This window comes from Cajanus cajan, chromosome 8 (assembly GCF_000230855.2).
Source record: "Cajanus cajan strain Asha chromosome 8, NIPB_CcT2T_4, whole genome shotgun sequence".
Classification (NCBI taxonomy): domain Eukaryota; kingdom Viridiplantae; phylum Streptophyta; class Magnoliopsida; order Fabales; family Fabaceae; genus Cajanus; species Cajanus cajan.
In genome coordinates, this window is record NC_138524.1 from 8279990 (window position 1) to 8352078 (window position 72089).

At 33.5% G+C, this 72089-nt stretch overlaps 4 protein-coding genes and 1 pseudogene across 10 annotated transcripts; 1 reads left to right on the forward strand and 4 right to left on the reverse strand.

Moving 5' to 3' along the window:
* Positions 1-3534: 3534 nt before the first annotated feature.
* Positions 3535-6495, reverse strand: LOC109799151 (senescence-specific cysteine protease SAG39). The gene is made up of 2 exons (XM_020359680.3): positions 5948-6495; positions 3535-4695 (listed from the first exon to the last, which is right to left on the reverse strand). The coding sequence occupies exons 1-2, from the start codon at positions 6381-6383 to the stop codon at positions 4109-4111; spliced, it is 1023 nt and encodes a 340-aa protein (XP_020215269.2). The 5' UTR covers positions 6384-6495; the 3' UTR covers positions 3535-4108.
* Positions 6496-8103: 1608 nt separating this feature from the next.
* LOC114915930 (uncharacterized) lies at positions 8104-8219 on the forward strand (annotated as a pseudogene).
* A 13309-nt stretch (positions 8220-21528) lies between these two features.
* Positions 21529-22886, reverse strand: LOC109798255 (senescence-specific cysteine protease SAG39). The gene is made up of 2 exons (XM_020358459.3): positions 22380-22886; positions 21529-22303 (listed from the first exon to the last, which is right to left on the reverse strand). The coding sequence occupies exons 1-2, from the start codon at positions 22810-22812 to the stop codon at positions 21711-21713; spliced, it is 1026 nt and encodes a 341-aa protein (XP_020214048.1). The 5' UTR covers positions 22813-22886; the 3' UTR covers positions 21529-21710.
* Positions 22887-26895: 4009 nt separating this feature from the next.
* Positions 26896-34677, reverse strand: LOC109798441 (receptor-like serine/threonine-protein kinase NCRK). 7 transcript variants are annotated; one of them, XM_020358729.3, is made up of 11 exons: positions 34533-34677; positions 32226-32278; positions 31689-31775; positions 31377-31487; positions 30534-30647; positions 29906-30184; positions 29523-29764; positions 29080-29376; positions 28538-28771; positions 27694-27924; positions 26896-27485 (listed from the first exon to the last, which is right to left on the reverse strand). In XM_020358729.3, exons 3-11 carry the CDS (start codon positions 31756-31758, stop codon positions 27225-27227), a joined length of 1839 nt encoding a protein of 612 aa, XP_020214318.1. In that variant the 5' UTR covers positions 31759-31775; positions 32226-32278; positions 34533-34677; the 3' UTR covers positions 26896-27224. The 7 variants fall into 7 exon arrangements, with proteins under 7 accessions (XP_020214318.1, XP_020214320.1, XP_020214322.1 ...); XM_020358731.3 differs by lacking the exon at positions 34533-34677 and adding an exon at positions 33369-33587; XM_020358733.3 differs by lacking the exon at positions 34533-34677 and adding an exon at positions 33354-33587.
* Positions 34678-36305: 1628 nt separating this feature from the next.
* Positions 36306-41620, reverse strand: LOC109798730 (Zinc finger (C3HC4-type RING finger) family protein). The gene is made up of 2 exons (XM_020359107.3): positions 41060-41620; positions 36306-38592 (listed from the first exon to the last, which is right to left on the reverse strand). Exons 1-2 carry the CDS (start codon positions 41291-41293, stop codon positions 36673-36675), a joined length of 2154 nt encoding a protein of 717 aa, XP_020214696.1. The 5' UTR covers positions 41294-41620; the 3' UTR covers positions 36306-36672.
* Between the last annotated feature and the right edge of the window lie 30469 nt (positions 41621-72089).

Here is a 72089-nt window from a genome sequence, read left to right on the forward strand (position 1 = left end):
AGAACATTTATAAGTAATAAATTTTTTTTTTGACTATTTACAAGAATCATGATTCCTAGGATTAGTAATTTCTAATAATCATGATTCCTGTGTATGAAAAAAAAAACTTCTCCCTTATCAAACATCCCCTTAGATTCAAAACAAACATGCAAAACTAGCCTAACCCCCATTTTTAATAAGACTTCAGGTTAGGTTCAAGAATCTAACCCAAAGACTCTTCTCTAACCCACCGTTTATTCTCTTTTATTTTGGTTATTAAAAACCATATTTATTTATATTATAAACTCAATTAAATAGACTAATTAAGTCTATAATATAAATATTATTTAAGCAGGTTTATTTTATTTTAAATATTAGGATGTTACAACAACAACGATAGTGATGATAGTGACAACACTAATATTACCATCACCACCATTGTTATGCTGCCATGTAATAACAGCAACAACAACAGTGATATGATGGGGACAATGACGATAGTGGTAATGATAGCGATGGTGACAATAGTGTATTGCCACCATAACCATTCAAGTATTGAATCCACATTACTTTTGTAACAACTAATTAATCTAATTTAATATTAATTAGGAAAAAGAAAAAAATAGAATTATTTGAAAAATGCAATAAACATCAATAATATATTTTTAAAGATCTAGAATAATAAAAAGATAGAAAAGTTAATTGATAATCTAAAATAAAAGATGTTAGAAATTGATTTCATCATCTTTCCTCATGTATCTTTCCCAATTACTATTCAATTTTGGTATTTATCAAGTTAATTCATTAGCCAACGAAAATATTTTAACCCTAATTTGTTAGGTAGAGAATTGTATGTTCCTTAAGGAAAATTTTAATTCTTTAGTGAAGTTTGTTAAGCAACTCGCATTAAGATCAAATGTCTAAAACATTGACCAATAAGACTTGTCATATTCCTAGTAATAAGCATGAATAATATTATTCTTGAAATCATAGTTTCAAAAGGGTTTTTCAACTTCAATTAAATCTATGAGATCGTGCAATTGGTGATCAAGTCAAAACAAACCTTAAGAATAGAAGAAAAACAATTAATCAAATAAAAACTTTAATTGAATAAGAACATGAAAAATTATATGGAGAAGAGTCAATTATATCAATTCCCAACAACAACTCCTTTTATTCTCTCAAATCTCTCTAAAATATACAATATGGTGAAGTGTTTTTCTATTCTTTCCAAATCCTATTTTATAAGATTTCAAGTGTGTTTTCTCTAATTGGGTTTGTAATATCCACTTGCTTAGAACAATCAGTTCGCTTGCTTAAGCGAGTACTTCGTGATGCTTCCAAAAATGTTTTTGTGCTTGCTCGTTTAAGTAACCATGTTGGCTTGCTTAAGTAATCATAATGACATGTCTTTATTGACGTTGCTTTGTCAACTCACTCAGAGTGCTAAAATGTCTCCCTTAAGCAAGCTCTTTATGGTATTCCAATGATATCTTTTTGAGTTTTCTCGCTTAGAGCACTAAGGGTGCTCGCTTTGAACAAGTATGAAATCACTCCGAGTGTGCTTTCCTCTTGCTTTGAGTGAAAACTCCCAATGTTCTACTCATTTGCCAATAGCTCCTTCCTCTCCCTATATCTCAAAACTAACAAAAACTATAAAAAAAATTAAAAATTAAAAGAATTCTATAAATTAATGAGAACAAATTAAAAATACTTTTTTTTTGCAAAAATAAAACTCTAAAGCATAAGATATGTTCAAATAATTGTTTAAATTAGATAAAAAAAAAACATTAATATATTTAGCAATGATCATTAGTTTTAGTAGAAAGAACATCAACGATGATGATAATAGCAATGATTATGCATGAAATTTAATAATGCATGAAATGTGTGATGAATGTATATATATATTAAGTCAAAAATCATATTGAAAAAGGGAAATCAGAAGATGATATTATAGTAAATCAAAATTTCAAGACAAGTTTAAAATGGGAGAAACAGATTATGCAACCTACAAAGTGAGTACAAATTAGTTACATCATAGCAAAGTGCAAAAGTGAGCAAGATTCATACCACAGAATTTGAGGCAACAAGATCATACATTATTATTCCAGCATCTGCCAGGGCAAGGCTAACACATAATATAACAACTGGGAGATCACCTGAAACACACACGAATATTATCAACTGCCAGAAACTTGAAGATTTTGCCAGAAGATTTCAATTAAACTGCGTCTCTGCTTCAAAGTTTAAATAGGATCATTCATCACTACTTCTTAGTTCTTATAATTATAAAATCCAAAGGAATATTATTGCATCTCAAACAAGTTCACTAAGAACTAGCTAGACTACCATAAATGACTACCTCTTAATAGAAATGTTTAAGGTGTCCATAAAAAACTGTTAAATTACATTAAAAAAAAATGAGACACACACCACACGTACATGGCCTCGATTAATATAAACCATATATCCTTTGTGTTTGTGTGTACTTGACAGCCTATCAAAGAATACATGAATTATACTGATTGCATGGTAATCGACCATAATAACATGGAACCAATTCTCATCATAAGCAACTAGGCCTGACACAACAGAAGCTCCAACTGACTTCTCTTACCAAAAAACTATAAAAGTAACTTAATAAAGAAAATGCTTTTCATTTAGTCTCAGACAAACAAGCTGCTGCCACCCAAAAAGTGTGGGAAATGAGAATAATCCACCCAGGTACCTGGTTGTGCCACCTTGACAACAAAGTTTGCCCATGAGATTCAATCTCAGGTAGGTGATCAAAGTTTATTCATATACATTGACAATTGAACCACACCAACTACACAAAAATTATGTTAAAGCAAAATACCTCTTCACTTTTACACAAGAGAACAAGCATAGGTTGAAGCAAAGCAATCATTAAATGACAGCTAGATAGTTAAAATAAAAAATCAACTTAGGCTTCCTTTTGCATGTTTTATTATATTTATATTCAACACAATTTTTTTGTCCGCAAATATAAGAAGAATAATTTATGCATATATCCATCTACACTCACAAATAAATATAACGAAAGAGATAATCGTATAGAGAAAAAAAACTTTCTAAATATTTTTTATATCCTATTTGAAATATTTTAAATAAATAACCATGAAAATGAAGGAAAAGAGCAGTTGAAAATGTGATGGTTAAATTTTCTATTTTTTATTTCTTGATTTTGTATGAATAGAAATGTAAAACGTCTAATTAAGTGAAAATATTAAAAATATTAATAATTTGATATTTTGTATTATAAAATTATTTATTTATATTATTAATAATGTAATATATATATATATATATATATATATATTAATTATATTTTAATATATAAATAGATTGACTTATTAAATCTAACAATTTTTTTTTTTGCAAATAAATAAATTTTTTTTAAAAATTTAAACTAGACAATTTTATTAAATAGTTCAAATCAAATTATAAATCTTTGTTTAAAGTTTGATTTATTGTCATTTCTATGTATGACTAGCGTAAATAAAAACATTTTGTGTCTTTAGATATTTTTAAATAAAAAATAAAAATAAATAAATTTAAAAAGTGTGAGAAATTTGAAAAACAAATTTTTAAAAAAAGTGTAGAAAATATATAATAAAAAAAATGTAGAAGATAATTTTTGAAAGTCAAAGAACAAAATAAAAAATATATATACAATAAAAGGAGATATTATCTTTATTAATAATTATCATAAATGTACAATAATTTTAATACATCGTAATAACACACAATCATAAGTTTGAATTTATTCGTTATAAGTTCCTCAATCCTATTAATATTGTGACACCTTGAAAAAAAATTGTACAATTAAAGTGGAACATATTTTTGTTATCCCTTTCCATTTTAAGGAAATATTTTAACGACGCATTTAAGAAAAAAAAAATACTAGGATAATTATTCAAGATTTTAAATAATAAAATATTATGATATTTTTTATTTATAAAAATTACAATAACAGAAGTAAGATTCAAACTTAGAATTTGTATACTTCCCTAACTTCTGGTGACTTGTAATATTACATGCAATTCAAAGAAAAATCAATTGAAGTTTTGATCCACAATAGAAACTAAAACTAAAAGTTTAAAATTTATGCAACGGGGAAAAAAGGTTCTGTTGCTAATCCACACATGCCTTCTTTAGCAGCAACATCTCTTTGTATCCTAAGGTATCCTTGTTCACCCCACGTTGTTCCCCATGAATTCTTGGCCAACCAATACTTAGTTCCATCATCACTTACTCCATAACCCACAATAGTGACACCATGATCAAGTTTAGTGCCACATGATCCACTGAGGACCCCACTTGAATAAAATTGAAAAGTGCTAGAATCAATACCTACACTAACTGGTTGATTAGCAACAGCGAGAAGTAATGCAGTCTCATTGTTGACTGGGACCAACTCGTAATTCCTAATGGTAGCTGCATGTTGTGATGCTGCTGTTGCATTGCATTGTCCATCAACAGCACGATAAGGGTAAGAGGCTTCTGAGGCAATTCCTTTATTTGTCACGATGAATTTGAAGCCTTCTTCGATTGTACCCCCTTCGCAACCATGGTCTGCACCCTTTGTGTCACAATCAACAAGCTCTTGTTCTGATAAATCGATTAATTTGCCTGTGGTTAGCTTGATAATTCCTTCTACGGCTGCCACAACAGTAAATGCCCAACAATCTCCTGAAAGATAAAAAATACCAAGCAAAATTCATTAGATTATACACTAACTAATCAGAATTCATAGTTTACATTTAAGATAATATCATAATTGAAGGTTTAGAGTTTAGGGTTTAGGGTCAACATTTGGATTATATATCTCAACTTATGATTGAATGGTGAAGTGTTGAAAGTTTTTACACTACTAGAATATAGTATATGAGGTCATCTCCGAAAGATATTATTAATTAGAGTATTTTAAGATTAAAGTATATATAATAAGAGTTAATCACATATACACCGCCAGTGTAAAACTTTTTTATACTGACAACCAATCATATCTTTTAATAATGTCATGTCAGTTGCTCATTTAATGAAATAAAAATAAAATAAAATAATTTAAAAGATATGATTAATTGTCAGTGTAAAAAACTTTATACTGACAATGTATGGATGATTAGCTCATATAATAATAGTTTATAAAAAATTTTAATATTAGAATATTTTTACATGAATGATACAGTGTAATAATTGTTCTTATATGAAAACCATCTTAATTAGAGATTTTATTTAATTTTTAACAAAATAAATTTAAAGAAAAAACAAAATATGAGGTCTAGAAAAGGTGTATTAAAAACTTAAGGTTTTTCTATTGAAACAAAAATTAAAGAAAATTTAACATAGAAAAACCAACAAAAAGTGGATTAAGAATCCAAAAAAATTATCTTAAAGAAAAGAATTCAAAAAGAGTTTTATTATTGGAGATATTCTAAAGAGTGCTGAGAACACACTCTTTTAAATATTTTTTTTCATTTATTAAAATTTATTAAAAATTATAAGATTAGATGAGAGAATTAATAAAGAATATGCAAGACCGGTATAAATTTATATTTTTAATAAAATTTAACTAATAGAAGAATATATATTTAAAATAGGGTGTGAAAAATACTAGGATGAGCCTAGTGATTAGAGATTAAAATAAATATATAAATATTTGAGTTTGAGTTTTAGATTCTATACTACTCCTTGAACCTCTATAAAAATATATATAAATATTTTTTATACTCCAATCTTTAAAAAACTTCAGAAATTAATCTAATGGTGGAGATTATTGCACAACTGCCTTTAAGTTAAATTTTTCATTTTCGTGGTTGAAAATATTTCTTACTTAAAAAACCAAGGTGTGTTGGTAGCATGATACGGTAGTAATATATAATATCATTTAATAATTGTTTTATAAGTGCTTGGAAATTTGAAGGAATTATGAAGTTCATACCACAGTTAACGCCTTGAGCCTTGACGGGTGTGACAGCTCCTTTCTGTCTCCAATCCAATGTTTCCGGCACTTGTGTCAGTTGTTCATACCTGAATGTGGATGTAAATTTTTTAGACAACACACGACCCTTGAGTTTATTGGTGGCTTTGAATTCCTCATTCGTGAGATCAGCAAATTGGTTAATACCAAGCTTATGAGATTTGTTTCCTTCATTGTTAAAGGCTTCTATATATTTCACGTTTTGCTCGAATATTTTGTATCTCAACTCTTTCTCAGAATGGTCCTTGTAGACTATTCCGTATTGAGCCATCCATTGTTCGTACCTCTCTTGCATTGAAGCATTTTCGAGATTGCGAGCACTTCCATTGAATGCCCAAAATCCAACAAGGAGAAGGAAAGCCAATATAGGGCAATGGAGAACACTTTTGAAAGTCATGGAAATGACTATAAAGAAAAATTGCTTAGTGCAGTATGAGAAAGCAGATGTGTTGGTCCCTAAGATCGCTTGATGTATATATATACATAGAAATAAAAAATATTCAATTACCACCCTTGCTTAAAGATTTCAACATCTATATTAATGATGTAAAAATTATTTAATAATGGATTGACTTGAATAATAATAATAATATTAACCATGGATTGACTTGAATAATAATATATTAATATTAAATATAATTAATATTGTCATATAGTTGACTTAAATAATTCGTTGATTTAGCAATTATGTTTTTCTTAAAATTTGTTTTTGATCTTACTACTTCTAGAATTATAACACATGTTGAGACCCGTTTTTGTAACTCTATCAATGATGCCTTCCTATGCGAAAAATAAAAACACACATGTATGTCAAACAAAAAGTTAATTTTAGTTTGAATTCGGCTTTTTACCATAATAAATAAATAAAAAATAAAAATTATTGAAATAAATTAAAAAAAATATTTATTAAAATAAATTATTTTGGATACGAAGAGAGAGAAAAACAAGAAAATGTGATTGTATATAATGTTGATGAGTGAATAGAAAACGTTGTAACTATTGACACTTTCTTCATGGTGGCACTAGTACAAAATATGATTTTTACGTCACTGTATTCTTGTTGGAAAATGAAAAATCAGACGTAAAAAAAACGTGGTGACATTTCTGAAATTATGTCCAAGTTTTTTACGTCGGACACCACGAGATCCGACGTAAAAAGTCTAATTTACGTCAGACTACAAGGAGATTCAACGTGGATTTCAAATTTTACATCGGACCTCATGGTGTCCGATGTAAAAACCTTGTTATATCCTCAAATTTCAGGTGACTACTCCGACGAAGAATTTGTACGCAACCTGAGTGTTTCTGGTCACGGTGAATGACGGCGACGGTGGCAGCGACATCCATTCGTCATTGCAGATCGTTTTATCTGATTGGATTGAAGCTTTTGGTGCGCGTCTTGCTTAGGTTAGCACTTAAGGCTACTTGAAGCTTTTGGGATTTAAGGTTAGTGTAAATACATTGTTTTACATTGTTTTGGTGGCGGCGATTTGATTGGATTGGAGGATACATTGTTAGGCTTTTCCTCTAGCGATTTTTGGCAACGATGGTATGAGACTTTTGGGTGTTTTTCGGTCACGGTGAGCGGCGATAACAACGATGGCAAAACCTATTTTTGATTCTGAACCTATCTCTCCAATTGGATTGAAACATTTGGGTATTTTTTGGACGTGTTCACGAATCGAGATTTTTTTTTGTCTGTTAACTATTTTATGTCGGACGTGGAGGATGTCTGACGTAATTTTATGTCGGCTAAAACACCCAACGTAAATTTACGTCTCCTGCATTGACGTTAGACTTTTTTCCAACATAAAAAGTCTAAAAATACAAACATAAAATATCTCTTTTGTACTAGTATGGATAAACAAGCAAAAATGCCATAGGTCTTGACGTTTTGTACACACTAGTACTCTTTATTTTCCCGTGACTTTGGACATATATTTTTGCATGGTAATTAGGTAGAAAACGTCATACACCATAATATTTTTGGTGCATGGTAAGTTATCATTGAAAACATCATACACCACATGACATTTTTGGTGCATGCATATTGCATATGGTGAAAACGTCTAATGAATTGTTCTAATTATTTGGGTGTAATGTTTGCAATCTTGAATAGGTGCGATCATACCAGAACTAATGTACCGGATCCCATCAGAACTCCGCAGTTAAGTATGTTTGGGCGAGAGTAGTACTAGAATGGGTGACCTCCTGGGAAGTCCTCACCTATTTAAAAAACCCCAAGCGTGTAGTTCAGTAGTAGGGGTTGATCCATGCTTAAACAAGGTCACGGGTTCGAATCCTGCCTTGTGTATGCAGCCGCGTTAAATCTTGGGACCAGCTATCCCACCCTTTGAGGTGCCTCCAACGTAGCGAGGAGATTAGTCACTGCTATTGGCAGTGAATACTCCAGGGACGAAAAAAAAATGTTTGCAATCTTGAATGGCAAGAAATAATAAGGATAAAGTAAACCAATCCATTAACCAGTATATTATTTAATTGTTACTCTGGCAGTTGTTCAATGGATTAAACTATCTACACAGGTGAGTCTTTTTTGTTTTGAAACTGACGTTGGTTCCTTTTCTTTTCTTTTCCTGTTTATATGTTGACTTATTATCTTTTTCTTTTCTGTTTATTATATGGAAAATTCTACAGTACCCACTTGTTCCGGCCACGAGGTGCACTAGGGTTTCTGCCTAGGTCAAGCCTCAAAGCCAGAGCATTCAAAAGTGTAAACTGTCGTCCTAGCCCTAGGGTTTTGGGTTTTATAATTTTGTGTTATGGGCTTCGTGGGCCCCACGATTATCGGGATCCCCCTTAACCGTTCTTATCTCGAAGCCCTGGGGGTGAGTGGTGGTTAGTCAAGTCGGGATTTTACCGGGAGGGTACACTTGCCTTCCAGCCCTAAGCCGATAAGGCGAGAGGGCTTGTGGCCTGGAAGACCAGTCGGATATTAGACGAGTGGGGGGTCTAGTCGGAATTTTACCGGGAAGGTACACTTGCCTTCCAGCCCTGAGCCGATAAGGCGAGAGGGCTTGTGGACCGGAAGACATTGATCTTCTTTTTGGGACGAGAAGTTTAACCACAGCGCTCACATACGTGGTACCGACCTGCTGGAGGGGGACCGAGATGACTTGGAGAAGATGAGCGCTTTCTCCATCGCCAAGGGCGTTGAATCGCTGACGAACCGCCTTTCTGCCCTTTCACTCATCAACGAAGACAAAATTCGTGGGCTAGTGAGAGAGAACAAATTGCAGGGAAAGAAGATATCCTCTTTGGAGGAAACTTTGAACAAAAGTAAGGTGGATTTTAAATGGGTGGTTAATGAGCGGGATAAGTTGCTGGAAGGGCGTCGCGTCTTCGAGGATGAGAAGCAAGCTTTGGCAGCCGAGAAGGTTGCACTGGAGAGTGAGCTGACCGAGACACGCCTGGCAAGGGACAAGTCGGCCGATGCCGCTAATGCCCTTGAGAAAGATTTGTCCTTGATGAAGCTTGAAGTAGAGAAACTTCATAACGACCTTCAAGCGGCGAAAATGGATTCTCTAAAGAAGTTTGTTCAAGGGTTTGATGCTGCCACTGCTCAAGTGAAGTTTTTGTACGTCGATGTCGACCTTGGAGGCCTTAGCTATTTCAAAGAGATCGTGGATGGGCAGCTCGTAGATCCCCCCGAGGAAGATTGAATCTGTCTTTACAAACCTCTCTTGCCTTTTGCATTTGTTTAGCCTTCTAATTTCAATTCTCTGTGTAATTGACTGACTTTTGCGTATCAAGAATTTGTCTTTTTTACCAAGTTTAGCTTTCATGCTTCGTCGCTTTGTGTGCTGTTATTGTTTCCCTTGGTGAGACGAGTGTGACTTAATGATAAAGGAGTGTTTTTTCTGAACCTTTGCCTAAAGGAATTCAAAGGAATTCAAAATTTTTCCAAGTTAAAAATGAATATCAAATCATCTAGTCGTCCAAAAACCGACTAGGAAAATGTCAAAAATTTTCTAAGTTAAAAATGAATATCAAATCATCTAGTCGTCCAAATACCGACTAGGAAAATGTCAAACTTTTTCAAAGTTAAAAATGAATATCAAATCATCTAGTCGTCCAAATACCGACTAGGAAAATGCCAAACTTTTTCAAAGTTAAAAATGAATATCAAATCATCTAGTCGTCCAAATACCGACTAGGAAAATAATTAATTTTTTCTAAGTAAAAAGTTGAACATGAAAATAGTCGTCTAAATACCGACTAGGAAAATAATAAATACATGAAAATGATTGCTTCAAAGTTTCAAACTTCAAAATCAATGGATCAATCGGCCAAATACCGGCTGCAAAAGTGATGAAATTTTTTCTAAGTTTCAAACTTCAAAACCAACGGATCAATCGGCCAAATACCGACCGTAAAAGTGATAAATAAATGACATTTTTTCTAACTTCAAAATCAATGGATCAGTCGGCCAAATTCTGACTGCAAAGATGATAAATGAATGAAAATTTTTTCTGTTCTAGTGCAATTTAACCATGCAATCGGCCAAACGCCGACTCAAAATAGTGAGCGAAAATTTTTTCCAAGTTCAAGCGAAATTTAACCATGCAATCGGTCAAACGCCGACTCAAAAATAGTGAATGAAAATTTTTCCAAGTTCTAGCGAAATTTAACCATGCAATCGGCCAAACGCCGACTCAAAATCAATAAGTGAACCTTTCTTTAGATTTAAAATGAACTAGTAGAATTCAAATAATGGAATAGAACTGTCAGATCAGCATTGAGCTGCAATTATATGCACGGGTCGTCCAAACTCCGACTTATGTGTTTGGAATCGTCAAAATTCTGATTAACAAGGGTGAATAAGATGTGCTAAGTTAAAGAAACTGCTTGTATCGTAATCTGTCTTCGAGTTATTTATACTCGCACAGCCGAACTTTTGCCGACAATCATGAGTTTGGTCTTCGAGTTATTTATACTCGCCCAGCCAGAATTTTGCCGACGATCACGAGTTTGGTCTTCGAGTTATTTATACTCGCCCAGCCAGCATTTTGCCGACAATCACGAGTTTAGCCTTCGAGTTATTTATACTCGCCCAGCCGGACTTTTGCCGGCAATCACGAGTTTGGTCTTCGAGTTATTTATACTCGCCCAGCCGGACTTTTGCCAAAAATCACGAGTTTGGTCTTCGAGTTATTTATACTCGCCCAGCCGGACTTTTGCCGATAATCACGAGTTTGGTCTTCGAGTTATTTATACTCGCCCAGCCGGACTTTTGCAGACAATCACGAGTTTGGTCTTCGAGTTATTTATACTCGCCCAGCCAGACTTTTGTCGACAATCACGAGTTTGGTCTTCGAGATATTTATACTCTCCCAGCTGGACTTTTGCCGACAATCACGAGTTTGGTCTTCGAGTTATTTATACTCATCCAGCCGGACTTTTGCCGACAATCACGAGTTTTCCTACGAGTCAATCAATTTGAAAATAACGATTTTTATTATTTGATGTTACCTCGTTAAAAACCTTTGTAGCATAAAACCCTCGCAGCAGACTCCCATGCTTCCTCCACGAATTAACATCTGAGCACGAAAGTCCATTAGATGTTGACTAGGATCCTGTTTTCGTCAAACGGTTCCACCTGCTGATACGAAGCTGTTCTTTGACAAACCAAACCTCATATTGACGATCCGAACGGTCAGAATGAAGAACCTCACTTCCTGAACCTATAGTCCAAAAATCAGCCCGATCCAACGGTGAACGACTTCACACCGATTAAAACACAGTACCAGCTCTGTTTTGTGCTGGAACACTTTCACCTACTGATATGAAGCTGTTTTCTCCCAAACCAGGCCTCCGGTTAATAATCCGAACGGTCAGAATGAAGAACCACATTTCTGGAACCTACAGTCCAAAAATCAGCTCGATCCAACGGTGCAAGACCTTACACCGATGAAAACACGGAGCGCACTCTGTTTTTTAGGCAGAAACCCTAGCAGCAGACTCCCATGCTTCCTCCACGAATTAACATCTGAGCACGAAAGTCCATTAGATGTTGACTAGGATCCTGTTTTCCGTCAAACGGTTCCACCTGCTGATACGAAGCTGTTCTTTGACAAACCAGACCTCATATTGACGATCCGAACGGTCAGAATGAAGAACCTCACTTCCTGAACCTATAGTCCAAAAATCAGCCCGATCCAACGGTGAATGACTTCACACCGATTAAAACACAGTACCAGCTCTATTTTGTGCTGGAACACTTTCACCTACTGATATGAAGCTGTTTTCTCCCAAACCAGGCCTCCGGTTAATAATCCGAACGGTCAGAATGAAGAACCACATTTCTGGAACCTACAGTCCAAAAATCAGCTCGATCCAACGGTGCAAGACCTTACACCGACGAAAACACAGAGCCCACTCTGTTTTTGTGCGGGAAACTTCCTCTCCTTCTCTCTCTCTGGGTCGCGCTCCTCTTTCAAGCCATTGATCAACACCATCATCTCCTCCATGGTAGGGTGTTGTTGTCGTGGTTGGATGTGCCGCCTCTCGCCATAGTAGAGTGTAGGTTTTTTGTATTTCTTGGGGCGTAGGAAAAGTTTTACCGTAGCCCCACGGTGGGCGCCAAAATGTTCCGGCCACGAGGTGCACTAGGGTTTCTGCCTAGGTCAAGCCTCAAAGCCAGAACATTCAAAAGTGTAAACTGTCGTCCTAGCCCTAGGGTTTTGGGTTTTATACTTTTGTGTTATGGGCTTCGTGGGCCCCGCGGGCCCCGCGATTATCGGGATCCCCCTTAACCGTTCTTATCTCGAAGCCCTGGGGGTGAGTGGTGGTTAGTCAAGTCGGGATTTTACCGGGAAAGTACACCACTATAATTAATTGTGGGGTACCGGAACAGTCGTCTAATATATATATATATATATATATATATATATATATATTTATTGTAATTACTTATTTTTATTTAGCACTTTTAATAATTTATCTTTATAAAATTTTCTATATCTTTATATTATTTTTATATTTTTTAATTTTTATCTTAATGTAGCATATATTATAATTAAATAGTTTAATATTAATATTTTGTTAATAGGTTTTAGTTTTTCTTTGGTGTTAATTTTTTGAATTTATAATATAAATTAGTTTTTCAGTTATATTATTTATTATTTTTTCCTTTTTATTTTAATATTTTTATAGTATTATTATAACTTTTTATTTGGTTACAGTTTTTCTTTCTCCCTAACATGCAACCACGATGGGATGTTTACAGCCAAAATGCATATAACAGGTAGCAAATGCAGCATGTGCAGTCATGAGATGTGTAAACAAAACGTCTAAGCATTTGACGTTTTATGTTCAATACGTTTGACAACTTGAGTTGCAGACTCATCACCTCACCATTGTTGACGTTTTGTTCTCATTTACATCTCTTTTATGTGTAGAAAATAATTTATTTTGGTTAATAGTTTTTTTTAACATATTCGAGTAATTTTTATTTTTTTTATTTATCATGGCCAAGTTGTTTTAAAAAGTCCGAGAATTCTTCAAATTTATTTTTAACCCTCTAATTATTTTATTTATAAAATTAATTCTTATAAAAATAGAATAAGTTGAGTTTGATTTTCGAAAGATATTAATTGCCTAATTCCAATTTGTTTAAAAAAGTCCTTACAAGTTGAGGAGTAAATATAGTTAAATTTTCATTTTATTAAATATTACAATGTTTATATGTTTGTGAGTGCTTATCATGAAAAAATCATCCACTGATAGAGTATATTTTTGGTCATTTTATTAGCCAAACACTTTTTTATTGTTTCAATTAATGTGAAATAATAAAATGAGAAATCTAGTATTCTATTTTATTATTATCATGAAGGTTTTTTTTAATAACAAAATAGAATAACAGATTTTCCATTTTATTATTGTAAAATTCTTCATACAATTAAAAATTGTTTAGCTAGTAAAATGACAAAAAAAAAATTGTTAGTAAATGTTTTCTAACATGATAATCACTAGCGAATTTATAAATATTGTAATATTAAATAAAAAAATATAATTATAAACTAATTTAAACGAAATGAAATTAGCATATCTTAAAACTAAACTAAATTTATTTTTTTTACAGAAAATATTGTATTTTTTTAGTCAATAGGACATTCTCACTCATGGGGCTAAAAAAATTATCAACTTCAACATATTTTAACGGAACTAATTTAATAAATAAAAAAGTGAAGAAAGTACCAACAAGAAATTTGAATTGTTTTAGAATGATTTTCTCATTATTTTTTAAGATTCATAACATGTATGTCTTTTATTAAATTTATCGTTTTTTTTCTTATTTTAATTATAACTATGTAATACATCATTCTTATTCTAATTAGATGTAATAATTAACTTTTAATAGATTCCAAATTTTAGTACATATTTTTAGGGAGAAAAGACACATTGGATCAAAACCAAAAAGAAAGATAAAAATGAATAAATAAGAAGATAAATCTTTCTCATTTATTTAAAAATCATTATCTCTAATAGTTAAGAAAATATTTGCTAGACATTTTCCCACTTAAACTTCTACTCCTTATTTACATCTCACATCACATGAGAGATCGATGGTTAAGGATTCGTTTTAGTTCATCAGGTACAAAGAGCCCAAACTTAAATAAATATGTGTATTTTAAAAATAATTTTTTTGATTTTTTTTTTTTTTTGAAAAGGTCACTTTGTTAAAAGCAATGATCAATCGCATGTATAAAATACAATCAATTAATTTGTACAAGAGCATTTTATCAGCTTTTCTTTGAAAAAGAGAATTTATAGAGATTCTTTTAACTTATTAAATTTGATTTTTATTTATTATAATTATTTATAAATAAAATTTTATTATTTTGAAATAAATTATCAATAAATAAAAATAATTTTATATAATTTTCTTAAAATTTATTTTGTTAAATAAAATCCTTTTGTTTTTCACTTTAACATATTTTATTATTTTAAAGTAATAACATTGTAATGTAGAAAAATATTTTGACATAGAGAAAAAATTATCGGCAACTATTATTTATTTAAATTGATGAGTAACTTACTCTTAAAACACATCTAAATTTTAAATAACACATTTAAAATGAAAATATCATAGGAAAAAAAGAAAAAATAGTCATTAGTTTAATTATTTATAATCATTCATTTATTTATAAATTAAAGTTTAATTTATAAATAATATAGAAAAGATTAATAAAAAGATAAATCTAGATAAATAAATAGTTAAACATGTAAAATCCCAACTTTTTTTTTAATAAATTAATAAAGATATTTTAATTTTATTAATTGGGATTATTTGTGGATAACGAGAGTTATGAGAGAATATTTTCTAAATTAATTATTATAGGTAATATATTATTTGAACTTTAAGAAATAGATAATTAACAATGAGATAACAAACTTTTACTAGCATAAGATATGGTTTAGTATTTCCTTATATAAATATATTAGTTGGGTTAAGGTTGCCTCACTTTATACATTGAGCATTTGTGAAATTTGAAGAAGAAGGAGAATTGAAAATAACCTTGGGGATACACATGTGGAATTTGTAACGACCCACTCTAGGCCGTCACATCCATAACTAATATATAAAAATAAAATAATATATAATAAAGAAAATAGAGCAAGGGCCAACTACACTAGAATGTAAATATACAATAACATATAAATTGTTTCTAAAATATATAACATATTTTTATAACAGAGTCATCATCCTCAATAAAGATTATACAGTAATCCAAAAAGATAATATAATTACAATATTATGAAAGTATCAAAATGAGACACCCTAGGTGCTGGTCAAGCTCTAAGTCTAGCCATCTCTTAAAGCAGTTACCCAAAAAGACTTCTTGCTATCGCAAAGCCTCACACCTAATCTGCTCCCCCACATAGTGAGATCATCACAGTCCACATCATGGAAATATAAGGGTTAGCACATATAAAATCAACCATAGTACAATAAAATAGAATATCATTAAACTAGATATTCATCAATATGTATCCATACCAAAGAAATGAACATTATAAACAGTTATTTCCATGCCAAATGTAAACCAATCCAGAATCTAATGTATACACATCCATGCCAATGCATACATATTTTATGATAATAAAGAATTCATAACCAATGTATACAATTCATACCATATGTATACATATTAGTTCCACATCCAAAACAAAGTCACACCACTGTATAATCCATGATGTAACCAACACATCCAAACCAAATGTTGGCCTCAACACATCCAAACCAAGTGTCGATTCGGTGCAACATGTCATCAACCCATGTCACACACCTAAGCTCTCATGGAAAATATACAGTTAGATTACGTCGTCACGTAACCCTGGCGATTGTGGCCACTTCATCCATCGGTATGACTCGGCCTTGCCCCATATCGGTAGCAAATAGAATACTTAGAGGAGTACTTCAGAATCCACCTAACATCTGAAGTGGTTCATTATATAACCTTTGGAAAAGTTCCATATTGGAATCCTCACTATGGGACTCCTAATTCCATGTTTTTCCAAAGATTATATCCTGATCCCACCAAGAGATCTAATCCATACCATAACCTTACTCCTCTAAGTTCTATTAGCTTTCCAAACCACACACATATAGCATATTCCATAATTACATACAAACTTTTCCATAACCATGCCAAATCATTCAATATAATAACATAAATAATTAAACACCTAAAACAACCATTAACTTAAACACATGACAATCTTCATATAAACAAAATAGCATATTAAAAATTATACTACCTCTATCATGCTCATACATACTAGATTAAGTCTTATAAGTACTACCCTTACTTGGATAAACAGGAATCGAAACTAGGGCAGAACCTCCTCCTCTCTTTCTTAAACAGGAACCGAAACTAGGGTATCTGGATTTCTCTTCCTCTCTCTCCTCTTTTCTTTCCTCTCCTCTCTCTTTCTTTCTCTCTCTCTCCTTTTTCTCTCTCTAAGGTCTCCTCTTCTCCAATCCTCAATTTCCCAACCCCCAGCCCCCTATTTATAGAATTCTGCCTACCTAACCCGGAACGGCCCGTTCCGAAAGCGAAACGCCCGTTCTAGGCCCAAAAAAATCTACGTAAGTTTTAAAACTGGAACGGCCCGTTCTGAAACCATAACGGCCCGTTCCGGGACTCATCCAGAACGGCCCGTGCTCCTCCCGGAACGGCCCGTACTCCTTCCAGAACGGCCCGTTCCAAAACCAGAATGACCCGTTCTCCTTTTGGAACGGCCCATTCTCGACCCGTTCTCAATTTTAATCCTAGTTCATTTTTGGCGCTTGGAACGACCCGTTCCGCTTTTGGAACAGCCCGTTCCAAATTACCAAAACACCCTATACCTTTATAAAAATTTACGAAAATGTCATTAATAAATAATAATAATAAAAAATGGCTATTACAGAATTTGGCATTCATTGAGGTGAGAGAGGAGTGAGAATCTCACTTTAGAGTGCAGGTTACCTATAGGGTAGTGGAATTGGCCTCCAATTTTGTTTGTATGTGTGTACGATGCATGATGGGATAAACCCAATTTTGATTGGGATCTTAGATCATGGTATCTATGAATTCTCTCATATTTTGATTGTGATGTTATATTATAATTATATTTATGATCTGTGACATTGTCTATAATTGTGAATCTATGAGTGCTTGGGTTCTTAGGAGAAACCTAAGGATTAATACAAAATAAATTATTAGAGAAACAAATGTGAATAGGAAACTTATAGAGAAATAAAATAACTATGTTGTAGATCCCCCTTGTATCACTTATTTTGTAGAGTCATATTTGTAAGTTGTATCATTTGTAATTCGTACATTATGCAAGAAAAACCCTTATTGATATCGCATCAAGTGCCACATAGGTTCGTCAGACGTGAAGCGATAAAAGGCTTTTTATAATGATCACGTTGACGTACATGAGCATGGTCACACTAGGCATAGGAGCTCTAGAGGCTCCCTATTGTGAAATTCTCTAGGCGTAGACAGAGTGCTTTCAACCTCAACCACGTTTCAATTTAATAATTATTTAATTTCTTTAAATAATTAAATTCATTTTTTAATTACTCATTCAAAAGTCAACTTACTTATTGAAGAGTTCAACATAACGTATATTCCCACAATGAGATATTAAACTTCGAAAACTCTTCTAGTTTCTATGTATCTGAATATAAACATGTATCCACATGTCTAACAACTTATCATCGTATATCGTTACAGTTAAGACATCATTCAACTTATGTTTTAACCATACAATAACATAACATCATATCAACTTACATCTTTAAAACTTAATCATCTTTTAACATACATAACAACTTTACAACTTTAACAATTATTAATATTCATCTTACAACATATACATCATCAACGTACAACCACCTTTCACCTTAACATAATTATCATCATACGTCATTTGTCATACAATTCATATATTGTTATTCAACTATAAGGCAACTTAAAATATCATACAACATGTATCAATATACAACTTACATCTTAACATCATCAATTCATCTATCAACTTTCAACATACATATACATCAAGATTTCACAATCAAAACAATATGCAATCATACATCAAGGATTCCCCATGAGCCAAAGATTCTCAACTTTAAGAACCCCTTTTAGTAATTTCATCAAGAGGAACAGGGGGGAGCAACAAAGAATTTGTCGCTTAGCACTAGGAGCAATGTTCAACACCTAATTCTCTATGAGCCCAATGCTCAACATCAGGAGCAACACTCAACATTGAAATCTTTGTGAGCTCAAATGCTTGGCATCAAAAGCAATACTCAGCATCGAGACAAGAACAATCACCAAGTTATTGAACCCCGAAACTTCATATTCACACATGGAACTTAGAAATCAATTACATGCAATATCAAATTTACATATATATGCAACATTTTCAACTGATTTTGAACCACAAACAATACATGCAACTATCAAGACATTAAGATTATCCATTTTTTTTGTCAACTTACTTAAGAGAACATCAAAACACCAAATCCTCTTTGTGACCCACAACTCAAAAACCAATAAATCTAAGAATACAACACAAAATTAGTGATTTTGAAAGGTATTAATCAACATGTATACCACATGGAAACAATGCAAGCTTCCTTTATCTCGTTGACAATTTGAAACTGATAAAAGGAACTGAAAAGACAACGAGCTCCGTACAACTACAAGGAGAGATCCTCAACTTCACCAACTCAGAATCCTCACCACCATGCCTCTAATCAGTTATAAGGAAGGAAGAAAAGGGCTTCTCAGCCGTAGAGGAAAAAAGAATAAGGGGAAGGTTCACTCAAAGAAACCTCTCTCTAGTCCTTCTCTCTTGAAGAGAAACCGTTTTATAATTTCCTTTAGTTGATCCAACCTAACACCCAACACAACTCCTATAAAATAAACACATCAAAACATGATTGTTACTATCAAAAAATAAAAAAACCATTAAAATGAGATATTATGAGTAATCAATTTCAAAAGATGTTAAAATCGTTACTCTCTTGAAGCCCCTTAATTTTTGAAATTATTTAAAATAATATCAAAAGGACGTAAAAATTTGTGAGAAGCCTGTGCATCTCATGCTTAGGTGGCAAATTGATTAACTTACACTACAACAACCTCCTTGGTCCAAGTATATGTGCACAAGCCTCACTATTCTTACTAACCTCTTTATATGTTTATATCATAACTTGATATATAAACCATTCTCCAAAGACAATACTAGCCAATGTGGGACTTCTTCCTTTTTTAATACCTTATATACAACATTTAGTTCATTGAAACAATGAAAATTTGATCCTAAGACTTATAGAGATGCACTTCCTAAATGTATTATTAAGCATGATCTTCCATATAGTTGTGTTGAATTTGAAAGGGTTTAAATTGTGAATAAATTGTTAAATCATTATTTTAAATCCAATTGTAAAAACACTTCAACAATTGATCACATTTGTGACTAGCTATGCTCATTTATAACTAGTGTAAAATATCAATTAATCATATTATAATTTTACTTTTTTTTCATTGTAAAAAAATAGATTTAATTTTTTTCATATTTTTAATTAGGCCAATTTAATCTGGCCTAACATGGGTCAAGTTGGACCAAAAAATAGAATAAAAAAGAATTTAGGTTAAGCTAACGTAGCCTAAAATAATATTTGTCTCGTGTAAGTTAGGTTAGACGGGGCGAATCCAACCTGTTTGACACCTTTTAAGGGTAGGGATGGGGGAGCAAAATCTACCATTGACCCACCTTATTGCCATGCATACCAACTATCAAATGAGCATATCTTTTATATATGTATAAAAAAAAAAGTTTCTTTAAACAAATAATTTGTTTAATTTAAATTAACTCCATTTGTTTTTGGTTTTAACAAATCTTATTATTTTTAAAATATTATTACTATAAGACTTAAATATGATTTTAATCATATAAAATAAATAAATTTTGATTTTGATCCATGATAATATTTTTTTTTTGGTTTTTCATTTCTTAAAATTTGTAAGCATTAATTTTAATTATTAAAAAATAACAAATTTTGGTTTTTCTTCATATAAAATATTTTTCTATATCATTTTCATTATGACGATCGAAATCTAAATTCATTATTTTTTCTTAATTGCCCTTTTAGAGTAAATAAATAACATTTGATTTTAAAATGTATAGAAAATTTTAGAAATGCCATGCATGATCTTATATCACTAATAATCATAAGTAACACATAAAATAGTCTTTTAACCTTTTTAATAAATAAATAAATAGTTTAATTGATTACATAATAATAGAGATTAAAAATAATATTTACAAATTTTAGAGATGAAAAAAATTATAGAGACCAAAATCAAAACTTTCTCATTGGGTAAAGACTAAAATATATTTAAGCATTGTTATAATTATTCTATTATCTTCAAAATTAAATTAAATACTTATATTTTAACTTGTGCATTTCACAAAATAAATGTTTATTATATATAACTAAATTTTATAATAAATTAAATAAATAAATAATATATTTGTATATCTAATTATTTAAAAATTTTATAAATATGTATTTTTATTTAAGATAAATAATTTAAATTGAGACATAAGATTATTATTGATAATTTATTATAAAATATTAAATTTTAATTTATCAATAAATATGACAAATAAAAAATTAAATTAGATAAAAAGTTAAAAATCTTTAAATTCTTTTCACATATATTAAAAAAAAAACTCTTAAAAATACTATCGTGTAAGATAATTATTTTTATTTAATATAAGAAGCTAATTTTTATATACTTGGATCAGTTTCATTCATGGAAAGAATCTAATAAAATAATTTTAATTTATATAATTAAATGATTATTTTTTTATTATCTCAATATATACATTTGTGGGGATTAAAATGCAAAAGTTTAAATAAAACTTTCAGTTTTTAATTATGAACTTCCGAATCCCGACAATGATTTAGAAGAAATTTTAGAAAGGTAAAATAGTTTCCATCTATATATCGATTGATACAGTAAACAAGTATAAATTATTCATGATATTTCTTTTTACAACAGATAAGGTTTGAATCTGTCACTTTCTATAAGTTCTTCAAACCTATAAATATCACACAGTAGTGTTACCACAGTTCCATTGGTTTGTACGTTGCATATATAGATTATGAAATAGTAGTAACAAAGTTTACCAATTATGCAGTGGGATAAGAAGCTTGCATTGCTATTCCACACAATCCTTCCTTAGCAGCAACATCTCTTTGCATCCTAATGTATCCTTGTTCACCCCACTTTACTCCCCACGAATTCTTGATCAACCAATATTTAGTTCCATTATTACTTCCATACCCCACAGCAGTGACACCATGATCCAAGTTGATGCCACATGATGATCCATTAAAGACACCACCTGAATAAAATTGAAACTCGAATCCACTAGCATCAATGGCCACAGAAACTGGTTGGTTAGCCACAGCTTTGAGAAGTGCACTCTCACTATTGGCAGGAACATCCTCGTACCCCTTAATGCTAGCTGCATGCTTGCCTACTGCTTTTGTATTGCATTTTCCATCAACACCCTTATAAGGGTAAATAGATTCTGTAGTGAGTCCTTTGTTTTTCAAAATAAATTTGAAGGCATCGTCCATAAGACCTCCTTCACAACCTTGGTCCACACCCTTTGTGTCACAATCAACGAGCTCTTGTTCCGATAATGAGACCAATTTGCCAGTACTCAGCTTGGTGATTCCTTCTGTTGCTGCCACAGCAGAAAATGCCCAACAACTTCCTGAATGACAAAAATACATTCAATTATAAGTCTTAGTACTTGTAAATTTCAGATATCATCAAATTAAAACACATACCACATTCGCCTTGATCTTTAATGGGCGTGACAGCTCCTTTCTTTCTCCAATCCAATGAAGCTGGCACTGCTGTCACATGTTCATACTTAAATGTGGGTGTCTTTGTTATTGTGGAGCACATATGACCCTTGAATCTATTTCTGGCTTTGAATTCCTCATTTGTGAGATCAGCAAACTGGTTGATGCCTAGCTTGTAAGGTTTGTTTCCAGCGTTGTTAAAGGCCTCTATGCGTTGCACGTTTTCCTTGAATATCTGATATTTCAACTCTTTCTCAGAAGAGTCCATGTAGGTTCTTCCATGTTGAACCATCCACTGCTCATGTCTCTCACGCATTGAAGCATCTTCAAGAGTGCGAGCATTAGCCTCAAAAACACAAAATTCAAGAACCAAAAGTAAAGCCAAAGTCCAATGGAATAGGGTTTTGAAAGCCATAGCAATGACTATGGAAAACTATTTGCTTAGTGAAATGTGAGAAAGTTGAGGTGCTGGTTCCTAAGTTACACTTGAGAGATATTTATATACACTCATTTGTGTTATAACAAGCCATGCACATGGACGTCCATGAAAATTTTTTCTGACTACGACCGTAGCACGCTTTAATTAATATGATGAATCATATAGCTAGGAAAAGTTTCACCTGCGTACGTAATTACGTGTTGAAATCAATTATCGGTGTGTATGAAAGGAAAGATTTTCGTATATTCTTAAGTTGCTCAAAAATGTTGAGAAAACGTAGTTGTATGGAATTAGAATTCAAGTCTTATCAATTGCTATATCATATATAAAAGCTTAGATGTAATATATCATTTAAGTTTTTTGAATTTCTATTATTTGGTCATGGAAGTACACTATTACTCTCTAATTGAGTGTGGTTTTAATATAACTTCTTTTTAATGTTTTTTAACTTTAATATCATGATTATAAATTAATAACTTTTTTCAAAAAGAAGTTAATAATTTTTACATGACCATTTAACATTGTTAACGTAAAATAAACTTTTTAAACAGATTAATAAGTTGAGTTAGGCTTTTAAAAAGATACCTATAAAAAAGTTTATAAAAAATAATAAATTAGATTTAGACTTTAATTTTATAAATCAGACTTAACTTATATATTCAAAGTCTGATGTAATTTATTATTATATTTAACATCAACACCATTCTTAACTATTTTTAATTTTGGGATTATTATTGCATCAAAAAAATTTCAAATTATAAATAATTATTTACCTTAAAATCTTATATCAGATTATAAACAAATAGTGCTCTTAAAGTTGCAATGAGATCAATTTTAGTGTGCACCATTGAAGAATTGTAATTTTTGTCATTTTCTTTTAAAGAATTGAACCTTTTCTTTAATACATTTACAAATACTTTTATATATAATTTTAGTATGTATTAATTTTGAATAAAATTTAACAACATATATTATGTGCTATTATAATTTATATTTATATTTTTTAATTAATAATATACCAAAACATATTAATTATATCCATAATTTAAAAAAAAAATTTAATAATAAGTATTATATTACTATTGAGTATGTTATTAAATTATTTTTAGTGCATATATAGTTTATATTTAAACAAATATTATATTTCGTGATTTATATTAAAATTTGTTCATCTATTCATAATATATATAAAAATCTTAGAAACACGAATTATGACATTGACAAGCCAACCCTATCCAGCTACATCCATATTTTTATTATGTTGCAAAGTGGTTCAATAATTTAATTCTTATATTTCTCTTAACTAATTAATTTACCAAAGCGTGATCTTATTCTTTTTATAATTTGTCAAATGAATAAGCTTCAATTAAACTGCACAAAATAACTATTAGTTACTCAAAACAATGAGCCACTTTTATATATGTATTACAATGCAAAGTTCTTGTCACCTTAATAATATATTTTTTTCCACAAACACTTGATTAACTTCTCTAATATTATAACATTGACAATATATATTTTAAATCAATCTAGCGAAGACTCCGGATCTTTAGAAAGGAAAATTATTAGATTATTTTAATTTTAATTTTATATTTTAATCATTTGTAATATATTAAAATGGAAATATTTTCTTAACTATATAAAACCTAATTAAATGATCTGTTGATCATATATAGTAAACAAATATAAGGCATTACTGACCAAAAATGAATTATTGAAATATCATGACTTAATACATTTGACACAAAATGGGACAAAACAGCATCTTATCTGCTAAAAAAAATATTATAAAACATGCAGCTTCAAAAATGACAAACTTAACTTCAACAAGGAATAGTTAAGAGAACACAGATATCATGTTTTATGGAGAACATATAATGTTTCCTTCTCTAAATGCTCAGTGACGTAAATTCCTTAGAGAAATGCAAGTGGCTTAGCCAATATCCTAATCCATTATTAGGCAATCGCAATTGTTGAAAGAAAGAGAACTCTCTCTCTCTTATCTTTTTCTCTTAAGTATTGAAAATAAATCCGTTTAAGATATTAATATTCGTAAGACTGGTGAATTGCTTTATGTCTTTTTCTCTTAAAGGATTGAAAATAGATCCGTTCAAGATATTAATATCAGTAAGATTGGTCAGTACGTTGTATTAATTCTTATGGAACGTTAAGTCTGTAATGTTAGAAATAACTCTAGGACACTTTTATTTTTATTATTTTTATGTAGCTCCAATAAATCCATAGGTCCAATGAACTTTTGTGTTTTTTCTTTTATCAAATTATAATATTACGCTAACAATGTTCGAACTTTTGAGATTTTTTTAATATAAATTTATAAACTATAAAATTTTGTAACTAATTTCTTAATCTTTTTTAAGTTTTGTAATTAATTCACTAGTTTATAAACTATTAACTTCTATAGAATATTCTTTATCTTCTCTTTCAAATCTAACAAAATCACTTATTAATTATGTATATTATTAAAGTGAAATCCAAATTTTGAATGAAAAATAATACAATCAAGAAGTTAAGAGTGAATGTATTATTCCTAACAGAGTTTAGTAATGAAAAACATGTAATATAATTTGCATATCCTAAAAATTTCATTAAAGATTCCTCTCTATCCTAAAATTTAAAATCATTATTGACTCACTTTATGGAATGATGCATTTATATAGTTAATATATTTTAACGATTAACTATCATTTAAGGACGGTATTATATTATTAATATAGTTGTCAAAATAGATTGTTTGGGTTGACTCAACAAACCATTAGGTAGACCAAAGTTTTACAAGGAAAAAACTTGTTGCATGAAATACAGTAAGTGTTGGTGGTGGTTTTTCTATTTAAAATTGAAGTTTTACATAATTTTATTAGATGTCCCTATATATTATCAAAGCAAAACATTAATTCTAATTAAAATAAATACTAACAATACTTATAGTACTTATTAAGTTTTATACTTTTAACAACTCTAGCTTTTAAGAAGAAATTATAACTTTCACAATCTATCTAATTATTTTATATGTAATTATCTAAAAAATAATATATATCTTATTCTTTTCATTTCAAAAATAAAAAATAAAAAAAAAACATTTTAAGACACAAAAGTTTTATATTAAATATTTTTTTTAGTTTTTTAATTAAGTTCCTAGTCTTTTACAATTTTTTTCAATTAGATCCGTGAGTATAAGTTAATGGGTCGTAAAAATTTGAAGAAGAAAAAAACAATAACTCAATCATAAATTTTTATAGTTTAGAAACTTAATAAAAAAAACTAAAAAAATTTCAAGGACCTACAAATGTATTAGACCTTTGTTTTACATACTCAATACCATCGTCTAAAATTTATTAAAAGTCACATATTCTTATAGTTCTCATTTTTTTTTAATTAATTAGTCTTATTCATAGTTTTAATTAAAAAAAAAAAAAAAAAGTGTATATCTAGAGGTGTATTGTTGTATTCCCCAAGTTATCCAAAAATTGTGCAAAGATAAGTGCCTTAAGATGAATCCAAGAAATAGGGGACCAGGAAGGGTTGCTTCTACGTTTATAAGTTCCAATATACTGATGCATGAAGGCACACAGGTTTCTTATATTATACATACGTGTACATTCAATGCCATGAAATTGAAACCATCCTTTTCTCAAGTCACAATTCATTAACCATTCAGATACGGATTCAATATCACAGACGACACCCTAAACTAACTCATGCGTCCACACAATATCATGTCAGGTGCAATTTGTTTGTCTATTTATATAAATGGACCAAATCCATCCCCAAAGTATTGTTTAACCTCTCATATTATCCCATAAAACAACTCAACAACTGTAGTCTATCACATATCAATAGACATATAAACATATATCAACAAAGATTAAGAAAAAGAAAGGACCACATCATTGGTATTAATTCTGAATGGATGAAACTTGTTAAAATACCATTTTCTTTTAGAGTGTACAAACTTTAGTTTCATTTAATTTATGAACCTTTCCCTTTTGGGAAGATAACTCACAAAAAGGATATGGTGGTGGATTCTTTTGGCAATGTATATGTATTAAGAAAGTTTATTTCATCTACTGCATAGGTCAGTAGAGTCAGTATCAAATATATTTGTAAGAGAAATATTTCTATGACCAAAACCTTTAATTTAATGTGTATGTAATCTGGTTTTTCTCCAAATAAAGAAGAACCAGAATCTCCTATAATCCTATGCTTTTCTGTACAAGAAACAAACGAATATTTTCCTTTCAAAACAAATTGAAGATAGTCTCAAAACCAGAATATTTGCAGCATCTCTCATGATATCTCGTTGAGCCTTGAACAGAAAGTGTACACAACATAAACTCCTCAAACTTCTTCCCTCGCCAGGTGTAATGTTTTCAAGGGTTGTTGCCATTTGTGATGCAGAATGCTTCAAACCTAGGCTCGGTTAGGTCTACTATTTCCTCTTCTGATGCACAAGAGCCATCAGATTTTGCAGTCAAGAGGATCAAACTCTCCATAGACTCAGCTGAAACTGTATCTGCTTCTTTATTTTTGTTCTCAGCACATAGATTGTGATCAATATATAGTGGCAATGAACTGTGTGATGGAAATTTACCATGTGTAGCTTGCCTTTGCTTTTCTGCGGCCTCTGGTTCCTATAGATATCCAGAAAGAAAAATATCAGGATATAGTTTAATTTTCACTCTACACGATAATGTTCTATGATAGCAGCTGATGTAACATTCAGACAAGCAAATTATACATGAAAACTTCAAATAGTTGAAAAATATGAAACCTTATTAAACTAGAAACACTTCAATTATTAGAAATAAAAACACGAATCATGATAGTGAATGTGTTTACCTGAAAGAGGCTAGTTGGAATGTTTCTTCTCCTCCTAGATTTTCCAGGGGAAATACTTGAAAGAATCTGAACAACCTCACTCATGGTTGGTCGAGTGTCAGGATCCAGCAGCAAACACTCCTTTGCTAAGTATGCCATTACCTGCACCTCCTCTTCTGGGATGTTTCCTTTCAGTTGTGGATCAACCAACTCCGATATTACTCGCCTACTATCCTGTAGGCGAGGAGTAGCCTAAAACAGAATTTGACCAATCTATATCAATACTTGGTTGTCCGTAATCTTTTCTGGTTGAATTCATTAAGCTATGCAACTAGTTCATTTTGAAGCAGGTCATTATCAATAAAGAGTATGTTTGAATAAGTTTCTCTAGAAGTACTTCTAAGTGAGAAAAATATAAAGGAAAATTAAAATAAGTTTCTACATAAAGTAAAACTAGTCTATGCATACGTTAAAAATTAAATTATGGAAAAGCTAATAAAAGGGAACTTCTACAAAATAACTTATATATAAGCTAACTTTAGTTTATGTATAAACTTATTTCATTTTTCCTTCTTATTTTGCTCTCCTAGAAATACTTTTGAAGATGTTTACCCAAACAGGTCCAAACTCAATTATCCTGATTCAGGATTGTAGGTGGAATATGAGATATAAGAATGCAAAAGACATGATGAATCAATGATTGAAATGAAAAATAAAAAACTAATGGAGTCAGAGATGATATAAGTCAAAGACCCTCATGAAAAATTATGTCATGTTATAAACATTTAATTGAGCACATTGAGGATCTTCCTCATATGAACAAATGTAAATTCTGGTTAAATGTTATGAGGATAACTTAAAATACCCATATAACAAGGCTTTCTTCTTTTCCTGTAGATTTATGGATCGGTTGCCGACCACTGATAAGCTCAAGAAGAACCACCCCAAAACTGAAGACATCTGACTCAAGAGAAGCTCTACCAACAATGGCATACTCAGGTGCAAAATAGCCAAATGTTCCCTGCATTCTTGCTGGAGAATTTGAACAGCTGGGGAGATCATCAGATCTCAAGTTTTTAGCCATACCAAGATCAGTTATCTGCAAGTTGGATATTTGAAAAGATTATTGAAGCATACCTTATGACTTAGGTGACAACTACCACCTATGGTATAATCGTTAACTCAATTTCCTAAAGAATCAATCACTTCAGCAGATTTTACTAAAGAAATTCAATGGCGAGAAAGGTTTTACAGAATTTTAGTTATTTTAGTTCAAAACAACCACTAACTGCATGTACTTTCTGTATCTTAATAGCCTTGTATCACAAGTATGCAAATCCAGGTGTATAATTTCTTCTAAAATAAATCCCAATTTGCTACTACCATCCAGACAAACAAGATCCATACCTTTGCTTGCCAATTTTCATCCAGAAGAATGTTAGTTGATTTGACATCTCTATGAAGAATTCTGGGAGCAGCCGCTTCGTGGAGATACTCCAAGCCCCTTGCAGCTCCTATTGCAATCATGACACGAGTAGCCCAATCGATATGTTTTCCAGAAACTCCATCTAAACAGTCCCTCAAATTTCCATTAGCCATGTAGTCAAATACCAGTAACCTTTGAACATGTTTTCCTTTTAACTCTGAGCAGTATCCAAGCAAAGGCACCAAATGGCAATGATGAAGTCTAGATAATAGTTCAATCTGCACAAACAATAACATGGTTAATTACTATGAATGTTGTACAGAAATAAAAATGTTTTAGGTTCATCATTTATCTAGACATTTTGAGACATTATAACATAAAATAACCAGTCAAAGAATACTGATATTGCAAGATTAGGTACAACCTCCTTGAAAAATGCAGAGTCTACTTCTGGCCATCCCTGATCTTTTAGTCGTTTAACTGCCACATTGCTACCATCTTTCAACCGACCTAGGTATACATAACTACTTCCACCTAGCCCAATTAGGTTGGAAGATGAAAAGTTTTCAGTGGCATTTTCCAGTTCAGCTAATGAAAATTGAATAATATTTCCATGATAAGTTTCTTTTGGGCTCCCAAATAAGAAAGAGGCTTTCTGAAAGCATCCTACACAAGGAAAATGCATTAAGAACTAATGAATTAACATAAGAACATTGGAATTTGAGTACACATTCTTAAATATTGAAAAAGGTTACATTTGAGGATTGAAATTAAAATCAAGGAATTACTATTAAAAAACCAACTTACCTGAAATATGACAAATTGAAGAATTTATTGCAAATTTTGTTTCTGGCACTGAAGAAGTGCCTGACCTATGACTAATTAAATTGGTAGTACTACCACTACTTGTTTCCTTATCTGCTGAGAATATTGGTGATTGAATAGTACATCTGTCCCTTCGGTAGACATAGCATACAACTGAGACAAGAAATGCAATGGTTGTGCATATAACACATATTAATAGTATAACTACAACAATCTTGCTGGAAACATGTTTCTTTGGACCTCCTGGCATGCTGACAGTTCCTGAAGAACACAAAAAAAATTATATATTCAGTTTCTGAGTTGCTTGATCTAGGAACAAGCCAGTAATTTTGTATGGAACGTTATAAGCCTTTTCCTATATCAGTAAGACAAAAATACGACAAAAAGAGGCAAAAAATTGTAAAAGAAAAATAAGAAGTGATCTGTTATAGAAAATTTGTCTTAAAAATCCATAAATAAGAGTTTACCCCCCAAAACTTTTCCCAGTATATAAATATCCATTTATGGCTTGACATTAGTCCATCTAAATCAGCTTCAGGAATCAATAGTTAGTGAATCTTAAAGAGATGGAAATTTAGGATTAGTGCAAAAGGGACAGATGGAAAGATACCCCAGGTGCAGTTGCAAGCGTTGAAGCAATTAGGGCTATGACCATCTGCTGCCACTCTGGGAAATCCATTGGGATCACATATGCATGTCCATACAGATGCACTCTCTTCAGCATCTACATGGAAGGAAAAACAGTCACCATATAATATTCAGGCTGTGATCACTGTATCCGCATTTCACCCAAATGGAGAAAACATATTGCATTCCTACCATGCATATTGGTCATCAACCACAATTAGCCACTTTAGCATCTCAATAAATGTAAAACTTTAGTTCCAAAAAGTTCTTTTTGTGCTAGTCAACATTTAAACGTGAATTCTACAATGAAACATTTGGAGGATCAAAGTTGAACAACACCTACTAATATCCAATTAATGAGTTTTTGCCACTCTGTAGTTTGTTCTGCTTTCAATAAATATATTTTGAAATTTATAATAAAAGAAACTTTTATGAATCTAAATGAATTTGATTTACCAGGAACTTTTGCAAAAATACATCCACTAAGCATACACAAAGGCAAAGGTCAAGCTAAATAACCAAGTGTAAGAATATAATAGAAGTGAAAAAGAAAGGGAAAACTCATATGACACAGTACAGAAGAATTGGTTAGGTGTTGGTTAAGAGTAGCTCATTAAAGAAAAGAAAGATTAGAGGGGAGTAGAAGAAGTTTCATTTTAAATTGATAGTATTAGAAATGTTGTACAGCAACATTTGGGGTATTATTAAAGCTTTGTAGATTTTTCTTTCTTTCTTTTCTCAGTTGTCTTGCTTGTAGGTTCCTAAGTCCTAACAAACCACAGCGTAAGGCTCTTGGTCCTCATTCCAATAGAAATTAACAGCATACCTGAGTGGCAATCACATGACTTTGAACAATTAGCAAGAGAGTAGCTCTGGTTCCCTTGGAAAGAACATCTACATCTCCACTTGTTTAAGCTAGATGTATCAGAAGTTTCATCTGCAAAGAATAATGGCAAGAAAAAAACAAAAAAAAAAAAAAAAAATTGGTTCACTTGGGATGCCCAACATATCAAAAACTAACATATTCCTCATATTTTTTGTTTAAGCAGGCAAGCAACTAAATTTCAGAGCATAAGCCATGTTACTGGAAACAATTGGAGAGACAATTACCAAATATTTTCTAAATTGTTATACTAACCACAAAATGAGTGCTGAATCCATAGAAAGCTAATAACTAAAGCAAGAGCAATTTTGAGCTGCGACTTCATTTATTCCAACCCATACACTGCAAGTAAAAGAAAGGAAACCATTTAGATGCCATAGAAATACTTGAGGAATAATGCTCCTCGTGTTATGAAACAAGTCACATATGGTTGATGATTTCCAAAGACAATAAATTCATCTGCTGATCGCAAAAGAAATCATGAGCAACATGTAGCTACATCATTTCAGATACAAGACAGCAAAGAAACAGAAAGAGAGATCTAGAGATTTAACCAATTAATGGCCACAACGTATTTAAGCAATTTTAAGAACTGTGTAGATGGTCAAACTATCAAACTATCAAGATATATGAAAAATATATATGAACAACTTTCAAAAGCATATATGAGGCTGGAAACATGAAAGTGAAGCAACTGACAAAACTTAATTATGGCTTATTCTCAATTGAAATAACTTTGCGATTTTAGAGATCATAATTGAAAAAGAAAGAAAATAGCATCAATTGGCAAACCTATATTAAGAAGAACAGGCTTAGTCTTCAAATATCCCGAGTCCAATCCTCATCTGTGAAAGCAAAAGGGCAAAATGATCCACAAGATTAATTAATCAGAACATTACTAGCTGCACACAAACAAATCAAGATTTTTTTTGGTTTCTAGCCTATGATACAGCAAGGAAATGGACGCCAATCATTTCAATACTGATAAGGGGATAGAAAGTTTCTTTTTTTGACCTAAATTTTACAGCCAGTGTATGTAATTAAGGTAAAAAGGGGTTAGGAAGGAACAAATGCTGGGTTGGTCAACAAACGTCAGAGACATGGTTATTCACCCTCAGCAACATGTACTGAAACAAACATAAAGCGATGGCAGTGGGGAGCTTATTGACTAATTAGCAATGTATAAAAGCAGTGAAGGTTTGAAAATTTAATAGAGTAGATAGCAGCTAAAGGGACTGGAATAGTAACATTGAGAGAGAGTGGCTAGGACTCATAAATTAAAAGTCAACAACCAATTTGCAATAATGTTCAATTGAAGGAAGACAGATGAACCGACAGAATTGTTACATCTTACACCACACAAATAAATTAATACTGGTAGAAGCATGGCTTGAGAATAGCCTCCAGAGTTTATGACTGGAATGTAGCAAAAGAAACCATAGTTTCCACCTACAATTCTGCAAAGCTTTTCAGAATTTGGAGCTAGAAGAAGAGGGTTTTGAAGTTTGTATAATTCAGAACCGGTGCAAAGAAAGTCAAATCAGCAAAACAAAACAAAACAAAAAGAAAGAAAGCTATGATGAGCAACTGAGAAAGCAAAGACTAAGACTAATATAGCTAGGGGGTTTGCAAGGTTTTATAACTTCCCCTCAAATTATGCACGTTTTTCCTTGTTTTGGAAAGAAACTAGTTCACTAAACTGACACAAAGCAAGAAAGAAGTAAATTAGAGTAATGGGAACCAAGCTCACCAACCCCCAGGTTTCATTATTGGAGAACAATAAAGAGCAATAGGAAGAAAATTAGTCACACAAATGGCAAACAGATAGGGAGGATAGAGACCTAACCAAATGAGTCTATTCTATAAAAACAACAAAAACATCTAGATATGAATTGATTCAATTGAAGCTTAAGAAATAACCATCTAGTCCTTCACCTCTCTGAAAGTAACCTATTGCTAACTGAAAACAACCCTTCAACCTCCCTTCCAAATTTACATCTATCAAAATAAAACCACCTCACAGCTCATCTGTTTTTTCACTCATTTCCTGATCCATTCTTCCTTCATATGAACAAACTGACCCACTGAATTTACTCAATTGTCATCAAGTCATAATAGAATCTGTACTTTTTTATAAAAAAAATAAAAAATTAGGGACAGGCATATCCCTTTATTACAAACATGAAAAATGAAGTGGAATAAGCTTGTTTCTATTTCCAAGCACCAAATTTTACTTACTTCAAAAGAATAGAATAGGGTATAGCTAACGGCTAAAAAGATAAAGTACTGCTTTGTCATTTCTTGAATGAAAAGATGCGAGACAAAGAAAGAAAAAAACAGTGAAGGAAGGTAGATAGAGTTTAATGGATGTAGATAAATAAAGTTACATACCATGATGCTATGATAAATAATTTGGGAGAGACAGCCCTTTAAATAAATGTTAGTATTTCGAGAATTGGTCTCTATCTCTCAAGCAGTACTTAAGTTCAAAAAAATAGTTATCATAAAGTTGATCATTATTTGAATTTTAAGTCTTTCAAATAACTACTATAAGAAAACATTGTCATGTCCCTTGAAAATGTGGGAGAGTATTGATAAGATTTTAGTAACGGATCTATAGTTCTATACACATCATTCATTAATCATATATATAACTTAGCTTGAAAGACAAAGGCATATATGGTTAAGAAGTACGTAAACCGTAAAGAAGAAATTCAACGCTAGCTGAGTTGTTTTCATCCCAAGTGTGGGCCCCCAGTGACATGTTGCTTTGTCGTCTGTGGGGTCAGTGTCACTGTGGGGCCACTCGTGAAGGAGAGAGTCAGCACAGAAATCAGCAATGAGATGATTAGATTAGACAAAGGCAATCTTAATCAGCGGTGACTCTTAGATCGTTAGAACATATTAGAAAGCATGTTAATCCAAAAATGTAATCAAATCATGTTATACTCATCATGACCAACACTAACACAACCTATTAACTTTTTCAAAGAAAAGGGTCCTTTGGTGGGGATGGGTGCCAAACCACAATGCCACCTTGTTTAGGTACAGCTATATACGAGAATAATGCCTTATGCCACATGTTTTTGAACTGCGTACCTTAAAGCTTTAGATCTGCCAACTATGGAACGCAACGATCCATGATACATTCAATGTTGGGGAAAGGAAAATGAAAATTTTCGGTGCAAGTGTTGAAGAAGAGCTTAAGAATGTGGAGAAGGTGAAGAGCGTGTTGAAGGGCTTAATGAAGTCACAAGAGAAGAGATTTATGAGGCGCTGGAGGGTAGCTAGCTAGAGAAGCAAGTGATAAGGTGGCAGAACTTAATTACTTCGTCAAACACGTGGTCCTGCTAAGTTTGATCATACATGCAATGAATGAAAAATCTCTTTTTTATTAAATCGCAAAATTTCTATTTATTATTAATTAAATCAAAAACTTACACGAGTAATTAAATATGAACAAGAGACTTTCTTAATCTAAACTTTTCTTTAAAAAAAACATGAATCAGATTATTCGGTGTTATTTTCATAAATTTTATACCAATAAATTGTTGGTTCAGTACTAGTACTTGACTTAGTTTGGAAAAACCAGTATCAACACTTCGTGTAATTGATATAGTTATGGAAAAATTACATAAACGAGTTGTAATAGTGATTTTTCACGTCCACAGTAACACCACTACTGGTTGTAACTTTTGGAATTTTCACATCCGGGACGTAAATTCTGCGTTAAAAATGTATTTTCAAATATGTAGATTGATGAACTGAAAAAAAAATTGTATTACAAGTGTTTTTGTTAAATTAATAGAAATAAAGGGTAGGAGCTTCACGTGACTATAGGCTCTCAACACGAGGTATATCATATCATATTTGTTTATACCGTCTCCACTATATCTAGGACAACTCTAGAGTCTAAGTTTGCGATGAAAGATCTGGAGATCAGGAGTTTTATAAAAAGCAGGTCAAACCCTATTTAACGTGGGAGAGAGTAGGAATATAATAAAGGATTTGAATTCTTTTAGAAAAATCAAAATTTTAAGATAAGAGCGGTGCCTCATTCAAAATAGGGATATGAATTCAAGTAATAAATGATGAAACGACTTAATATGTTATTAAGCCTAAAATAAATTTTAAAATAAATTTTTTAAATTAATAATAATATTTTTAATAAAAAGATAAAAAAAATATTTTAGATATAGATTTTGAAAAAATAATTTTATTTATAAATTTTTTAAAAATAAAATTTCAATAATATAAAAATGATTTTAAAATTATGAAACTTAAAAAAAAATCATATAAATATTAATATAAAATATTTTTCTTTTAAAAGATAACTTAAAATAATTTATTGACCTCGCCCTTATACCAGTCTGTATTCAAACTTAAAATATAAGTTTAGATTGAAAATTGAAAACAAGTAACAACTAACTCATGTAAGATAGACTTCCATAGAAATATTAGAGCATGAAATTCCTGATTGTCTTGCAAGGTAATAAGAGGATACAAAAATATGAGCAACTCTTTCATTTGCCCATAAGTTTAAATATTGTTTAAAGCATATGATATGCTTTGAAAGATCAGATTCTAATGGTGGCACCAGCAGATTTTGAAATGTCAAAAGTATGTGCATTTAGATATGTACATTGTCTTTGTTACGTACTTTTAAGTTTTTATTACTGCTTATGGAGTGTCATTGAGCGAAAGTGTTTGCCGAAAGTATTGTTGAATTAGAATCAACAAGCGGTGCCTCTTGAATTCGATCGAATATAATAAAAAATGAAAGCATGCAATGAAATCCCATGCCATGTTATGCAAACAAAAAAGAATCAAAAAGTAACAAAATTAAAAGAAAAAGCATAAGGAAGATCACCCTTTTGAAAAGAATCAGAAGCACATATTATATGATATGTATATAATGAAGTGAAGAAATTCACCCGCACAATTCAACCGAAAACAATAGGGTTATATACAACACTCAGAATCACACTAAAATATTCGACCTGTGCATCCCTTTTCGCCATTCATTCTCTGCTGAGCCCCATTTCCAGCCTATGCATTTACAGTTTCCATATTGGCAAAATCAGGAATTTTGTCCACCTAAAACTCCTTCCTTTCCATTATACCCCACCTTGACAAAAAAACAAATCAAAGGGTAAAACAAGATTAGAAGAAACTCAAAGGTTTCCCCAAAAGTATATGTATAGGCCAAGTAGAATTTTCCAAACATAATTTTTCATTTTTATTGCCTTCTCTGCCTCTCAGGAAATGATTTAGCAGGCCTGAGGACACGTTTATTTTGCGGCGCCCCAAATACCATGGTCTGTGAACGGGTCACCATGTCAACCATGGAAGGAGTTTGGTATGATTGCACAAGGCTGGAGCTGTCTGTGGAATCGCCACGAGCTGTTGCCCTTTGCCAAGAATGTGAACTCAATCCGGACAGAACATAAGCCCTTCCAGACTGCTCATATATGCGTTGATTTGCCATCCTCTCCTGCATCTCCTTCAACTCTGCAGAAAGAGAAACACACAACCGATCCCCGGCTTGAGCAGAAACAGTTTCAGATAACGCCTTATGACAGGTGTCCAGGACCGAAACTGCAGTTGACAAATCACCACGTTCGGCTGCAACTCTAGCCTCAGACATTGCCTCAGCAGCTCGAAGCCTGTTTCGCTGTCTGTCTACCTCTATTGACACAACAAGTTCTCCATTTCTTACATCAGGTCTCTGAATTTTTACTTCACTAGCTTCTTCCAAAGCCACCATTTCTTTTGTTATGGAATCTCGGTAAAGACCTCGCACAATCAATAATGACATCTCATCACTTGATTTATCAACCGGAACATTAACTGTCACCAAAAAGTCCCTTTCCTCTTCAGCATACAAATCTCCTACATTGATAGTAGCCAATCTTGCATTCGCCACCAAGCTTGTTTGGTAACTTCCTGCTTTTACCGAACTAAGTTGCAAATGTGGGTGGACACATTCAACTTCTACTTGTAGTTCTTGCACCACCACACTCAAGAGTCCCCCAATACACTGTGCAAATGCATCCTGAATGACATCCTCGGCTTCGATAAAAGAAAACGTACCCCCAGATATCTCAGAGATTGAATGCATTGAAGTAGCATCATGGTCACTGCCAAAGCCAAATGCATGCACTGGTATCTGCATTCCCATACCATTGTTACGATGAATGGAGTTTGGAACAAGTGACTGGTAATCTGTTCCACTATTTGGCCTGCTATTGACTGTGTATGTATCCTGTCCATCAGAGAGTAATATGATGCTGCAAACTGAGTTCTTCCACCGCCGGTCAGCAAACACCTTGGCGCCTTTCCTCAAGCCTTCAGCAATGTTTGTCCCACCATTTGAAACCAAAGAATTGACAGCCTGTAATGCCTGCTGTCGTCCAGTGTCAGTCATCTGCCGAAGAGGAAAGATGCGACGTGCTGTGGAGGAGAAGGCAATGACAGACAGCCGGTCTGATGGACCAAGATTCTGAATGACGAAACCCATCGCCCGTTTTAGCAATGCTAGCTTAGTACCCGCCATGCTGCCACTAACATCAAGAACTGTAACAAGGTCAACCGAGGCACGAGAGTTCTCAACAGGTGATGATCCAGTACTGTTTCCATCAATATCAGGTTTTGTCCCTGAATGAGGAGCTTTGAGATGAATTAGTACAGCGAAGGCATCATGAGCGGCTGATTTTGGAACAGCTGAAACCTCAGGATATGTTTTGATCTCCACTGTATTTACTACATTGTGATCAGTCTCATTTTTATGAGGGCTAATTATAGTTTGTTGATCCAGGGCTTCATCATCATCAAAAACAGCTGGTTCGGTAACATGATAAAGCGATGAAATCTGCCGACCAGCCTCACCTTGAGGAGAAGGAAGCCTCCGAATGACAGTTGTCCAGCCTTCATCTCGAGGAGATACTTGGTTGATACGAGCCATGTCATGGGGAATATTAGAAGCAGGGCTTTGAAACGGAACTTCTTTCCATTTTGCTCGGCAGACGGGGCAAATCTGGTTCCCGTGTTTCACATTTGAAGTGATGCAGTGAAAATGGAAAGAGTGAGAACATTCTGCAGTGAAAATGGCATGGCCCTGCCCTGGTTTCATTGTGTAAAGGCATATAGCACATGTCCCCTGCACACAATGTGGATAAAAAATGTCAGGAAAAGAAGGCACTCTAGGTGCAGTAATAAGTAAGAAGGCTTTCAGGCTAATTGAAGCAAAAAGTGTACAAAATAGTGACCACAATGATGAAATTTTATCAACAAAGGTCCTTGTAGAGATAAAAATAAAAAAAATAAAAATGAATAAAATAAAAAAGTGTCAGCAAAAATCTACCCTCAAAACAAAGAGGAAGGAGGAAAAAAAGATCCTTGTTGAAGACTATTTTGGAATGTAAAAAACAATGTAACACTTATTTGACAAATCTATCAAGATCTGATTGTTAAATTAAGAAATAATCGACTATGAAGAAAGAAAATGAGATCATAATGGAATTTCAGACAATGTTTAGAAATTCCAAAATGCCTGCTCATTGCAATTGCTGAATTATATCATCACTTTAGCTTAGACTGGATCAGTATTACCTTGAGCTCAATATCGAAATCAGAAAGGCTAAACAGGTTATGCCGGACAAAAATAGTACTCAAGTTGAAAGAGAGAAAAGAATGTTTCCATTAAAACTACTCATTGAAGAGTGACCAAACAAAAATCTCAGGAATTTTTATTAAAAAAATTAACAGATATTGCCCCACTAAAAATAGTTATTTCAAGTGTTGGTAACTAAAAGAGTCTGGAGTGCCCTAAGAGGAAATCATGGATATGACTTTTCCATTCAAACCACATCCAAGTTTAAGGCAAAATCAATGATTAAATTTCAAATTTCTAATAACCAGATATGCCATTGAACACACCATTCAGAAACATGTTTTGAAATCATCTAAGAGTTTTATGAAATCAAAACTTGGAAAGAAAAATGTGTCCGACCATTAAAGACTCATGGATGTCAATTACAAACAACCTCAACCTTTTCCATCCATCAAAGTCACTATCAGGAATGGAAAGAATCAGCATCCTCCCCACAAATATATCAATCATTTTTAACTGTGATTTTAAAAATAAACCAAATTGAATTGAAGAAAACGTAAGGTACCCAGCTAATGACAACAATTAGTCCCAGGTTCAAATCCCACAGTCAGTGATTGTATTTCTAGATTGAAGGTCTTTAATTAAAATAAATTATATTTAATAATTATAATTTTCAATAATGGAAAACATGGCCACACACATACCTAGAAGTATGGACTATGGGGACATGGATCCAAATATCCATACTAATATCTCAATTAGTTAATTTTATTAATAACTAAAAGAAAAAGCACTAAATTCATTGAATCGGCGAATCTGAACAGTGGCTAAATAAAGTAATCATTGATAAATGTAACATTTGCAAAGGTCACTATTACACCATAGTGTATTACACTGCGCTCCTTCTGTCCCAATGCAGGTCCACTAGCAAGACCATTGCATAAAAAGATGAAATAGAATGCAACCTATCTTTTTACCACAGAGACCTAGATTCTCAGCCAAAACCATAACATAATACAAAGATAAAACTAGGTCAACGTTCCCTGGTCAAAGACTTTGAGGTCACCAAGGAAAAAAATATATAACAACAATCAACAACCGTCTTTAAAAAAGACAAATCCGCAACTAAAAAATTACAAATGTCATCGAAAGAAGGCGAAATCAAAGTTGATTTATTCATTGGTCTACGATCTTTATCTTTATTAATTTGCTTCATTATTTATTTATTATTATTATTTTATTTTCCTTTAGTTGATTGATTATCCTGCAACTTTTTTTTTTTGTTTGCATGTGGGAAATTCCCAATCAACGGCTATGGGGTCTCATGTGGGGATAACAAAGGAAGGGAAAGGAGAGAGAGAAAAAAAAAATCAAAAAATGTCTCCACTGAATTGAACAGTACACAGTAAAATGAGTGATGGAGGAAACGAGAAGGGTGTAAAATGCAAACCATTTCTAATGAGCCAAGCAACGTCCTTAAAAAGGGTAGGCACAGTATTCCACTTTATGCCATTCCCCACCCATAATGGAGTTGAAAATAACACAACCCAGAACGAAACGTTTCCGCAATAGTCAGAATGCGTCACACTCCACCATACCCCAATTAAGAATACCAAAGTGTGATTAAAGATGAAGTTGATGTCCATCAAGTCATCTTAATTGATAGCAATAATAATAATAATATTATTAATAATATATGCTAATTAATTTTTATAGGGTTACATAATACATACTAATATACAAATTAAGGATAAGGTCAATTGATGATAACAATAGTAATAGTAATTTTAATTTTCATCATACAACACCAAGAGAACAAAAGAAAAATAGAAATAAAGATTAAAAAAAATGGAATGAATGTGGCTCAACAGAAGCAGTGCAATTAAGAATCTACCATGGAGATTCAGTGGTGAAGGTGAAGCAAAAGGGAAACTTTAGAAACCCCACAAAAAATAAAAGATAAAAACTGAAACTTTTATGTTCAAAGGGTCAAAGGGTAATTAATAATGCTAACCTTAGGTGACTTGGGTCCGGATTTGGGTAACCGGAGGCCAGAAGACGACGGTGTTGGGGTGGAGGGGCGGTAGCCGGAGGTGTCACCGGGCGGCGAGACGACGGCGGGGGAGATGCCGCCGGAGAATCTTGCTGCGGCGGAGGAGGAGGAGGAGGAGTCATCAAAGGCTCTAGGAATGTGAACGCAGGAATCCAATCCAAGAACAAGCTTCAATTTTCTCCATTTGCTTCCCATATTTTCTGGTTTCTTGTTTGAAAAGGGTTGGGAGATGGGTGTTCTAGAAGTGACCCAAGAGGGTGTGGGGGTTGGAGAGGAATGTGTGTGGGTGAAAGATTTGAACTTTGGAGTGGGGAAGAGGGAACATGCTACAAGGGTAGTAGGGTTTAGAGAGAGAGAGAGAGAGGGATAGTTTGGCTTCTTTTAACTAATGGGGTGGTGGAGTGAAGGTATGAAAGAGAGATGATGAGTGGTCTCTGGATAGAGAGGCTAGCAGCACCTTGCTTAGCTCAGATGCTATTCAATATTATTGTACACCAATTACCAACTCAAACATTGAATGGACATTAAAAGGAAAGAGGAGCAAGTAGGATAAGTAAATGTGTAATAAATAGAGTAACTACTAAGTAATTAAGTAATTGTGTAATAAATAGAGTAACAAATAAGTAATTGTGTAATTTTAGTTAGAGTATGTTCATAGCCTACATCAAAATTTTAAGAAAAAAAATCATTCATTTTTTTATTTAATTAGTTTATATAAAGAATATTATAATAATTTAATTTATTTTTAAATAAAAATAAAAATATTTTCTCTCTCCTCTTAATTTTATTATCTAACTCATTTCTCTCTTCTATTAATTAATTTCTATTTGTTTATAGAGATGGAATGTCGTGAGAGATAAGAGAGAAATGAATTGAAGAAGAGGATTAATAAGAAAAATAAAATGTTTTATTTCTTTTACCTCACAATATCCCCTCTCTCTCAACAAATAAAAACTGATTAATAGAAGAGAAAAATGAGTTGAAAAATGAAGTTAATAAGAAAGATAAAATGTTTTATTTCTTTTATCTCATGATATCCTTTCTCTAAATAAATAAAAATTAATTAATAGAAGAGAAAAATAAGTTGGAGAATGAAGTTAATAGGAATGAAAAAATATTTTTATTTTTTTAAGTTAAATTAAATTACTATAATATCTTTTATACAAATTAACCAAATCAAAATAAATGAGTGATTATCTTGTTCTAAAATTTGGGTATAAGTTATTAACATACTCCAATTAAAAAATAGGTAACGTATGTTAGCAATGCCCAACTAATAATATACTCCCCCTTTCACATAATAAGTAATATTTTAGTTATTTATACATACTTAAAAATTTAATAAATAAATAGAATAATAATTTATAAAATTAATTTTATTATTAATTTTTTAAAGAAATTAATATAATATAAAAATCACTTCTTATATGATATTGTTATTATGGTATAAATAATAATAATAATAATAATAATAAATACTATATTAAAAAACTAACACTACACCTATTTTTAGAATTTATATTTTTTTTAATGAAACACTTATTATGTGTAACACCCTGAATTTTCTACTAAATACAATATTAATTATTATTTATTTTTATAATTATTAACATTATTTTTTTATAGTTATTTTAGTTAATTAAAGGGGTTTTATAGAATATTGTAAATGTTTGTAATAATTTAAATTATTTATGAAATTTTTTATATAAAATTGTTTCTTTAGGCTGGAACGGGTTGTTCCAAAAGTGGAACAGGTCGTTCCAAACAAAGAAAATATACTGTTTTTGAATGACCAGAACGGGCCGTTCCAAAAGTGGAACGAGCCGTTCCAAAGTAGTAAAGAGGCCTATTTGGGTTTTTCCAGAAGGGGTTGTTCCCAAAGGGAAACGGGCCGTTCCTGAATTCTAAAAATACCTAGAAAGTTAAGTTGGAAACGGGTCGTTCTGCTTATGGTCAATCAGTGTTAACACGAACCCCAGAACAGGCCGTTCTGATTTTAGAACGGGTTGTTCTGCTTTTTGAAAACGGGTCGTTCTGATTTTAGAACAGGCCGTTCCAGTTGAAAGTTTTACATGTATTCGAAGGATCTGGAACGAGCCATTCTGAATTCAATACGGGTCGTTCCGGGTACACCAGAATGCCTATAAATAGGAGGTAGGGGGTGAAAAATTTATAACTGAGTGAGAAGGTGAAAATCTTAGAGAAAGAGAGAGAAAGAGAGAGATAGAGAGAAAGAGAAAGAAAGAGAGAGAAAGAGAAAGAAAGAGAGAGAAAAAAGAAGAGGGAATCCAGAGTAACAAGGTCCTGCCCAAGTTCCAGCTCCTGCTTATCCAAGTAAGGGGGGGAGTGAGAAACCTTGCTCGGGGGTGTGGGGATAATTGTTGGATAGTCTGATTGTCGGATTGGCCCCCAATCCCTTGCCTGTGGCATGTTCCTTTGAACATGCAAAGTATTAATGTGTTCTGTTTTATTTTTTATTTGTTCTACCTTGTTCCTTGTTGGAAGTAATAAATGCATATGTAATTAATGTTAAAAAATAAACAAGTTTTAATATGCATAAAAATGATCTTTGTGAATTCCTGTGCGGACCATATGAGGAGTATTTATGACATGACCATGTGAAATATGTACAAATGACATGAGACATAAGAATGGACTATTGAGACAAGCTGTGATTATGAGAATATGAAAAATGATGACATGATGTACTTAATAAAATTCTGTAATAAGTCAAATGTTGAGTCAATGAAATAATGAATGTATGACATGCATCATATACATATGACTCCAGGTGTGCCGCTGAGGCCGCATACCAGTGATGCTAACATGGTGTACCTTAGGGTCACCCACGACGTAACATGCTAACAAGGTGTACCTTAGGGTCACCCACGACGTAACATGCTAACAAGGTGTGTCTTAGGGTCACCAGTGATGTAATATGCTAACAAGGTGTACCTTAGGGTCACCAGTGATGTAACCAGGTGTACCTTAGGGTCACCAGTGATGTAACCAGGTGTACCTTATTAGGGTCACCAGTGATGAAATGTGAAACTTTCTTATGGCGCCACATGCATGCATTTATGAGTCAAGTCCATGACATCATAGCATGATAAATGAGTATATATGTAATATTGATTATTTATGTGTATTGTTTACATGTAACTTATATTTGTTGTGTGTGTGTGTGTGCTATTTAACCTTTATTCCTTCACCTAAAACTGAGTGAGATGTTTCTCACTCCCTTGTTGTTCTTGTATATGTTTAAATTATGTTGTAGGTGATCATCATCATGGAGATGTTGGTGATGAGGCTTAAGGCTTCAGTTGGGCATGCTCTGATAGGATGTGACATGGGGGCATAGCTAGCTTAGTCTAATATGTTATTGTTTTAATAACTTTAGTTTCTTTTCTTTTGTAATTTATAGCGAAGAAATAATGTAAATAAAGTTTATAATCTTTCTTTTGTAATTTTAAACGTTTTTTATAAAAGACCAAAATATGCATCTTTGCTGGAATTAATCTATATTTTTCTTTATATGATTTCTTGAGTTTGATGTTTACATGTTGACTTTTTATGATTTATGAGTTACGAATATGAATCTTCTACCTTATGATATTTGAGACAATTATTTTATCCATGAAAGAGGTTGTTAATTATGAAAGATTTTATTTACTTAAAAAAAATTATTGTTTACATTTATTGTGTATTAATGTTGGGGTAGAGGGTGTCACATTATGTGACGGAAAGAGTATCATTTACTCTTTTATCTCATAATTGTGATAATAAAAAAATTAAGTATTTATAGTTTTATTTTAACTTTTTTAAAGTAACATTAATTACTTCTATTTTATTTATGTTCTTAATAGTACTAATTTTTAACTTGTATAATACACATGCATGTTTATTATAAATTAAAAAAAAAAAAATATATATATATATATATATATTATATTTTAATATATAAATTATATTTAAAATTTAATTAAACATTTAAATTATGAGTCGATTTATTGATATAAGATATTAGTCTAAACATTTGTATTATGCTTTTAATGACATTTTGTATGATACAAATTATGCTTAAGATCATGTATGTCAACTTTTACATGATTCAAAAATTTTAGTTATTTATCACACTATTTTATTTTAACATATAATATGATATTTAAAATATATATAAATATCTATTTTTGGATAACATGTCTAAAAAGTTTAAATTGCATGAAATTTGATATACATAATCTTGAGTATAATATTTCATAATTCAATATATAGTTGGATTTAAATTTACATTATACAAAAAGTTATTAAAAGTATAAAATTTGGTATAAATGTTTAGACTTACGCTTCATAAATTATATTTTAGATTAATGATAAATAATTTATAATATAGCATAAAATTATTTTTATTTATTGATGAATTATGTAAAATATTAATATTAGTTCATAAATAATTATGCTAAATAATAAATTAATTTAGATAAAAAAGTAAAAAATTCTTATGAATTTTCTGATTGAAGAAAAACTCCTAAAAACACTTTCATTCCACTGAAGACAATCTTGTTGAAGTCGGATGGAATCATTATGGACAACAATATACAAACATGTTTATTATATATATTTAAAATTTATAATAAATTATATATATAATATTATGTTTGAAAATATAAAAATATATTTAAAATTTAAACATGTAAATTGTATTTTAGCTTAATGATAAATAATTTATATTGTAACATAAAATTATTTGTATTTATTAGTATTTTATTTAAAATACTAATATTTAATTCATAATTAAATATGATAAATAAAAAACTGAATTAGATTAGAAGTTAAAAAAATTCTACAAAACCGTTCTCTTAAAAACACTTGAGTCAATCTTGTTTGAGTATGGTAGAATCATTATGCACAATAAAGCCTCTCCCTTCGAGTATTTAAAATTATTGCATGTCTAAGACTCGAACTTGAATTCACTAATTAAGCTGAAACAACCTCTTACTAATTGATTCATGTTTATCGGTCAAAAAATGATAGTTTAAAAACTTAAGTTATTTTTAAATGAGACTTATATAATTAAATGATATAAATTAACTTTTCTTATCAATCAAGAAATGATAGTTTAACAACTTAAATTATTTTTAAAGAAGACTTGTACAATTAAATGATATAAACTAACTTTTCTTAATAAATATGATTTTTTATTATTGTTGTTTATATTTAGAACTGAAAGGACTATCTTTTAGAAAAGTGTTTAAACTACCAAAAATAGATATAAATAATATTTTTATGTTACTATGTCACCACTTAATTGTGAAGGCAAAGATCTAAACATACCGATGATAACTCAATTAGAAAAACAAATCGGGTGTATCTATCCACTAGTGTTCGAACCTACATCAAAAACCTTGGAGAGTTAATTCGGGACGAGGACCAAGGTGTCTTCGATCAATTCATCATAATACTATCCGATTCAATATTAATTACTTTGTTTAAGTGATTCTTAACCGAGTCTCTATACAAACATCTGAAAACCTCTTTGAGTACATTAGATGTTACAATCAACATAATAATTTGTGTAAATAAGAACTTCTCGTGTCTGTTCTCATTTTATTTTTGGTGTGTAGAAGTTCTCGCGTCTTAATTACAAAGGTAGTCCAATACAACGAAAGTCAGATGTGTCATTTGCGGCTATGCTTTTCCACCGTTATCAACATCAATACGTCATTCATCACTTCTTTCTAGAGCTGTTAAAAGTTAAAACATGCCAGTGCGGTTCATGTAGACTGCCACCTTGACTTACTTTAAAAACGAATCAACTCAATTCCAGTCCACTTTTAACTTTCTCACAAAAAAATAAATTGACCCGACCGGCCCACTATGGGTTGGTAGGTTATACGGGCCAGTCCATCAGCCCACCAAAAATTTTAAAAAAAATTATCAATAAAATTTAAAATTTAAAATTAATTATAAATTAACATAATAGTCATAAAATTAGCATTACTAATAGTCATAAGTCATAATTCATTATATAAAATTAAATATAAATCATGATAAAAGTCTAAAATAAAATTTTTTAATATCCTATCATACAAAATTAACTACAAATCATACTTAAATTTTTATTGCAAAAAAAAATTGGTAGATTGGTGGGCTACCCGGTCCACCACAGGTTCAGCTTGGGTGAGCCGGGTCAAAGTGAACTGGGTTGAGATATATCCACCTACTATAAAACTTTAATTTTTTTGATCCGACCCAGCCCATTTTTAAGGTGGGCCGAGTTGGCCCACGGGTCCCGACCCACTTTGACGGCTCTACTTCTTTCTACCATCGCATTGTAACCGGTAACAGTGAGTTCGTAAACTTTGCATTATTTTTATTTTCTGATTTTTATTTTTTAATTATCTAAATTTGTTATTAGATGACGAAATAAATTAATAAATTATTTTTTCACATTTTACAAACATCACTTAAATTATAAAACATTTAAAATTAGAAAGAAAAAAAAAGCTATATTAATAATATAATTTTTATTATTAAATATGTTAAATTTATTAAACTTTACAATAAATAACTAAAATTATATCAATCTTTAGTTTCTTATCGATTAATTATCAATATAAAAATATTTTAAAGTAAAATATTTATATGTCAATAAGTCATTAAATGAAACTAGACTCAGATGCTTGTAAATGAAGTCTTATAGTGTGTTTGGATGAAGAATTTTACAAATTCAAGGAATTTTAAATTCTTGGTATTTGAATTACTTTGATTTCAATTTCTATTATTCTTAAAATATTTTGTTTGGATGAGTCAATTCAAATTTCTTAAATTTTAAATTGTTAGGTTGAATATGATAATTTTATTCCATCATAGTAAAATTGATTTTAAAAATTTATTTATATGTTGAGATTTTTAAATTAAATTTTATAAAAATAAATATTAATCCATTTTTAAATATTTATTAATTTTAAAAATTAATATTAGATAATATTTAATAATTTTAGCAATTAATATTAGATAATGTTTAACAATTTTAAAAATATTTTTGAATATCTAATAATTAAAAAAATGAAGAGATAAGATAAAATATATAGGTAAAATAAGAAAAACAAATATGAGGAATTTCAAATTCTCCCATTTTTGGGAGAATTTGAAACTCTACTATTTTAAGAAATTTTACAAATGATTGAATTTCAAATTCTTTGTAAATTCCTCATCTAAACAAAGCATTTCACCTCAAAAAATTTGAAATTCTTCAAATAAATGAATTACCCCATATAAATTCCTCATCCAAACACACCATTAAATTTTAGTCATAGAAAAAAAACTAATTAGGTTTACGCGTAGAAAGTAAAATATTTATATTCGGTTACTGTTAATTAAATGTAAATTTTTAATTAAATTTTATATGAAATTCTCAATTTAAAACAATATATATATATATATATATTTTTGCTTATAAACAACTTGCTTATTTATATTTTTTACAAAATAAAACTTAAACAGAGAAAAAAAAAAAAAAAAAAGCAAAGCGTATGCTAGTAAAGGCATGATCAAAGTCATTTTAAGTTTTCAAAAATTATTTGGCCCTTTTTCATGCCAATATAACTTACAATGTCCATTTTCTTGAGAAATTCCAAACACGAATCAGTGGCCATTTTGAGGCCCCATTGTTACCTGAAGTGTCCCTTTTTCAACATCACAACTCACAAGCACGAAGAAAAGTACGGGTTCCCGTTGAATGAGATGCCTTGCACTACATGGAGTATAGGGAAGAGTCAAGTTTCACCTAAAAACACAGAAATTATAAATAAATAAAATCCCGATATTTTGTTTTAATTTATCACATGATAAACAATTAATAAACAGGTCGGTGATAAGAGTTTATTGTATTTTTTAGAAAAATAAACTTTATCTTATACACTAAGTACATAGATTAAAAGGTCAGGCAAAGAGAAAATAAAAAAGTAATTATATGGTGCCAAATATTTATCCACTCATTAATATTTTTTAAAATATATAACTTGACTAGTTACCATCCAGCAATTATAAAATTATATATCTTAAAAAAGAATAAAAAAAAAATTATCATCGTTAAGAATGGAAAATTTATTTTATTGTATGAAATAAATTTAAAAAATATTTCTTTAGATTATTATCTAAGAATAAATTTAAAAATAAGAGTTTAGAAATCAAAATTATGAAAATAAATTACGTGAACTAATTATTATAATCTAACAAATTTCGAATTTTAAATTTATAAATGTTATGATAGGTAAGTTAATTAATATCAATATTAATTGACACATGGTAATGATTTGTATCTTTAAATCAAGTTGTCTAATTTGACATTTGATAAGGAATATATTATATTTGAAGGAAAATATTTATCTTTTAATATCAAACATGGAGTAAGTTATGTTAGTTATATAAAAAACAATAATAACATTACCAACGTGTTTAAAAAATTACAAATTGATGCTGTAAAAAAAAATTTGATAAAAATGTGAAGTCATCATGTGATAGATCATATAACATATTAAGAAATATAGTGAATTGAGAAAGTCGTTGTCCTACAAAATATAGACTCAAAATTGTCAATTTAATATATCATAAAAATTTGATTATTTAATCACGTGTCTACTTTAATTTAGATTTTGATGCGGGTTTTTAAAAAAATAAAATAAGTGTTTGCAACGTCTTCTAGAGAATAGCTCGATCAATTTTATTTGCAATAAATATTTTATAATATAAAAAAATCATAATAAGATTTGAGAAGTTTTTTTTTTTTTTTAACAATTGAGAAGGCTGATTATAAGTTGTACCAACCTCGGTCAAATGGTGACCGAGTTCGAACTAACTCGGCCTACCAACTCGGCCTATTAACTCGGCCTGCCCAAGCTTGAATCACAATAGTAAGTAGTTAATTTAACGGTAATAATGACGGTTACATAGAGAAAGAAAACGGACAATAGCAGGTAAAAATATATACATTTCATTGGACAATATCAGATAACTAACTTGATCGTCGGAGTCCTTTTTGCAGGTACATCCGAGATGCTTGGAGAAGGGCGACCAATTTCAAAGACCAATCTCGAAGACCAATCTCAAAGATCAATCTCGAAGACCAATCTCTCATGATTTCTAGAGAGACCAAGATAGAGAAGATGATAAATCTGACTTGAAGGACCAACCTGAGGTAAGAACATAAGTTATTTCGTATTTGATTATAAACTAAACTTTCTGGTTGCTTCACGAGTAATTTTTTTTTTCCTTCAGATAAGAGGAGAGAAAGAAAAACAAAAGTTTATTTCCCTTAAAATGAGTAAATGTCTCTATTTATGTGTTTACTTATTTTAAAGGAGTTGAATTTAGGGAGGAAAATGATAGTGCTGTCCAACTCGTAAGAAAGACTCGTGGGAAACACCAAACTCAACAAAATAATTTGCAGTGATTTCCTAATGCCATATGCCAAATTATGTTTTGCGAAAACATCAAAAAGGGGCATTATTATGTTGGGGGAAAAGTGCCCTCTTGATGAAAAATAGTATAATTAACTTACTAAAGCACCGGAAGTGTTTTATGCTTTGTTTCGACAGTAATTAAGCAATATGAAAGGAAGAAGCAAGATAAAAAAAAAATAATAATAATAAATACAAAATCGATAGATGAATTGAAAGAAGTGAAAAAAATAATTAAAAAAGTTGAATTTTCTTTTCATTGATTTGGACGAATAGAAAAGTATAGAAAAAGAAAATGAATTTTATTGTAGAAACATTTTTGCTCTTCATATATAATTGATATCGTGAAAACCAAATAAGAAATAACATCATTAAAATTCTAATTTAAGTGAGATCCACGTTTTTTATCTCACAATTTCTCTATTTTCTTATCCTCATCAAGGATTAATTCTCTAAGTAAGATTTTTAATAAATTGGTCTCTTGTAACACTATAATTCAATATTTACACAATGAGATATAAAATTTTAAAATAATCTCTTTTCTAGTTTTAGGTTGGTCATCACAACTCAACAACATCATGACTAAATGGCTAAAACACTCTTTAACATTCATCATCTCAACAACACAACAACATACAACTCAACTCACTTTCAACTTTCAACCATCCATCATCTCTAATTACCATTATATATCAATACACACATATAGTAATCAATGTTATGCAACTTAAAACATGTTATAGATTAATCTACTTTACTCATATTCAACAATTTATTAACCAAACATGTTTTAATTCAACAATCAACACCCTACGCCACACATCTTACGTCCAGTGTGGACAAGGTATATATAAGCCCCTAAGACCACACGTTAGGTGTGGCAAAGCTCCACACTCAACCTTATTTCAAGCAAAGAGTCTCTGCATGACACACACCTAGTGTCCCCATATTGGCACCTAGTGTCGTCTAAATAGAGAACTTTGACTTGGTTATGTTGGACGCCATTCAATTGAGGCCCGACGTCACCAAGTCACAAACTCTCAATGCTCTCATGCCTAACGTCATTCAAATCACTAGTACAAAAGAGGTGTATTACGTCGGACATTTTCAGCTTTTTACGTCAGAAAACGTACCGACGTAGAAGCGGGAGACGTAAATTTTACGTCGGATCTTCAAAACCGAAGTAAATTTACGTCGGACATTAAGACATCCGACGTAAAAAAGTAGGGAAAAAAACAAAAAAAAAACATAAAAATGCCAGCAGAACGGCCCGTTCTGCAAGCAGAACAGGCCGTTCTGCTTGGAGAACGGGGCGTTCTGCTTGAAGAACGGGTCATTCTGCTTGTAGAACAGGCCGTTCTGCTTGCAGAACAAGTCGTTCTGCTTGCAGAACAAGCCATTCAGCTTCGTATAACAACCCAAAAGAAAACGCTCACTACCTATACAAATAGAACAACCAAAAAATCAAATAAAACAGATAGCCAGAGTAGCAATGCGAAGTAAAAAAGTGCTAACGAAACCTTGATTCATACCTGAGAAGCAGCAACAATGTGCAAATGAGTAATAAAGAGTTCATCCCTCTGCAAAAGACAAAAAAATGATTCAGTAACAAAGGAGAGGGAGAGGGTTTAGAGAGAAAAAAATGAAAAATGATGAAGAGTGAATGGGCGCGGTGTGCCTCGCGCTCTCTTATTCAAATTTGCGTCCTTTTTTACGTCGGACCTGGTAGGGTCCGATGTAAAAAGTCCAATCTACGTCGGACGCAACATACCTCCGGCGTAGATTGGACTTTTTACGTCGGACCCTACCAGGTCCGACGTAAAAAAGTTCGCAAAAATTACAAAAATGCCACCAGATTTTTTTTACGTCGGATTTTCGTATTTCTGACGTAAAAGGGGTGACGTAATATGCTAATTTTCCACTAGTGAATAACATCTAGCGTCATTCTAACCCGAGACTAGTTTCTCTCCTCACACTTGGTGCCACCAATCCTATAGTTGGTGTGACAAGAAAGAGTCTCATGTTGAAATTGCACCCAACACCTTGAAGGTGCGTCTGACATAATAAGTGTTATGCACCATTACAGAATATGAATCTGCCTCAAGGTCCTAAAACTCAACAACTTTCAAGCATACAACATTATCAATCAACTATATACATCACAACGAACATATAAATGCACTCAAATTTAACATGCAACAACAAGAAACCAATTCACCCTTTTCGTCCCAACATGCTTCAAAACCTAAAACCCTAGCTTAGGTCATTCCATTTAAAATTATACAAATCAATAGCAGCTTGGATTAAAATCATCCACAACAATATAACAACTTCATAATGACAAGAATTTCCAGTTTCCTATACCTCAAGGTCAATCGAAAAATGAGAAATGAAAATAAGAGAAAACTTCACAAAATCTCGAGATGCTTCGCATGAATCACACCTCTAACTTCAAGATCCTACTGACCTAAAACAACAACCAATATAACAAGAATCAAATTAGGGATGCCCTCATAAACTTAAAGGAGCTCCCTAATTTAAGTTTTATATCTCAAAGTTATTGGATACTCGTTATCTTGGCACATGCTTAGTCTCCCAAAAGACTGAATACCCTCATACCTATTCGATCTTTCAAAAGATCGAATGCCTCTTTAAACCTATTAGACCTTCCAATTGGTCAATTAGATGTATCCCTACAGGGTTTGGCCCAACTAGAAGGAGTTATACCTCAAACTAAAAAAAAAAAGCTTCTTTAGGCTTACTCAACCTCCTAAAAGGTTGAATGCTCCTTTAAACTTATTTGGCCTCTCAAAAGTTGAATAATTCTTCAAACACATTTAACTTCTCAAAAGGTCATATGCTTCTTCAAACTTGTTGGACCTCTTAGAAGGTTGAATACTCCTTAAAACACTTTCGATCTTCTAAAAGTTTGAATGCTCCTTCAAAATTTAAATCGACATGAAAAATATCTTATTAAATATTAAGGGAAAGTAACCTTTGGTTAAAGAAATATTTTAAAGATTTTTAGAAGCACGAGGAATTAAAAATTTCTCATATTTAATATAAAAGAATTAAAATATTTCTTAAAATAAAAAATTTATGGAAATTCAAATTTATGAATAACTGAGAATAAATTTTTCTTACTTTTATAGATGAAAATAAAACTTTTTCTTAATAATTAAGTTTGAAAGGAAAAAAAAAATATTTTATACTTCTATATAATTATTTAAACTAAAAAAATGATGAAAAATAGAAACAATAAAATAAGTAATTTGTAATTAGAGGTGATTGATTTGGATTGATAGTAGAGACAAGAGAATTATAAGAGTTGTAAAATAATTAAATAGTAAAGATGTCCATATAAATAAAAAAAAAAAATTTATTAAAAAAATATTTTTTATATAATGGTATATATATATATATATATATATTAAATTTAATAATAACTAAACATATTTTGGGTCTTTTTAGATTTTTTTCTTAAAAAACACTTATAAGAGAAAAAATAGAAAAAAAAATGAAATGAAAGTTTTCATAAACTAAATTAGTCCATGCATTAAAAATTAGTTTATGTATAAATTAATTTGTACAAGTTTTATTATATTAATTTCTTAAAAAAAATATGAATAAGTTAATTTTAATTTAGTTTTAAAAAAACTATTTTTCCTATTTTTTAATAGGAGAATTTATCTAAACAGATCTTTTATAAAGTTTTAAATTTATAAGTTTAGGTATTTAAAAAAATTCTTAAATTAAAAATCAATTAGTTAAAAATGAAAATAAAAATCATATACCAATCATAACTTAAGTATTACATTTTTTATTACACGAACAAATAAAAAGAAAACAACAAAAACTAGGGATGCCGAAACTGAAAACCCATTAGACCAGTTTGGAATGCGAAAAGGACGTGCGTGGATGAGATCCAATAGAGAAATTCAGAATCTTGCATTATACCAAAAATTTCACAGAAGTTTCCCTCACGAAGAGTATGATATGATCCTAAGTATTACATACGATATAGTACAATATAGATAAACCTACAAATTTAATGTAACACACAACAATGAGATATTTTTCTAATTTATGGAAATCATTTAATGTTTTCCAAAAGTTCTACCTTGCTTCTTTGAGATCTGAGAGAGACCAAGACCAACCACTCCAATGACCATCCAATCGTTTTCATCATCCAAGCTATTAAATTAATTCAACGTTCTTCTGTTGACTACTGCTTCATATTATCATTATCAAATTTCAATATTACTATGCAGTTACTATTTTAGTTCTGAAGACTGCATTGTCATTATCCTCCGCCAATAATATTTCATTCAACTCATTCAATTTCATTTGGAAAAAGCTTCACGTTTTTGCTTTTGCACCAATCCATCCGTGACCAAGCTTTAACACCTCCAGCTACGATGTTTCCAAAGAAATATTATACCATTAATTAAGTCAATTAATTAGTTATTGTTAGAGTATATGAGTTGTGGTTTAAGTAATAATAAAAATATTCCTTTATTGGGAGAGAGATATACACTTTATTTAAACAAGGTAACTTCAATTAAGATAACATATCTAACTTATATCCACTAAATTATAATTTTATTTTTTAATTCTTATAGTTTTAAAAAAAATTAGCTTTTATATTTATGTTTTTTTTTAATTATTTTTAGTTTTTGTCTTTAATTTTTTTAACGTAAAAATTAAAAATCTATTTTAAACTATGAAAATTAAAATGTTAATATATTTATACATGCAATAATTTAATTAATCAAATACTATTAAGTTGTTGAGCCTTCTCCAATTAGAAGGAAACGTCTTGGACGCAACCACCTATAGCTAGCGTTAAGAAAGGGAATCACAAACAAAGAAGTTCAACAAATCACGCAACTGCTGTCGTATATTTCATGTTTTCTTGATAATCTTCTGATACGAATATTGTCAAAATAACAAGTTGACATTAATTACATCGTAAAGCCAACCATGTTTTCTCGGATAGCTGACTTTCGGTGAGACAAAAGAAAAAACAACTTTTAATGTAACGAAAGGAACTTAACCTTCCTAATATTAGTTTAATTAAGTACGAGACGATGCTAATATCATTAATTAAAAACATAATTATATGTTCTGTTTACTATAATGTGGTTTGAAGACTTTATAAATTTTTATTGCTGCTTCCTTAGCCTTCGCTTAGTCGATCTCTATCGACATGTGACTGTGTCTTTATTTGAATAAGTTCTCTATCAACATTTGCATAAAAAAAAAAAATATTATTTTTTATATATTAATTAATATATGTATAAGTTTAAATTAGTTTATATATAAAATTAAGTATAGGAGTTAAGCTTAAACTATTTAACTTTTGAAAAACTAATTTTAACTTGATAGATTAATTTTAGTTTCCGAATAAAATTATTTATTGTTCTTACCGGAAATCTGCTGTAGAGATGATACTCCGAGTAAAATTGGTGAGCCTCCTTCGCTGGTACGCTTGATGCTCCAAGATGGGGGTGGTACCTGCAAAAGAGACTCCGATGCTAAAGTTAGTGTTTGTGGGAGTATGAGTCTCGTATAAATAATGTACGTATCTTTGTATGAATTAGGGTTGTGTTGGGCCTTGGGCCTGAGATCTGTTATGATCTGATTAGATAGTAGATCTCGTCTAGAGCGAGATACCTGAGATCAGTTATGATCTGATTAGATTGCGGATCTCATCTGGAGCGAGATCTCCGAGATCAGTTATGATCTGATTAGATTGCGGATCTCGCTTAGGCCGAGATCTCCCAGTGCGTGCCCAAGGTTATTCCACGCTGTGATACCGAGCTCGAGCTCGGCATGGCAGTACGGATAGTACATTAGCCTCCCGAGCTCCGAAGACCCTAGGTCGAGGAGTTAAGTCCGAGCTCGTCAAGTGGCTGTGGCCCTTTGCGTACATCTGCCTGTCGAGATGCCATGTGTCATAGCCGTCACCTCGTTCCCATAACGCGTGGGCGGCGCGGCGAAAAGATTGTATTTTTATTTGTTTTGATGGCGTGGCCTTTTTGGGCCGATGTGGTGTTTCGATGTCCATGTTTCATGGTCAAGCTGAGGAGCTCGGCAATAATGAGTTTACTGCTTGGTTAGGCTGGTAAACCTTTGACCGAGTCAGCAGTTTGGTGAAGGACAAGTCGATAACTCGGCTGGCCAGTACACTTGCCCCCCAAGCACCGAGTGATGTAAGAGCAAAGGGGCTTCTCAGGAGTTCCCAAATTTGTTGTTTGAAGGTTCAAATTCGACCTTGTTAAGTAGATGTGATCTCAAGGTTCGGACTCGACCTTGGCATAATAAGGTTCGTACTCGACCTTGGTTAAGAAAATGTAATCTCAAGGTTCGGACTCGACCTCGGCATAACAAGGTTCGAATTCGACCTTGGTTAAGAAAATGTAATCTCAAGGTTCGGACTCGACCTCGGCATAACAAGGTTCGAATTCGACCTTGGTTAAGAAAATGCAATCTCGAGGTTCGGACTCGACCTTGGCATAACAAGGTTCGTACTCGACCTTGGTTAAGAAAATGCAATCTCAAGGTTCGGACTCGACCTCGGCATAACAAGGTTCGAACTCGACCTTGGTTAATAAAATGTGATCTCAAGGTTCGGACTCGACCTCGGCATAACAAGGTTCGAACTCGACCTTGATTAATAAAATGTGATCTCGAGGTTTGGACTCGACCTCGGCATAACAAGGTTCGAACTCGACCTTGGTTAATAAAATGTGATCTCAAGGTTCAGACTCGACCTTGGCATATCAAGATTCGAACTCGACCTTGGTTAATAAAATGTGATCTCAAGGTTCGGACTCGACCTCGGCATAACAAGGTTCGAACTCGACCTTGATTAATAAAATGTGATCTCGAGGTTCGGACTCGACCTCGGCATAACAAGGTTCGAACTCGACCTTGGTTAATAAAATGTGATCTCAAGGTTCGGACTCGACCTAGACATATCAAGATTCGAACTCGACCTTGGTTAAGAAAATGTGATCTCAAGGTTCGGACTCGACCTCGGCATATCAAGGTTCGAATTCGACATTGGTTAAGAAAATGCAATCTCGAGGTTCGGACTCAACCTCGGCATAACAAGGTTCGTGCTCGACCTTGGTTAAGAAAATGTAATCTCAAGGTTCGGACTCGACCTTGGCATAACAAGGTTCGAACTCGACCTTGGTTAATAAAATGTGATCTCGAGGTTCGGACACGACCTCGGAATAACAAGGTTCGAATTCGACCTTGGTTAAGAAAATGTAATCTCAAGGTTCGGACTCGTCCTCGGCATAACAATAAGGTTCGAATTCGACCTTGGTTAATAAAATGTGATCTCGAGGTTCGGACTCGACCTCGGCATAACAAGGTTCGAACTCGACCTTGGTTAAGAAAATGTAATCTCAAGGTTCGGACTCGACCTCGGCATAACAAGGTTCGAATTCGACCTTGGTTAAGAAAATGCAATCTCGAGGTTCGGACTCAACCTTGGCATAACAAGGTTCGAACTCGACCTTGGTTAATAAAATGTGATCTAAAGGTTCGGACTCGACCTCGGCATAACAAGGTTCGAACTCGACCTTGATTAATAAAATGTGATCTCAAGGTTCGGACTCGACCTCGGCATAACAAGGTTCGAACTCGACCTTGATTAATAAAATGTGATCTCGAGGTTCGAACTCGACCTCGGCATAACAAGGTTCGAACTCGACCTTGGTTAATAAAATGTGAGCTCGAGGTTCGGACTCGACCTCGGAATAACAAGGTTCGAATTCGACCTTGGTTAAGAAAATGTTATCTCAAGGTTCGGACTCGACCTCGGCATAACAAGGTTAGAATTCGACCTTGGTTAAGAAAATGTAATCTCAAGGTTTGGACTCGACCTCGGCATAACAAGGTTCGAATTCGATCTTGGTTAATAAAATGTGATCTCGAGGTTCGGACTCGACCTCGGCATAACAAGGTTCGAACTCGACCTTGGTTAAGAAAATGTAATCTCAAGGTTCGGACTCGACCTCGGCATAACAAGGTTCGAATTCGACCTTGGTTAAGAAAATGCAATCTCGAGGTTCGGACTCAACCTCGGCATAACAAGGTTCGTGCTCGACCTTGGTTAAGAAAATGTAATCTCAAGGTTCGGACTCGACCTTGGCATAACAAGGTTCGAACTCGACCTTGGTTAATAAAATGTGATCTCAAGGTTCGGACTTGACCTCGGCATAACAAGGTTCGAACTTGACCTTGGTTAAGAAAATGTGATCTCAAGGTTCGGACTCGACCTCGGCATAACAAGGTTCGAACTCGACCTTGATTAATAAAATGTGATCTCGAGGTTCGGACTCGACCTCGGCATAACAAGGTTCGAACTCGACCTTGATTAATAAAATGTGATCTCGAGGTTCGGACTCAACCTCGGCATTAGAAGGTTCGAACTCAACCTTGGTTAAGAAAATGTGGTCTCGAGGTTCGGACTCGGCCTCGGTAAGTCGTCACGATTAATGTGCCAATACCAAAAATGTATGGGAATAGAGTTGTTTTGTTGATTATTTTTGAGGTGTGCCTCGTTGAAACCTTCCTTGGCCAAAAACCTTTTTCTTTAGTGAGAAAAAAGACTGAGGAGGAAAAAGAGTACGTCACCTGAATTTACAAGTTAAGAGAAATAAAATTTGAGGTGGGTGACATTCCAAGTTTCGAATTTCCCTTCGGAGGGGTCTATTCTTGCCTCTCTCACCCCACCAAACAAGGTCGCTAACTTTAAATGTTTGTGGCCTGACCTTGGTCTTGTTTTCCTTGTGGTTTGTTGCGAACCTGGTCACGAAAAGCAGAATGCTCTTCCATCTGTATGTACCCGGCAGCTCGGGCACGGAGTTCGTCCATATCAGCGGGAGCTCGGCGACACAGGCTGTCCACAAAAGGTCCTGGCTTGAGCGCCATGAGCATGGCGTATAGGGCGACCTCGGGATTCAAGTTGCGAATCTTCACCGAGATGCCAGCAAAACGTTCCATGAATGTCCGTAGTGGTTCTTCGTCGCCCTGTCTGAGGCTGGCCAGAGCAGCCGACGTTACGAGGTGAGGTCGACTCGTTGCATACTGCGCCGTGAATCGTCTGACCAGAGTGCCGAAGCTGTCAATTGACTCGGCAGGTAGTTGGGTATACCAGTTGAGTGCGGCCCCTTTGAGCGAGGTTGGGAAAACCCTACACAAGATAGCATCATTGTTAGTGTAGAGGTTTACCTGGGTCGTATACAGGTCAATATGTTCATCGGGGCCCGTCGTGCCATCATAGCGATCAAGGTGGAGAGGCTTCCATCTGCGGGGGAGTGGAGTCTCCATGATGCCATCCACAAAAGGATGACGGCGGAAAGTTTCTTGACCCTCTGTGACATGAGTGGGGGCCCTGCTGACATCCTGAGTCAACTTGTGCGTCGGTGCATGAGACCGATGCGTGGCAGATCGTGGAGTCGGTGCTCTGGTCGCAGTTCAGGGTTTAGAAACTGAATGCCCTTCGCCCTCATTCAGGTTACTCTACAGAGGGGGTTGATCTGGGGGACGCCGAGGGAGTTGGGCACGAATGCGCTCGTTCTCGGCGCGTAGTGCCGCTAGGTCGGCTTCATTAGCAGTGCGCATTGCCGCTAGATCAGTTTCGTGCTTGGCACGCATGCTTTGTAGGTCGGCGGCGTGTTGTTGCCGCATCTGTTCGACCTGGTCGATCAGCCTCCTCAACGTTGCTGCGTCACTATCCATGGTAGTTGAGTGATCCAGGTCGTCTGTTGCGCGTCTGTTGTGGCTTCTGGTGAAAACCATACAGGTGGCCGATAAGAGCTGTCTTGATACGGTGGGCGCCAAATGTTCTTACCGAAAATCTGCTGTAGAGATGATCCTCCGAGTAAGATTGGTGAGCCTCCTTCGCTGGTACGCTTGATGCTCCAAGATGGGGGTGGTACCTGCAAAAGAGACTCCGATGCTAAAGTTAGTGTTTGTGGGAGTATGAGTCTCGTATAAATAATGCACGTACCTTTGTGTGAATTAGGGTTGTGTTGGGCCTTGGGCCTGAGATCTGTTATGATCTGATTAGATAGTAGATCTCGTCTAGAGCGAGATACCCGAGATCAGTTATGATCTGATTAGATTGCGGATCTCATCTGGAGCGAGATCTCCGAGATCAGTTATGATCTGATTAGATTGCGGATCTCGCTTAGGCCGAGATCTCCCAGTGCGTGCCCGAAGTTATTCCACGCTGTGATACCGAGCTCGAGCTCGGCATGACAGTACGGATAGTACATTTATCATTTTTCATCTTATTTTTTAAAAAATATTTATAGATAAACAAGCCCATGCCAACCATGCGTAAGCAGCCTCAGATTTTGCTCAGAGTATGTTCTAAAACTAGTGCCTGGAAAAAAATTATATATATAAAATTCACTTTGACTTAGGTTCAGTGATATTATATATGGCAACATGTACGTTTTTTAATTATACCTTTATATTTAAAATAATTGTTACTATATTCTTATTATAGGTACGTTCAATTAAAGCTTTGCCATAATAGTCGGCTAGTTAATGTGGGATCCAGCTACGATATTTTTTTGAAATTATGAAGACGATTACGAGTTAAATTTGTTCATTCTCTAGTTCCAACTTTCTAATTGTAATAACTCGACTATAAGTTTTCAAAATATTCAAATCCAGAAGAAGAAGAAAAAAAAGTATAAAAACCGAAATTCTAAACGCAATTTTTTAGGATATATTTTAATTGAGTATCTATTATACATACAATAATTCATATAATATAATTTTTTTTATTATATTTCTTGATCACATTAATGTGGAGAAAAATGGAATGATATAAATAGTTGTTGATGAAGTATTAGTCAACGAAGTTGTCGGCGAGGCAAAGGCAAAGAGTTGTGCGTATCCCATCTAGACTCCACCGGAAGGCTTGAGAAAGAATATACGGTGTTTGGTCAAAATGAATGAATAAAGTTGTGTGGGGGAACACTGGTGAGTGGCTTTTTCACCATAATTGCCACTCATGCTCCTATGGACCATATCTACCAATAGTCGACACTCACAAATCACTACTCCATTTGGCTCTCCAATTCCAACCATATGTAAATCTATGCAAAATCCATATGCCTCTGACTAAGGTTATTTTGACAATGATATCTACGGACCCAAACCAAACACACTTACAAAATCCCAATATGTCTCAATTTCTATCTAGCAGCCTCCTCTTTCAACCATCACAGTTCCATAGATATGAAGCTGGTGTTTCTCTACACTAATTATTATATATATAAATATGTTTTGATATAAGGTAAAAGTGTTTTTATAATTTTTTTATTAAAAAAAGTTCTTTATTAATTACTAATTAAGTATGAACAATTATGTACTAATTAATTCAGGTAATGAGTGATAAACGAAATTATAATCAGCCTCGCGAGTCATGTATGAGAATGATAAAAATCTTTCTCTCCTTGTGTGTCCACATTCTCAATATCAATTAATGTTGTTACATCAGCTCATTGTTTTGATATGCAACCGTTCTCCTAAATCATAATTAAAAATTAGCCAATAAGAAAACACATCACAAGACATGGATATTTGTTTTCTAGTGTTTGCTTTATATCAAATTAGTTCAGCCTACTGCAGGCTGAAATAAATTGTTTGTTGGTTTCGTTTCACATTACATTCAGAAGGAAAACGACAAATGTTGAATTAACCATTCACTAGCAAGCAGGTATACACTCATCAGAAATGTTGCCAACAAATCCTCTAAAACATTTTTTTTATAAAAAATATCTACACATAATATTAAATGGTGTGAATATCACCTTCTATTAGTAATTTTTACTTATTATTTAATAGACTTCACATAAAATTTACTCAATAATGTTTATTATTTAAAATGACATATTAATAAATATATGTATTAATTAAGTTTATTAGAGGTTAGATGCTTTAGAGGAGTTGTTCCTTTAAGAGAAATTTTTTTCCTTTAAAAATATGGTTATTGCATATTTTGTTGACTCTCCCTATAAAGTCTAGAAAATTTAGAGCAAAGAAAAAGATATTTAAGTATTTAACTCTAGCTAGAAGGAATCTTGGAGGATTCTTTTAAATGGTAATCCATATACGGTCACAAAAGGAGTTCTCAAATGTAGGAAGCACACAACTATATATCTTGATTTTGGAGTCTCCTTTTGTTCACGTTCTCTTGTGGAGCCACACACCACAAAAGGACTCAACTTTTGCTTCTAATAAAGTTAGAGGAATGAAGAGCCTTCTCTTTAAGGAAGGGTTCCCTGTTGTAGGGCAAGACAGAGGTGCAAACTTGGGGTATACCATTTGCCTATTTTTTTTTTATTTTGGTTGTGTCAAAGGAGTAGTGGATGGTTCATCTTCTTTTCTTAATTTCCTGTTCAAGTAATCAAGTTAGGTTGTTGAGGTGGCTTAGTCGTGTTTCTTAAATGCTGAGGTACAATTTCAACCTCTCAAGCTTCCAAGCATTAGGTTTGAACGAATGAGCAAAAGAAACCTTACCTAGTTAGTTTGAATCATTGAATGAGAATATATATATATATATATATATACATATATATATATATATATATATATATATATATATATATATGGGTTGTGTTTACTCTAGAAATAAATCTTTCTAGACTTATTTTGTTCAATAACTCATGTTCTGTATCAAATTTTAATGATCTAATTGTTGAATTCAAAGTTCTTAATGCATAGATTAAATATGCAAATTTTTAAAAAATTTGAAAACTATGACACTTTGTTTCATTAATTTAAATTGACGGATAATCATAAAATTATTTTATACGTCGATTTGAATTAATGAAATGAAATATCAAATGATTTTTAATTTATAGACTTGATCTAAACACTAAGAACTTTAATTTCAACAGTTAAATTGTTGAAATTTGATGTAGAATATGAGTTATTGAATAAACTAAGTTTAGGTAAACTTACTCTTAGAGTAAACGGAATTTGCAAACTTAATCTATGCATTAAGAACTTTAAATTTAACTGTTGGATCGTTGAAATTTAATAAAGAAAACATGAATTATTGAATGAAGCAAGTCTAAGTAGATTTATTCTTATAGTAAATAGATTTCTCCTATATATATATATATATATATATATATATTTTGGTTAATATAAAAATAGAGGTATTCTGCTATATTTTTATTATTCATGATTAGAAATAAGGTTACATCAAATACATATAAATTATGAGGAAAATAGAAAATAATTTTATTTAATTTTTAGTTTTTGTTATTCAAAAAGCTCCCCTAATAATTGTATCTGCATAAGAATACATCAATAATTTTGTCAAGTTGATCCTCCCTCTGAGTCCTTGTCCAAGTGTTTCTACCTATTCCTAGTGTAATGAAATTGATAGCGTTCGGTTATACCTGTTCAAGGGGATAAAAATGGGGTACCTACAAAAGACACTCAGATACTCAAGTTAATTAGTCTTTGATTATAGACAAGTCAATGACAATTAGTCTTGTAATAAATGTAAAAGTATATTTTTCTCTCCTTAAACATCATTATTTATACTAATCTTATTGGACCTAGGTCCATATAATAGACCTTTTAAGGATTGCAGTATCTTAAGTAACCCTTTAGATTTTACCAATTACTGAAACATATCGAAGAGTCTTTGACTTTTTCCTCTTGCTATGCCTTTCCGGTATAATAACCAAATAGAAAATGCATTCATGGTTATTACTAAACCTTTTGGCTTAATTGCATTTTTGATCCTTCAAGTATTGCAATTTTGCAATTTTGATCCCAAAGTTTTAATTGGGTAAATTTTAGTCCCTAAAGGATTGCAATTGTGCGATTTCGGTCCTTTAATTTTTAATTGAATAATTTTAGTCCCTCAAATATCATAATTGTGCGATTTTAGTCTCTTCCATTAAAAATTTAATAATTTTAATATATATATATATAATATTTTAAAAATATACAATTATTTGTCTATTCAAGTTAACGCATATTATACTTCTCCAGAAACACCCTCTTGAAGCACTCTCAATCAACAACAACTCCTCTAACAGTCAGCATACGGTGAGTACCCCTCCACCAATGCTCAGCCTCCCCAACCAGCATGTAGACAACATATGTCAGCCTCCTCTCCTAAGAACATCCCAACACTGTGAAGATTTTCTCCACCTCACAGATCCAGTGGTCAGCTACCTCTGGGTCTGCATCTTCCTTGAACTGTGGAGGATGGCATTTCCGGAACTCAGCTAGATCCCAACTTTCCTGTGACCCCACGGGCCTTGCTGCTCCAGCTGCAGCTTTATTAGCGTCCATCCTAGCAAAATAAGCATTTTTTTGCTGCATAGCCATAGCCATCATCTCCATGGCACGGACTATATATCTGCTCATTGGTTCTAGTCATTGTCTACAAAAGTAACAACACCTTCAGTATACAATAACTAAACCAAACAACAATCATCAACACAACAATCAACAAAGAAATCAGCACAGTAAATCAACACAACACAGAGCTCAGCACAATAAAAGCCTAAAGGAACCACCCCCACTGAGTGTCCACTAGACTCGAACTGCTCTGATACCACTAAAGTGTAATGACCCGCCTGGTCGTCACACACAGCTCACAACACATCACAGCACCACACAGACAAGGACATGTATATAAACATAAGCAGCTAAAATATATACATAAGGTCTAGCCTGGGGCTTAAAAATCAGAATAAACAAATTACATCCAAAATGGCCAAACTAGTGGCTAAAACAACAAAACATCAAAATCCACTCCATCTGCCAGCTGCAGACCTGCCTCAAGACCAGCCTATCCCTGTTCTGCTCTCATACATAGTATGATCATCGCAGTCCAAACCACATGGAAACAACAAAGGGTAAGCTAGTAAAAAGAATCGGCATATACACTGTAGACCCCTAAAATTGTCCGGGTCGGAAATAAAGCTTGAAGACTCTCGAAGACTGAAGGAAGATCAGCCAGAAGGACTCCTGGAAGGCCCTAGGAGGGTTCTCTGTAGGTCTAGAGGTCTTAGAATAGCTCAAAATAAGGAAATGGAGGGAATGAAGCCCAATACGGCCGTACTGAACTTAATACGGCCGTATTGAAGCTTCAATACGGCCGCAGTGAACTCAATACGGCGTATTGAAGTTTCAGAAACTTCAATACGGCCGTACTGAAATCAATACGGCCGTATTGAAGCTTCAATACAGCCGTATTGAACTCAATACGGCCGTATTGAAATTTCTGAATTTCAATACGGCCGTATTGAACTCAATACGGCCGTATTGAAGTTCAAAAATTTCAATACGGCCGTATTGCTTCTGTAGGCCGTATTGCGCCTATTCCCTATAAATATGACGTCAATTGGACGTCATTCCACACTTTTTCACATAGTTTTAACCCTCTCCTTGAGTATTCTGGGGTTTTTGAGCAGTGTTCTGCCCTAGAAATCACTCGGAGAGTTGATCCGACGAGGTTCTTGAGCCCCGAGCCATTTTGCTTGAGGATCGAACCTAGTCGAAGGGAAATCCTCCGGATTTCCATAGTTAAAAGTTTTTAGAAGGAGCGAGCGAACTTGTAGAGCGAGGGAACGCCAAAAAGCTTCCCAGTTTTACTCAATATATAAAAGCACGCTTCAAGAGGTTTCTTCTTAAATCCTTCCTTTTACTGCTTTCTGTGTGCATATTTAAACTGTCATCATGTAGATAGTTAATTTATAATTGCTTAGAATAAATAGGGGTAATTTAGTAATTTTACGCTGTTATTTTAGAAAATAATCTGTCATAGGGAACCCGAAAGGGGCGCTGTGGGGTGCTAACACCTTCCCCACGCGTAACCGACTCCCTTACCCAACTCTGGTTGTAATGGCCAAAGTTGATTTATAAAATCAATTGCCTTATCCCTTTTTCCAATGTTTTGAGTAAAACATTGGTGGCGACTCCACGAACCCTCCTTTTACGAAAACCACTAATCCATGGAGGGTCCCGCTTGGGATTAATATGGATTGGTGAGACGTTTTAATAAATAAATTGGATAGGATCGACAAGGTCTCAGTTTGAGAACAAGTCGTTCTAATAATCCAATACATTTTCAAAACTAAAATAATAAGCGAGCTCGACCGTCTTCGCGACCGCCGAGGCCCGTTTGGGCCGGTGGCGACAGATGGCGACTCCACTGGGGAAGCTTCGAGAGTCAGTCCCATTTAGTGACAGATTATTTTTAACAAATAATAGTTAAAATTACTTCATTACCCCTTGCTTGTATGATAACATGCTTTATATATTTGGCTTTAAATAACTGTTGTTTGTTTAAATTTCCGCAATTGTTTGAAATAAATTGCACACAAACCTTTGCACACAACAGTTCCCTCTATACCCGGGGGCATGAGTGGTAATCCATAGGGAGTGGATGTTAGTACGGCCGGTTGAATGGGTCTATAGGAGCCTACGAGACCGTTGTCGGAAAAACATCACTCAAGGTGATAACCATGAACTCGAGTCCGACAGTGCGTTGGAACTTTCCATCGACTTACGACGAGAGGAATTGGGTCCCTATAATGGGGGCACCTTGGGGGCCTTTGACCAAGTGAGAACAGTTAGATCCTCCTTGAATATGCACTTTTCTGCAGGAGACCCCTACCTCGTGATTCGTTCGTGACTGTTCGTGGATGAGTGAATTGTTTGTGTAAATGCTTATGTGCAATTGTTTGTGCATTAATAAATAACCTCGTAATAAGGTCTAAGAATAAATCCCCATGCATGAAAATGTCATGACATGAGAGGAAAAACCAATGTGTGAAAATATAAAAGTAAGGGGCATGTGCATCATTACCAATAAGAGACCATGCATCCTCATAAAAACATACATTTTAGGGTCACCAATACCTCTTGACATGAGTGAAAGAGACCCATGACTATAGAGATTCTCCGTTGGGGAGAGATCATAGATAAAGAAGGGTGGTAAACTTCCGTCTTAAAAAGGCAGCGCCTTAAAGATGGAGGTTTATCAAGCTCATGTTAAAGAGTGTATTCATTCCATAAAATAAACTAACTAAACATTCATTTTAGAAAGTGGCTGGTCATCTCTCTGTCCTTACGCGCGCACAGAGAATCAAGAAAATGGAAGCATTGGAGGAGCAAAACAAGAAGCTCACAACCGAGCTTTCACAGCTTAAAGAGCAAATGGCGCAAATGATGGAACTCATGCGTCACCACAACGTCCATGGATCTCATCACAGTGAACATGGGTCCCATCATGAGGGAGAGGAGGAAGAGCATGAAAAAGATCCTCCACACACTGTACCCCTTGGGGCTGGAATTATGATTAAAGAGCCCGAGGTTTCAAAAGAACAATTCCACGCCCTAGAGGATCGGTTGAGGGCTATGGAGGGGCATGATTTTGACATCAAAGATGCCGCTGACATGTGTTTAGTGAGGGACATTCAATTCCCTCCTAAATTTAAAGTGCCGGATTTCCCAAAGTACGTGGGATCGACTTGCCCCAAAAGTCATCTCACCATGTACTGTCGCAAGATGGCTGCATATGCCACAAATGAAAAGCTCTTGATCCACTGCTTTCAAGAGAGCTTAGCCGAAACTCCACTCAATTGGTATATGCAGCTGGATGGAAATCAAGTGTGCACGTGGAGACAGTTGGCCGACGCCTTTCTCAAGCGCTATAAGTATAACATCGACCTAACACCCGATAGGTCAGATCTTCAAGCCTTGAGTAAAAAGAATGATGAATCCTTCAAGGCGTACGCCCAACGTTGGAGGGAGTTGGCGGCACAGATAGAGCCCCCGCTGTCGGATAAGGAGACGGTGTCCTTATTCATCAACTCGTTGACTGGTCCCTATTACGATAAAATGATAGGGAACACAACGACACTCTTCTCGGACATCATCACCATTGGAGAAAGGGTGGAACAAGGACTTAAAAGTGGGAAGCTGGCTAAGCCTTCCCAACCATATGAAGCTAAGAAGGCCTTCGGGAAGAAGAAAGAAGGAGGAGTCAACGCTGTAACCATTTCTCCATCTTCTTCCACTTCGAAGTCAGGCAAATCGCAATACAACTCTGTGAAGAAGTTTGACAAACTTCCGACCACTTATAGCGATCTCCTGCCGAAGCTAGTGGAGGCGCGTCTTATAGCTTACATTCCACCAAAGAAAGTGAATCCACCTTACCCCGATTGGTACAATCCACAAGACAAATGTCTATACCATTCGGGGGCACCGAGACATTCAACGGAGAACTGCAGAGCTCTCAAGTATAAGGTCCAAGACCTTATCGATGCTGGGTGGGTCACTTTCGATTCGACGGCGCCCGACGTGAGCAAGAATCCTCTACCGCAGCAGGAGTAGAGAGAAGGGCAAGCCATGATAGGGCCCCTCCACATTTTTTCTTTTAGGGACTCATGATCAGTACCCGAGATCATGAGGACCTTTTCATGTAAATAAAGGGTTTTGTACAGTTTTACACTCATATATCAATAAAGAGGCATTTTTTTCACACATTATTCTCTCATTTTGTTCTATTCTCTCTCTCTCATTAATATTAATAAACTCTAAACCTAAACAGAACCAATAAATAATTATGTCTGTGATTGCTCGCTCTGACCGGGATCCGAAAGCCGAGGGTGAATGGGTTGAGTTGGACAGTGATGAGGAGACCATCTCTCCGGATCTGCAAAGACTGCTAGATCAAGAAGCTCGTCTACTCCAACCGAATCAAGAAGAATTGGAGACCGTGAATTTGGGGCAGGATCAAGAATTGAAAGAGGTCAACATTGGGACCCGTATCAGTAATGGAATAAAAACACAATTGATTCAATTATTGAGGGAATACAAGGACGTATTTGCATGGTCGTACCATGATATGCCCGGGTTGGACTCCAACATTGTCGAACACAAGTTGCCCTTAAAAGAGGGGTTTCGACCCATTAAGCAAAAGCTTCGACGAATCAAGCCCGAATGGTCCTTAAAGATTAAGGAGGAGGTAGAAAAACAATTGGACGCGGGATTCTTGGTTGTATCCCAGTATCCCGAATGGCTGGCTAACATTGTGCCAGTCGTCAAAAAGAATGGGAAGGTTAGAGTGTGTGTTGATTATAGGGATTTGAATCGTGCCAGTCCAAAGGACGATTTTCCCTTGCCCCACATCGATACACTTGTGGATCACACCGCCACAAACACACTCTATTCCTTTATGGATGGATACTCGGGGTATAATCAAATCAAGATGAATATAGAAGACCGCGAGAAAACTTCTTTCATTACACCCTGGGGAACTTTCTGCTACAGGGTGATGCCTTTTGGACTTAAAAATGCGGGTGCCACCTACCAACGAGCGATGGTGACGCTATTCCACGATATGATCCACAAAGAAATTGAAGTATACGTGGATGACATGATCGCAAAGTCAAAAGATGAGATGGACCACATCCAATATTTGAGAAAATTATTCAATCGGCTTCGTAAGTATCAGCTTAAGCTAAACCCGGCTAAGTGTACTTTCGGAGTTCGGTCAGGTAAGCTTCTCGGGTTCATCGTCAGTGAAAAAGGCATAGAGGTGGACCCCGATAAAGTAAAGGCAATAATGGAAATGCCTCCTCCTAAAACTGAGAAAGAAATTAGAGGATTCCTTGGCAGGGTGAACTACGTCGCAAGGTTCATCGCACAGTTGACTGACACGTGCAAACCAATATTCAAGCTGTTGCGCAAGAATCATTCCGAAGTTTGGGATGAGAATTGTCAACAAGCTTTCGATAAGATCAAACAGTGTTTGGCCAATCCACCAGTGTTGGTGCCACCTGTCGAGGGAAGACCATTAATCCTCTATCTAACGGTGCTTGATGAGTCCATGGGAGCTGTGCTAGGACAACAAGATGAAACAAAGAAGAAAGAACAAGCCATCTACTACCTGAGCAAAAAGTTCCTTGATTATGAAACCCGCTACACGCCACTAGAAAAGACGTGCTGTGCGTTAGCATGGGCAACACAACGGCTCAGGCAGTATATGATTAGGCATACTACTTGGTTGGTTTCCAAAATGGACCCAATTAAGTACGTGTTCGACAATCACTGGGAAGATTGCCCGATGGCAAGTGCAATTATCAGAATTTGACATCATACATGTCACACAAAAGGCCATCAAGGGTAGTACCCTAGCTGATTACCTAGCACACGGGCCGACCAATGACTATCAATCCCTTCAGGATGATTTCCCCGATGAGGATATAATGCATTTACAACATGAAGATCCTAAGGATGATACGTGGACCATGTATTTCGATGGAGCCTCCAACATGCTTGGACAGGGGATTGGAACAGTATTAATCTCCCCACAAGGAAAGCATATCCCCTTAACGGCAAGACTCAACTTTGACTGTACAAATAACATGGCCGAATACGAGGCTTGCGCGTTAGGAATCCAAGCAGCAATCAACAATGGTATCCTAAAGCTCAAAGTATTTGGAGATTCGGCTTTAGTCATTCACCAACTGCGAGGTGAATGGGAAGTCCGAAATCCTAAGCTGATACCATATGTTGAGCATATCAAAGACCTGATACAATTCTTTCAAAATGTCGTCTTTGAATATATCCCAAGGGAGGAAAATCAGTTCGTTGACGCCCTTGCCACACTATCATCGATGTTCGCCTTGGATAAGGAGCATGAAATGCCCATCATCAATATCCGGCGGCACGATAAGCAAGCGTTCTGCCTACTGATAGATGAAGCTGTTGACGATCATCCATGGTTCCATGACATCAAACAATATCTGTCAAAAGGGGAATATCCTGATATGGCCAGCGATAATGATAAAAAGCATATCCGAAGAAGGGCCATGGGATTTCTGTTGATTGGAGAAACCCTCTACAAAAAGAATTATGACTCGGTCTTGTTGAGGTGCATAGACCAAGTCGAAGCTCAAAATGTAATCAAAGAAATACATGAGGGGGTTTTCGGTACCCATATTCCCGGGCCTGCAATGGCTAAGAAAATCCTCAGAGCAGGATATTATTGGTCGACCATTGAAAGGGATTGTTACCAATACGTCCGGAAATGCCACAAGTGTCAAGCATACGCCGACAACATTCATGTCCCACCAACGCCACTCAATGTGTTGGCTTCACCATGGCCATTCGCAATATGGGGCATGGATGTTATTGGACCCATCGAGCCAAAGGCATCCAATGGACATAGGTTCATCCTTGTGGCCATTGACTATTTCACCAAATGGGTAGAAGCGGCATCGTATGCTCATGTGACCCGAAAGGTGGTAACATCCTTCATCAGAAAGAATATCATATGCAGATACGGTATTCCCGACAAAATCATCACTGATAATGGATCCAATTTGAACAATAAGATGGTGGAAGAACTGTGCAAAGAGTTCAAAATTCAGCACCATAACTCTTCCCCATATCGACCAAAGATGAATGGGGCGGTCGAGGCAGCCAATAAGAATATCAAGAAG

Coding starts and splice junctions, on each gene's coding strand:
- LOC109799151 (XM_020359680.3), bottom strand. CDS start 6,383: ATGACTTTCAAAAGTGTTCTCCATTGCCCTATATTGGCTTTCCTTCTC. Junction 4,696..5,947: donor GGCTCAAGGCGTTAACTGTG/GTATGAACTTCA, acceptor TTTATCTTTCAG/GAGATTGTTGGGCATTTACT.
- LOC109798255 (XM_020358459.3), bottom strand. CDS start 22,812: ATGGCTTTCAAAACCCTATTCCATTGGACTTTGGCTTTACTTTTGGTT. Junction 22,304..22,379: donor TAAAGATCAAGGCGAATGTG/GTATGTGTTTTA, acceptor TTTGTCATTCAG/GAAGTTGTTGGGCATTTTCT.
- LOC109798441 (XM_020358729.3), bottom strand. CDS start 31,758: ATGAAGTCGCAGCTCAAAATTGCTCTTGCTTTAGTTATTAGCTTTCTA. Junction 31,488..31,688: donor GATTCAGCACTCATTTTGTG/GTTAGTATAACA, acceptor TATTCTTTGCAG/ATGAAACTTCTGATACATCT. Junction 30,185..30,533: donor CGCTTGCAACTGCACCTGGG/GTATCTTTCCAT, acceptor TGTGTTCTTCAG/GAACTGTCAGCATGCCAGGA.
- LOC109798730 (XM_020359107.3), bottom strand. CDS start 41,293: ATGGGAAGCAAATGGAGAAAATTGAAGCTTGTTCTTGGATTGGATTCC. Junction 38,593..41,059: donor CCGGACCCAAGTCACCTAAG/GTTAGCATTATT, acceptor CATTGTGTGCAG/GGGACATGTGCTATATGCCT.